Below are 72,089 nucleotides of genomic sequence, written 5' to 3'. Positions count from 1 at the left end.
TGCGAGCTCTGCAGTAGGACGTGAAGTTCCAGTAGGCACAGCATCAAGGGAATCTCTCTCACATGGTCCAGGTCTCGGAGGGAACTGCAAAAGATCTGCAGTGGTCTTTAATGAACCTCGATTGGTTCTGCAGCAGACCCCTGTCCCTTCCTCAACCAGACTGGCAGTAGTGACAGATGTGTCACTCCTGGGAGCGGCAGCTAGATAGGAGATGTGTGGATTAGAAGCTTCTGGTCTCTACGGAATCCGGACTCCACATAATTCTACTGGAGCACCAGGACGTTCACCTGGCATTGATAGCCCATTGATAGCCTTTCTATCCTCCATCAAGGGAAAGCTAGTGTAGGTGTTCCTGGACAAAACCACTGCCATGTGGGTATTGCAAGACACAGGGCAGGGGGGGTCATGGACCCTTTGGCAAGAGTCCTTGCGCCTCTGGAGATGGCTGGAATGTCAGGGCATATCCCTGGTGGTTCAAGACCTGGCAGGCTCACTGAGAGCCAGTGCGGACACACCTAGCCGAAGATACCTAGTGGATCACGATTAACTTCTCCATCCAGAGGTGGTGCAAGGTCTCTTTCAGCAATGGGTAGAGCGTTGGTTAGATCTGTTCGCTACCACCTAGAACACGCAATGTCTGCAGTTTTGCATTCCAGGCCAGCATGGGGTGGGGGAGGGATTCACACGTTTGCTACAATTCAACCCTGCCTCGCTTGTCTCTGGTGCTGTGTGCCCCGCCCAGGCTAAAAGACTTAACGGACCTTAGGCAAAAAATACACATTGTAAAAAGCTGCCGTGTGCCTCCGGGTGCACACATGGGCAGCTGCATTATGAATTCACTTTCACAGTGCTTAAACACAAGTTTCAGGTTACGTACTGCCTGAAACAGCTCGTGGGTTTTTCTATTATTTACTGTGCTCTCCTAACAGCAATCACCCCATGTAGACCCGGCCCTGAGAAATAAGTGCCGGTGCTTAGCACTGGAAAGCACAGGCACAAATTAAGCACTGCTTGCGCCTCTGGAGATAGCTGGAATGTCAGGGCATATCCCTGGTGGTTCAAGACCTGGCAGGCTCACTGAACGCCAGTGCGGACACACCTAGGCGAAGATGCCTAGTGGATCACGATTGACTTCTCCATCCAGAGATGGTGCAAGATCTCTTTCAGCAATGGGTAGAGCGTTAGTTAGATCTGTTCGCCACCACCTAGAACACGCAATGTCTGCAGTTTTGCGTGCTGTAGATTCCAATGTGACTCTCGCTCAGAGACGCTTTTCATCTTGCATGGAGCTCAGGCCTTGTGTACGCCTTTCCGCCCATACCACTCATGCCCAGAGTTCTCAAGAAGATCAGGAACGACTGCCGGGGGACTGGGCTCGGAGAGTGTGGCATCCCCAACTGTTGAGCATGACCATCGGTCCGCCAATCAGGCTACCCTTTGGGAGGATCTCTGTCACAGCAGCAGGGAAGGGTTCTCCACCCCAACTTGTCAAGGCGCCCCCTTCATGTATGGAGATGGAGTGCCGACAGTTGACAGCTTTTGACCTTCCTTCCAAAGTCTGAAATTTTATCTAGGCAGCCAGGCGTCTCTCCACCATGACACTGTGGCAAGTTTGTTGCATAGTGTACAGAAAAGCAAGTTGACACACTTTCTGCTCCCCTTTATCAGTTTTTTCGATTTATTCTTTCTTTTGCCCATAAGGGCTCTGCTTTGGACACCTTAAAGGGCAATTTTTCTGCCTTCTCAGCCTTTCTGCTGTTGCCATATCTGCCATCCCTGTTCAAATCCCCTGTTGTAATACAGTTTTGAAAGGTCTTCAACATGTTTCCACCCTCTCCTTTTACCAGGCTCTAATGGGGCCTCAATCTCGAACTCACTTTTCTGATGTGCGCTCACTTTGAGCAATACATAATTGTCTTCTCAGGCTCCTTACCATCAAGATGGCCTTCCTTGTGATGGTAATGTCTGCCCGGAGGGTCAGTGAGCTCCAGGCTGTGTAATCGAAACCTCCATACCTAACCATCTTTCCTGATAAGATAGTTCTTCACACTATAGCTTATATTTTGGCAAACATTGTCACTCCATCTTATGTAAGCCAGTCCATCACCCTACCTTCCTTTTATGCTCTGCCACATCCCTCTAAAGAAAATAAGCAACTCTATCGACTGGTCCCAAAAAGAGCGTTGTTGTTCCACCTTGGCCTCACAAAAGAGTTCTGTGTGAACTGAACAACTTTTCATGGGGTATGTTGGAGCCAAAGGGGGGAAGGCTGTGCAGAAACGGACCACCTCCCGGTGGACCGTGCTGTGCATTAAAATTTGCTACGCGCTGGCCTAGAAGCAACCCCCTGGGGGTTTGCGTGCTCATTCCACCAAAGCTAAGACTGCGACAAATGCATTAGCACGTGGAGTCCCGGTCTTAGTTATCTGCCAGACAGCAATGTGGGCTTCTCTGCACATGTTCGCAAGCACTACTGCCTGACCCAGTCGGGTCCATCGGGTGGGCATTTTTCCTCTTAGGTCTTGCTGGACTTTTTAGTGGGAAACGGTTTTGCAAACCCACCTCCAGGAAGGTATTGCTCTGGTGTCTATTCCTAAGTAATGAGTCTGTGGCTAGAAGTCTCTATCAGATGAACAAATTACTTACCTTCAGTAACTCCTTTTCTAGAAGAGACTATCTAGCTGCAGATTCCTTACCAACCCACTCATTCTCCATGCTTTGCAAACAGATTTCTAGGGGAAAGGGTTTTCCCCTTTCAGGGCCCTAGTTTTCTAAGCCAGTGTTCTTTGTGGCTCTGCGGTTCTGACTTAGAAAGACGTGCAAAGAAACATGTTAGTGCCCTGCTGGGGCACCTATATAGCCACCAAACACTTCTCTTCTAGTGCAGACAAAAAGAACAATGCCACCTACCAGCTTGTAAGCGTAATCCTCACGACAAATTTCCAGATCCAGTCTAATACCTGAGGATAATTTTAAGGTAAGGAATCTGCGGCTAGATAGTCTCTACCAGATAAGGCATTACCAAAGGTAAGTAACTTGTTCTTCTAGAAGAAAGCCCTGTCAAACTACTGGCAATGGCCACTCCATTCCAGAAAGTGCAAACTTCACGTCACAATGGGCAAATAAGTCCTCAATCTAATAAAGACTGGTCATACTTTAAACCTTGGGGAAAAACCTCTAACCAGACTGCAGCACCTACATCTTCACAAATTACAAGAGGAAGTCCTCTCTGTGATAAACAAGGGTGCAATAGAAAATGTTCCCAAACACCAACAAAATTTAGGATTCTGTTCTTGTTTCTTTTTAATAAGGCAACGTCAGGAGAATGAAGACAAGTTTTAGATAGATGGTCGGGGATAGTAAACAACGTTTTCCACAAAACGTTTTCCCCGCAGGGAATTATAACTCGGTCGTTACAACGACTGCGTTATAATTCCGCATACCATCACTCCGCAAGTCGGAACAATGCCTTGTGGAGGGGGGAGAAGGTGTTGGATTTAAAATCCAATACCTTCCCTAGTGTCCGCAAAAACTGTAGTTCGAAAAGTAAATTAGACTATTCCAACATCCAGCGCCCCCCCCTCCGCAAGTCGTTGTTACGACTTGCGGGGTAATGGTATGCAGAATTATAACGCGGTCGTTGTAACAACCGCGTTGTAATTCCCTGTGGGGAAAAAGACTGCGGGATAACAAGGCATATTCGTGGGTATTGCAAGAAACAGGGCAGGAGGGTCATGGACCCTTTGTCAAGAGTCCTTGCGCCCAGTGCTTAATTTGTAAAATATTAAGTGCAGGTGCTCAAGTTGTGTAAGAGGCCACACCCACTTTCCCCCAGCTCCACCCACTTACTCTATTGGCTCCACCCACATCCTCAACTGACACTGCTGAAAGCCAGATGTAATACCTGGTCTGAATTCCTACCTTGGTAATATAATGGTTGACTTGAAACACGTGTGGGTTTTCCAAGCTCCTTGTGAAGGACATCTTTAATAAATTCAATGCAAAACCGCAAAAGAGACTGGATGTTATGACTTTTGGAACTGAAGATAATACACTTTTTCTGACTGTGAAAGGCCTGACTCTAAAGTAATGCTGAAATTACTTCTTCTACTTCTGTTCAAATAACATGCTAAACTATTTGTAAAAGACAGTGCCACACCTTACACACTTCTCAATTATTTTGCTCTAAAAACTTGGGGAATTCAACCACTGATATATGTACATTTTGTTGCCAAAGAATATATGACACGGTAGAGCTCAGTGGTACAACCCCACTATAAAGGCATCTATCACATTAAGAATATATATTGGATTCTGCTAGATGCTCAATATGCACCTCTCTGGCATATGCACGACCTGTAACTGATTTATGCACATCATTCAGACATGTAATATGCCCAATATGGACACCTGAAACTTCTTAATATATGCATATATAAGGTCTCCAAAATGTTCATATATCATAGGCTTGTGTAAAATGTAGTGTCACAGGTATGCCTATAGTATACAATGCAGACCCTTTGTATATGCACGGTATGTAATACTGTGGTATCTGAAAATTACACTGTTCAAATGTGCAGATGGCTTGAGCTTAACAGGTAATATAATGTAGGTCTACAAACTTCACAGACCCCAGTCATAAATGTCCACCTGAGCAGTTTTCTGTTTGGACCACTCAACCTGCACTCATACAGGCACACATCTCTCCCTGCACTTATACAGGCACGCTGCTCACCCTGCACTCATACAGGCACACCACTCACCCTGCACTCATACAGGAACACCACTCACCCTGCACTCATACAGGAACACCACTCACCATGCACTCATACAGGCACAGTGCTCACCCTTCACTCATACAGGAACACCACTCACCCTTCACTCATACAGGAACACCACTCACCCTGCACTCATGCAGGCACACATCTCTCCCTGCACTTATACAGGCACGCTGCTCACCCTGCACTCATACAGGCACACCTCTCACCCTGCACTCATACAGGAACACCACTCACCCTGCACTCATACAGGAACACCACTCACCATGCACTCATACAGGCACAGTGCTCACCCTTCACTCATACAGGAACACCACTCACCCTGCACTCATACAGGCACAGTGCTCAACCAGCAGTCATATAGGCACACCAGTCACCCCGCACTCATACAGGCACACTGCTCTCACACAGGCACTTGCTCACCCTGCACTCATACAGGAACATCGCTCAACCTGCACTCATACAGGCACGCTGCTCAACCTGCACTCATACAGGCACGCTGCTCACCCTGCACTCATACAGGCACACTGCTCACCCTACAGTCATACAGGCACACTGCTCACCCTACAGTCATACAGGCACACTGCTCACCCAACACTCATACAGGCACACTGCTCACCCAACACTCATACAGGCACACTGCTCACCCAGCACTCATAAAGGCACACTGCTCACCCAGCACTCATACAGGCACACTGCTCACCCAGTACTCATACAGGCACACTGCTCACCTTGCAGTCATACAGGAACACCACTCACCCTGCACTCATACAGGAACACCGCTCACCCTGCACTCATACAGGTACACCACTCACCCTGCACTCATACAGGAACACCACTCACCCTGCACTCATACAGGAACACCGCTCACCCTGCACGCATACAGGCACACCGCTCACCCTGCACTCATACATGCACAGTGCTCACCCTGCACTCATACATGCACAGTGCTCACCCTTCAGTCATACAGGCACACTGCTCACCCTGCACTCATACAGGTACACCGCTCACCCTGCACCCATACAGGCACACCGCTCACCCTGCACTCGTACAGGCACACCACTCACCCTGCACTCATACAGGAACACTGCTCACCCTGCACTCATACAGGTACACCACTCACCCTGCACTCATACAGGAACACCACTCATACAGGAACACTGCTCACCCTGCACTCATACAGGTACACCACTCACCCTGCACTCATACAGGAACACCACTCTCCCTGCACTCATACAGGAACACCACTCACCCTGCACGCATACAGGAACACCGCTCACCCTGCACTCATACAGGAACACTGCTCACCCTGCACTCATACAGGCACACTGCTCACCCTGCACGCATACAGGCACACTGCTCACCCTGCACTCATACATGCACAGTGCTCACCCTTCAGTCATACATGCACAGTGCTCACCCTTCAGTCATACAGGCACACTGCTCACCCAGCACTCATACAGGCACACTGCTCACCCAGCACTCATACAGGCACACTGCTCACCCAGCACTCATACAGGCACACTGCTCACCTTGCAGTCATACAGGAACACCACTCACCCTGCACTCATACAGGAACACCGCTCACCCAGCACTCATACAGGAACACCACTCACCCTGCACTCATACAGGAACACCGCTCACCCTGCACTCATACAGGTACACCACCCACCCTGCACTCATACAGGAACACCACTCACCCTGCACTCATACAGGAACACCGCTCACCCTGCACTCATACAGGAACATTGCTCACCCTGCACTCATATAGGTCCAGTGCTCACCCTTCAGTCATACAGGCACACCGTTCACCCTGCACTCATAAAGTCACACCGCTCACCCTGCACGCATACAGGCACACCGCTCACCCTGCACTCATACATGCACAGTGCTCACCCTTCAGTCATACAGGCACACTGCTCACCCTGCACTCATACAGGTACACCGCTCACCCTGCACCCATACAGGTACACCGCTCACCCTGCACCCATACAGGCACACTGCTCACCCTGCACTCGTACAGGCACACCAGTCACCCCGCACTCATACAGGCACACTGCTCACCCTGCACTCATACAGGCACACCAGTCACCCCGCACTCATACAGGCACACTGCTCTCATACAGGCACACTGTTCACCCTGCACTCATACAGGCACACTGCTCACCCAGCACTCATACAGGCACACTGCTCACCCTACACTCATACAGGCACACCGCTCACCCTGCACTCACAGGCACACCCTTCAACTTGCACTCATACAGGCACAGTGCTCACCCTACAGGCTCACTGCTCACCCTGCACTCATACAGGCACACCAGTCACCCCGCACTCATACAGGCACACTGCTCTCATACAGGCACACTGTTCACCCTGCACTCATACAGGCACACTGCTCACCCAGCACCCATACAGACACACTGCTCGCCCTGCACTCATACAGGAACACCGCTCACCCTGCACTCACAGGCGCACCCTTCAACTTGCACTCATACAGGCACAGTGCTCACCCTACAGACACACTGCTCACCCTGCACTCATACAGGCACACCACTAACCCTTTACTCATACATGCACACAGGTCACCCTGCGCAACACTTACCATGCACTCATACAGGCACAGTGCTCACGGGCATTCAAACAGGCACACCAGTCACCCTGCACTCATAAATAAAGAAAATGGAAAGACTTAAAGCACACACAGCAATCCGTAGAATCATAGATATGCATGACCACACATTAAACCCCTTTAGCAACTTAAGAGAAACACTGTCTTTCTGAAAACAGAACTTTTAAGGTTTAATACTGTTAATGCGCTGAGAGTCTAACAATGAACCCTCCATGTTCCTCTTTCCAGCAGCTGTGATTAATCTGCCCGCCCGGCCTCTCTTCATTGCAGTGGGCAATAAAGGCGGGAAGCAGGTCTGGACAGACACTTCTAGGGGCCGTTGTGCCTTTAAAGCGTCTGTAGTCTATACAGAGTAATAATGCAGTTAAAAAAATATATACACTCGACATGGGAGACTGGGCATCTTTGTTAACTGTAAAATTGTAACATTCCTTATTGAAACGTATGTAAAATGCCCAAGACGAAATTGCATATCTCCTAATGTAATGCAAACTTCTCTTTAAATGTGCAGGGAGGCCAGGAGCATTGTTAGACTATCTTCGGATGGCATCTCCATAACTCCCGCACAGGACCATTCCCGGACAGCCTGACAATTTCCTTACCTACATATCACAAAAAAACACAGCCAACACGAGTTGTAGTTTTGTTGTGGTCGTTGTTGGCCGCAGTTTTATTACCATTACATACCAACTCATTTTTGTCCCTCTGGCATAATTTTTTATGGCCAGGGGCATAAATCATTATCATAAATCATGTGCCATACCTTATCCGTATGTCATAAATCCATTGTGTCATGATAACCGGACGTCATACCTGATTTGCGTCGCTGGTCATAAATCATTTGTCATAAATCACTTTGTCAGTCATAAATCATTTGTCTGTCATCACTCATTTGCATATCAGAGGATCATACATGATGTGTCATAAATCATTTGTGTCATGGACCGCCATAACTTGGATATCATAAATCATTTGCGTTACATTGTCGTAAATCATTTGACATCCATCATTCCTGGTCATAAATCATTTGTCATATCATAGAATCGCGAATCACCATGACAGTTCATTATTCCGCTCTCTCATAGGCGTATCTCCTTTCTTGGCACTTTTGGGATCCAACTTGTTCTGTTGGTTTCCTCGCCCCTTTGCATGTGGGGGGGTAGCCTCTCCCCAGAATTAGGCCCCAACTCGCTACCTTGCTAGTCTCTTTTTGCACCCTGCCGTCCGACTGGGTCTGGGCTGCGAGCGCCTTCTCCGTTTGCTACCCCCTTCTGTCAGGCCTACTCACCCTGCCATTCGGCATCCCATAGTGAGTGGCCCTCCTTCTACACACCGCCCCATCGGTGTGCCTCCATAACCATCCGCTGTACCTCTCTTACCACCAGCACTGCGACACTGCTGGTACGTAGGTGTGGGTGGGTGGGACTCGAAAATCTTTTTGCGCTGCTCCCCAGCTCCACGATGTAGGGAGGAGCTGCAGTGTGGGGAACGGCGTCTTTTCTTCCCCCACAATTTTCCCGCCATGAAAAGGGGCAGTTGCTCCATTTGGTGGAGGGTCAAACCTTACCTGTACCCCCCATTGGCCAGGCGACTCAGCGCCATCCTGGCGAGAATTCTGCCACAATGAAAGTGCCCCTTCTGCTTCGTGGCGCTTTCCGGCGGCTGGAACTGGATCCTTTCTGGGCTCTGGCGTCCGTTATGGCGCTGGCCCTCGAGGCCCCCTTTAGGGGCGGCCTCTGCAAATCCAAACTCAAAAAAATGGCAACACGCTGTGTACACTGTACAACATTACTGCTGCTACTATCACATACCTAATACAGATGTCCTGCTCTCCCATGAGACAGTCAATCCTGAATCCTCCTGTCAATGGCGACCTGCGGGCTGGGGCTGCAGCCTGGCTCCAATCTACAAAGACACTGCAGCTCCAAAGGAGTAAGAAATTTGGCAGCACTGATGGGTCTGCAATCCTGCTGCTCAAGGCAACATTGGTGGTAAAAGCGAGTTTCTAACAAAATGATCTGTAGCCGTTTCGTCTCTCACATGGCATATCTGCCATTACCCTGTGGGCCCCTCCTCCAGCCCCTGCTCTTTGAAGCAAAAGCGTTCCAGGCCAGCATGGGGTGGGGAAGGGATTCACACGTTTGCTACAATTCAACCCTGCCTCGCTTGTCTCTGGTGCTGTGTGCCCCGCCCAGGCTAAAAGACTTAACGGACCTTAGGCAAAAAATACACATTGTAAAAAGCTGCCTTGTGCCTCCGGGTGCACACATGGGCAGCTGCATTGTGAATTCACTTTCACAGTGCTTAAACACAAGTTTCAGGTTATGTACTGCCTGAAACAGCTTGTGGGATTTTCTTTTGTTTACTGTGCTCTCCTAACAGCAATCACCCCATGTAGACCCGGCCCTGAGAAATAAGTGCCGGTGCTTAGCACTGGAAAGCACCGGCACAAATTAAGCACTGCTTGCGCCTCTGGAGATGACTGGAATGTCAGGGCATATCCCTGGTGGTTCAAGACCTGGCAGGCTTACTGAACGCCAGTGCGGACACACCTAGCCGAATATGCCTAGTGGATCACGATTGACTTCTCCATCCAGAGGTGGTGCAAGGTCTCTTTCAGCAATGGGTAGAGCGTTGGTTAGATCTGTTCGCCACCACCTAGAACACGCAATGTCTGCAGTTTTGCATTCCAGGCCAGCATGGGGTGGGGGAGGGATTCACACGTTTGCTACAAATCAACCCTGCCTCGCTTGTCTCTGGTGCTGTGTGCCCCGCCCAGGCTAAAAGACTGAACGGACCTTAGGCAAAAATACACATTGTAAAAAGCTGCCTTGTGCCTCCGGGTGCACACATGGGCAGCTGCATTGTGAATTCACTTTCACAGTGCTTAAACACAAGTTTCAGGTTACGTACTGCCAGAAACAGCTTGTGGGTTTTTTCTTTTGTTTACTGTGCTCTCGTAACAGCAATCACCCCATGTAGACCCGGCCCCGAGAAATAAGTGCCGGTGCTTAACACTGGATAGCACTGGCACAAATTAAGCACTGCTTGCCTCTGGAGATGGCTGGAATGTCAGGGCATATCCCTGGTGGGCTCGGAGAGTGTGGTATCCCCAACTGTTGAGCATGACCATCAGTCCGCCAATCAGGCTACCCTTTGGGAGGATCTCTGTCACAGCAGCAGGGAAGGGTTCTCCACCCCAACTTGTCAAGGCGCCCCCTTCATGTATCGAGATTGAGTGATTTGATTTGATTTGATTTATCCATTTCTAAAGCGCACGAATGCCCGGAGTGCCGACAGTTGACAGCTTTTGACCTTCCTTCCAAAGTCTGAAATTGTATCTAGGCAGCCAGGCGTCTCTCCACCATGACACTGTGGCAAGTTTGTTGCATAGTGTACAGAAAAGCAAGTTGACACACTTTCTGCTCCCCTTTATCAGTTCCTTCTATTTATTCTTTCTTTTGCCCATCAGGGCTCTGCTTTGGACACCTTAAAGGGCTGTTTTACTGCCTTCTCAGCCTTTCTGCGGTTGCCATATCTGCCATCCCTGTTCAAATCCCCTGTTGTAATACATTTTTGAAAGGTCTTCAACATGTTTCCACCCTCTCCTTTTACCAGGCTCTAATGGGGCCTCAATCTCGAACTCACTTTTCTGATGTGCGCTCACTTTAAGCAATACATAATTGTCTTCTCAGGCTCCTTACCATCAAGATGGCCTTCCTTGTGATGGTAATGTCTGCCCGGAGGGTCAGTGAGCTCCAGGCTGTGTAATCGAAACCTCCATACCTAACCATCTTTCCTGATAAGCTAGTTCTTAACACTATAGCTTATTTTTTGGCAAACATTGTCACTCCATTTTATGTAAGCCAGTCCATCACCCTGCCTTCCTTTTATGCTCTGCCACATCCCTCTAAAGAAAAGAAGCAACTCCATCGACCGGTCCCCAAAAGAGCGTTGTTGTTCCACCTTGGCCGCACAAAAGAGTTCTGTGTGAACTGAACAACTTTTCATGGGGTATGTTGGAGCCAAAAGGGGAAGGCTGTGCAGAAACGGACCATCTCCTGGTGGACCGTGCTGTGCATTAAAATTTGCTACGCGCTGGCCTAGAAGCAACCCCCTGGGGTTTGCGTGCACATTCCACCAAAGCTAAGACTGCAACAACTGCATTAGTACGTGGAGTCCCGGTCTTAGTTATCTGCCAGACAGCAACATGGGCTTCTCTGCACATGTTCGCAAGCACTACTGCCTGACCCAGTCGGGTCCATCGGGCGGGCATTTTTCCTCTTTGGTCTTGCTGGACTTTTTAGTGGGAAACGGTTTTGCAAACCCACCTCCAGGAAGGTATTGCTCTGGTGTCTATTCCTAAGTAATGAGTCTGTGGCTAGAAGTCTCTATCAGATGAACAAGTTACTTACCTTCAGTAAATCCTTTTTTAGCAGAGACTATCTAGCTGCAGATTCCTTACCAACCCACTCATTCTCCATGCTTTGTAAACAGATTTCATGGGGAAAGGGGTTTCCCCTTTCAGGGCCCTAGTTTTCTAAGCCAGTGTTATTTGTGGCTCAGCGGTTCTGACGTGGAAAGGTGTGCAAAGAAACATGTTAGTGCCCTGCTGGGGGGCCTATATAGCCACCAAACACTTCTCTTCTGGTGCAGACAAAAAGAACAACGCCACCTACCAGCTTGTAAGCGTAATGCTCGCAACAAATTTCCAGATCCAGTCTAATACCTGAGGATAATTTTAAGGTAAGGAATCTGCGGCTAGATAGTCTCTACCAGTTAAGGCATTGCCAAAGGTAAGTAACGTTCTTTAAGAAGAAAGCCCCGTCAAACTACTGGCAATGGCCACTCCATTCCAGAAAGTGCAAACTTCACGTCACAATGGGCAAATAAGTCCTCAATCTAATAAAGACTGGTCATACTTTAAACCTTGGGGAAAAACCTCCAACCAGAATGCAGCACCTACATCTTCACAAATTACAAGAGGAAGTCCTCTCTGTGATAAACAAGGGTGCAATAGAAAACGTTCCCAAACACCAACAAAATTTAGGATTCTGTTCTGGTTTCTTTTTAATAAGGCAACGTCAGGAGAATGAAGACAAGTTTTAGATAGATGGTCGGGGATAGTAAACAACGTTTACCACAAAACGTTTTCCCCGCAGGGAATTATAACTCGGGTCGTTAAAACGACTGCGTTATAATTCCGCATACCATCACTCCGCAAGTCGGAACAACGACTTGCGGAGGGGGGAGAAGGTGTTGGATTTAAAATCCAACACCTTCCCTGGTGTCCGCAAAGACTGGAATTGGAAAAGTAAATTAGACTATTCCAACATCCAGCGCCCCCCTTCGCAAGTCGTTGTTACGACTTGCAGGGTAATGGTATGCAGAATTATTACGACCGCGTTGTAATTCCCTGCGGGGGGAAAAATACTGCGGGATAACGAGGCATATTCGTGGGTATTGCAAGAAACAGGGCAAGGGGATCATGGTCCCTTTGTCAAGAGTCCTTGCGCCCAGTGCTTAATTTGTAAAATATTAAGTGCAGGTGCTCAAATTGTGTAGGAGGCCACACCCACTTCCCCAGCTCCACCCACTTCTTCACTGGCTCCACCCACTTACTCTATTGGTTCCACCCACATCCTCAACTGGCACTGCTGAAAGCCAGATGTAATACCTGGTCTGAATTCCTACCTTGGTAATATTATGGTTGGCTTGAAACACGTGTGGGTTTTCCAAGCTCCTTGTGAAAGACATCTTTAAGAAATTCAATGCAAAACCGCAAAAGAGACTGGATGTTATGACTTTTGGAACTGAAGATAATACACTTTTTCTGACTGTGAAAGGCCTGACTCTAAAGTAATGCTGAAATTACTACTTCTACTTCTGTAACATTACTTGCGGGGTAATGGTATGCAGAATTATAAAGCGGACGTTGTAACGACCGCGTTGTAATTCCCTGCAGGGAAAAAGACTGCAGGATAACGAGGCATATTCGTCTGGGATTCATCCCTGAGTAATTACCAGTGGCTGTGATTAATTGAAGCATCCCGTCTATCACTTTTTTGCTTACTTCAGTTTGACTCCCTAAGTGTGACGGGTATGCCCAAACGTGTGTCCCGTACTTTGTCACTGGATTCAAACAACTGAAGTGTCCCCACCAGGGCAAAACCAGTTTTGGGTTGCTTGTGTTCGTTTCAGAGAGGACCTGGCTTGGAGGTTTATGCTGGGTTGGTTCTATTTGAGCAGGATCAAGACTTATTGGCATACGGCTGGGTCTCATCTGAGGTGGCATTGAAGACAAAAAAACGATTTGGGGATGCAGCCCAAATGATTACCTGTGGCTGTGATTATTTCAAGCATCGCACCTATCACTTTTTTGTCAATTTCAATCTTACATCTGCAACAGCTCAATGTTTTCCTCAAAAAACAAAAGTTCAGGATTGTCTCTTTAAAAGATATTCTCCATGTGCTAAGATAATAAAAATGTATGACCACTCTATACTTAAAGGATGCATACTTCTTTTATCAATTCAAACTACTGCCTTTGAACTGACATAAGCCCCAAGAATATTTACAAAACGCATGTCCCCAGTAGCAGCACATTTAATGAAAGGAAAGAGGATATCATGAATTTCCTTACTAAGACGACTGGCTGATGAAAGGCTAATTGCACAATTCAGTCAGAAAGTGAATTCGGGCATGTCTCAACCTCTTCAAAAGAGTGGGTCTCATTTTAAATGTTCTACCACTCCCCAAAGCAGGATCCAGTTTCTAGGAGCAATACTGGACACAAGAAAAGGAGAAGCGCTGCCTTCCCTAAAGAGATTGTGCACATTACAAGGTTCTAATGGAAACTTCTAACCCCAGATTCTTCACCTTGTAAATACCCCAGGCCTCAAGGCTGGATACGGAATATTTTCATAGGAACTGCCTTAGCATTGGTAGGTGGTATAGTGCGACTCCGTGTCGGGTCCGACCTAACCTGGAAGTGAAGCCTGGGCCCAAAAGTAGCTGCCACAATGTGTGCCGACCTCAGTTCCTTTCTTTCTGCACCTTCAAACACAAATCTGCAGTTTGTGCCCTCAAATTATGTCCAGTTGACAGATATTTTTTCTACAACTTTTGTCAGTGTGCTAGGGACGTATCCTCTCCATAAACGTCAATGTTCAAATCATGTAAGGACTGCCACAAGCAGATGTTGATTATGGATCCCACAAGGTCTGTCTCTGGGCTACTAACAGAACTGGACATCGTATGACAAATGCACAAAGATGACCCAAAGGCCATCCGTGACCATAAGTCTAAACTTTACATTGTGGAAGATCTTCAGAAGTCCAAGAAGACAGTCTGAGTTGAAGTCGAGAAGCTCCTAAGGCCGCTCTTGAGAACGGTCCTCTTCAAGGTCTTTAGGTAAGTTGAAGAAGCATAAGAGGTCAAAGCATGGTTCCACTTTGTCCCACCACAAAGACCTGCACAATGCCCTCTAAATCACTAGACCTCAAACTCTGTCACTGTTCTCTAAACCAATGCCATCTCTCTTGCCATTAAGCGCGATTGCCTGGGTCCAACAACCATGCCGCAGCAACTCCTCGAATTCAAGCATGCCATGGGGAAATGTTTGGGTATCTGTCTAGATCTTTCAGGAGAGCCTTCGGCCCTAAGAACTGGAGGTGGTCTCTATTCAGTCTACTGGCTGCTGACTCATCCCAGACTTGGACTGTCCACTCATCCTTGCACCAATGTCTGCCCTGTCACGATGCAAAATCCTTCAACCATTATGGTGCCACAACCCATACCATAACCCTCTACATTGAAGCTGGCACTGATGCCAAAAGGGGGGCCAATAGTTATCTCGTAATCCGTGCCCACCCAAAGCAACCTCTATCAACTTTGCATCGAGGCTATTCGGGGGTGTCTGGACGCCGGGGGGAAGGCAGTATTGATTTTGCTCCACCTCTCGGCGGCGTTTGACACAGTCCCGCATTCTCTTCTTCTCTCACGACTTTCCGGGATCGGTGTATCAGGTACGGCCTGGAACTGGCTTAGATCTTTCTTGGAAGGGCGGGCTTAGCAGATCTGGATCCCTCCTTCGTCCTCCTCTTTACATCCTGTGACAACGGGAGTTCCCCAGGGTTCCTCACTTAGCTCCCAAACTCTCGGCCAAATAGACTAAAGGAGTCATATAAATGTTGAAGAGAAGGGGACTAAGGTGATGGCTTTTGCTGACGACACCCAGCTGCTTTTTACATGGGAATATAGTGATGAGTCAGTTGCTTCGGTTCACCACTGTCTTAACTCCATTTTTAAATGGTTGGCGGCTACGCAATTAAAATGTAATTAGGAGAAGTCAGAGATTCTCCTTTACGGGAAATTCAAGCCGAACTTTCGAGAATCTCTTTGGCCTCCAGAGTTTCCCCTGCCCACTTCTGCTGGGAAGCTGGACAAGAATTTAGGGGTGTGGTTCGACGAGAGCCTCTCCTTTTCATGTCATATTTAGAAGTTGGCTGGGAACTGTTTTGGCCTTCTCAAGACCCTGAGGAAGTTTTTTCCTCTTCTTCCCCAAGCAGCGAGAGAAACAGTCACATGTTCACTTATCTTATCCTGGCTTGATTATGCCAATTCTCTTTACATAGGCATCCCGGGATATCTGCTAAAAAAAAAGCTCCAGGTGGTCCAGAATGCGCCAGCCAGACTTCTGGGTGTGTCCACCAGGAGCAGCGTGCAACATCATCCGCGTTCTTTGCATTGGCTGCCTATGGTGGCTCGGATGAAGTTTAAAGCACTGGTTTTGGCCCATCGAGCTCTGCATGGCCTTGGTCCACCCTACCTACAAAAACGGTTCTCTTTCTATGTTCCATCGAGACAGCTACGCTCTTCATCCCATCGCCTTGTTCAGGTCCCCCAATTCAAATACGAGAGGCGTGGTGGAGGCTCGCTGGCAAAATTGGCTGCTGTTGCCTGGACAGCGCTTCCTCTTGCCCTGCGTAGCTTGCAAGACCTAGCTGCATTCAAGAAAAACTTAAAAACACATCTTTTTGCTTAAATAGACTTTCTCACCCTTCCCGCAGGCTTCGCGCCGGGACACTTGTGAGTATTCATGCGCGCTTCACTCGCATGGCAATTAAGAAAACGACTTAAAACATAAAAACGTGATACAGGCTTCTCCGCGCCGGCTGGCGTCAGGAGGCAGCTGCTGCCCACACCGGTGGATAGTGGTTCCATTAAAGAAAGAAAGCAGCAAGAGAAGGACACTGTGGGACACATATAGAGGTGTTTCAGAGTTTTTGGAAAAAGATTTTGAAAAGAAAAAATTCCTGTTTCTGTGTACTGATTGTTGTGGGTCCTGAGAAGAATCCAAAGAATTAAAGGGATTCGAAACGCGTAGACCATCGGTTCTGCCAAGTTGTCCTTGTGTTAATTTACTGTGGCAGTGTTACACCTAATCGTCTTGATTTATTTTGAATAATTGTACAGTTGAACGGAGTTGTATAGGGTGTGTATTCAATAAAAACCAATGGTGTAAATAGTACGTGTTGGCAGTCCTGGTGCTATTCAAGTGGTGTATTGAATCTCAGTTTGTTTTACCACCTAGTAGGTTGAATGTGTCAGGTGTGTTGTGAAATGAGTGAGTTTGTGAAAATGAATGTATATGTGTGAATTTCCTTCACTATCCCTTGTGTCTATCCCCATTGTTTGTACGGAATTTGATATAAAAAGGATTAAATTACTGCATAGCGCACAGCAGCCCATTGTGCACTGACGCAGGGAAAAAGGACAGGAATGCACCGCATCTAATAGATAGGAATCCGTAACACAGGAGTAAACCTGTTAACCCAGTTGAGACTGGTATCTAATAGATCTGGCGCATTCCTGCTCTTTTCTTTTGCCATTGGGCAGCGCAGCAGCAAGGCCTGCTGCTATGCCCTACGGCAAAGCAACCCACTAATGAGGCCCTATATTTTTATGATGTAACCAGGGCCGGACTGACCATAGTGGGCACCGGGCAATTCCCCGGTGCACCGCACTGGTGGGGGCCGGTTTTGGGCCCCTGGGGGCCGTTTTTAGTACAGGGCCGTTTTTGCAGCATAGCAGCAAAATCGGCCCTGTACCAAATCGGCCAAAAAACGGCCCCAGCAAAGAGCTCGGCGGCACCTCAATCGGCAAGGACTAGGGTGGGTCGGTTGTCCGGGAAACTCCCAAAGTCTATGCTGAGTTGGGTCCATGGCGTCTGTGGAGCATCTTCGGTGATCACCGGTGCTGGGGCCGGGCCGGTGATGGTGCAAGCATGGCAGGAGCGTACCATCTCGTTGACTAACCTGTCCATGGCCGGGAACCATACTTTGCTTCTCAGGCAGGCTTTCGTCTTCGCCGTTCCCTGATGACCTATGTGCGCCAGCGCTAGTACCCTTTGCTGAAGGCTCTCAGGTATTACAATCAAGTGTCCTCTGAGGATGACTCCTTCGTCTCCCACACTCAGCTCGTTTCGGATTTGCCACAGTTGTTGTCGCGAGTGACTTGCTTCCAATCGAAGGCCTTGCGCTCCATCTAGGAAATGGGCCCAGCCGTTTCCTTCGAGAGCCTGACGAACTCTCGCTAGTGTCTCGTCTGTTGTAGTCGCTTCCCCTATCTCTTTCAGCTTCATGGTTTCTGGGCATGCCGTCTGTGAGATCATGTGGACGAATTCTTCTGCCTCCGTTCCTTCCTGTGGCGGATGATTGCCGGTGACATCGGGATGTCGGGATAGGTAATCAGCTGGGTTGTGCGCGCCAGGTCGGAAGATGATTCTGAAGCGATATCCTTGTAGCTGGACGGCCCAGCGCTCGATCCGTGGGGGCGTTAGCCTGGATGACCCCGCGAACAGCGGCAGCAGCGGCTTGTGGTCCGTCACTACAGTGAACTCTTGGCCACACAGGTATAAATGGAAGTGCTTACACGCCCATTTTATGGCCAGGGCATCCCTTTCAATCTGGGCGTACCGGGTCTCTGTGTCAGACAACGCTTTGCTGGCATATGCTACTGGCTTCCATGCTCCCGGTCCGTGTTCTTGCATGAGTACAGCACCCAGGCCCACGGGGCTGGCATCCACGATTAGCTCAGTTTTGCGACGGGGTTGGAAGTAGGCCATCACGGTCGTGTCCAGGAGGCTTGCCTTGATGTCCTGAAAGGCTTTGTTTGCTGCTACCATCCATTCCCACTTGTGATCTAGACGCGTGAGGGCTCTTAGAGGCTCTGCAAGAGCTGCCAGGTTAGGTATAAACCGGCCACAGTAGGTGGCCATGCCCAGGAAACTGCACACTTCAGTGGGGTTCCGTGGAGTGCTGGTTGCCTTGGTCCCTTCTGCCTTTTTGGGGTCAACTTTCAGTCCTTCCCTCGTGAAGGTGTACCCAAAGAAATCTATCGATTCCTGATAAAAGGAGCATTTCGACCAGTGTAGGGTCAGTCCACTGTCTGCGAGCCTTTGGAGGGTTGCCCTCAAGTGCGCATGATGTTCTTCGAGGGTTGCTGAGTACACCAGGATGTCGTCACTGAGGTTGATTACTCCGCTCAGCCCAGACAACACCTCACGTATGGCGTTTTGAAACACCTCTGCGGCGGAGGAGACACCGAAGCTCAGTCGTCTGTAGTGCCGAAGTCCGACGTGGGTCGAGAAGGTAGTGATGTACCTACTTGCTGGCTCCAGTTCAAGTTGATGGTATCCCGAGTTGAGGTCCAATTTCGAGAACCATTTTGCCCCATGCAGGTCGGCCACTATGTCATCCATGGTGGGAGTGATGTGTCTCTCCCGCTTGACAGCCACATTGGGTAACCTCATGTCCACGCACAGTCTGATCGCCCCAGGTTGTTTTGGTTTGGGCGCTACTACCAACGGAGATACCCAGGGTGTTGGGCCCGACACCTTTTCTATCACTCCGAGCTCTTCCAGTTTCTGGAGCTCTTCCTCCACCTGTGGCCTCAGGTTGAATGGCACCCGTCTGTGTCGGAGGGCTACTGGTCGTACAGATGTGTCAATATGCAGCTTGAATGTTCTCCCTTTGAGTTTTCCAAGGCCTTGGAATAACGTGGGGAAGTCCTTCAACAGAATATCTGCATGCGCCTGATGCACCTGATTCGCAAAGAACACGAGCCCAAGGTCCTCGGCCGTGTGGCAGGTCAGGAGGGTGCCCTTCTTCCCTTCCGTGATGTGGAAGCGAGTTTCCGTGGAATAGTCGCCATTTGTGACGGTCGTCTGGATTACTCCCCTCAGTGGTAGTGGCTCGGTGCCACCGTAGGTATAGATCCTGGCATTGGACGGCGCAAGAGGGGGCTTGGGAGACAACTTGTCGTACTGGTCTGAATCCATGACGTTTACTGAGGCCCCGGTGTCTATGAGGGCCTTCACCTCTGTGCCTTCTAAGGATACTGAGCACATGGGCGGCGGCCTCCTCTTGGTGGACGCTCTGCTGACGTAGGAGATGACATAGACCTCATCGTCTTCGTACCGAGGTCGCCTATCCTGGGCTTGACTATCTGGGGGAGGTAGTTCTTGATCGAGCGACATCTGTCGAATGCGTTGCGTTGCGTCACAGTCCTGGGCCTCGGACCTGCTGGTCTGTACTTTCCTCCTCGGCATACCACGGCGAAATGGTTTAGCCGCCCGCATTTCAAACACGTCTTTCCTTTTGCTCCACACGTTGCTGTTGCTGGGTGATCCTCACCACAGTATCCGCATTGGTTTCCTCGGGAGGTGGCGGCTCGTGGGCGGAATGTTGGGGGTCTCCTCTGGATAGCGTCGACCTTTTCCTCCTTGATCGGTGTTGTTCTAGCCATGGCTGGTGCCATGGCTGGTGCAATCACCGGTGTGCGTAGCGCGACCTCCATCTCTTCTGCCCTCGCGTCTGACAACTCGTGTGACCTGGCTAAAACAAGTATCTCATCTAGCGATATCCCGGTTGGCGGAGAATAAGCTTTCTCAACAGTTTTGACCGGCAGCCCACTATGATGTGGTCTCGGATTTCTTCCCTCTGGTTGGTGAACGGGCAGGGGCTGGCCAACCGGCGCAGCCTGGTGTAGTACATGTCCACGGATTCAGACTCGGTCTGCCACGCTCAGCTCGTTTGAACTTGAACTTCTCAAAGTCGTTGTTTAATTGGGGATCAAAATGAGTGTTAAGTGCAGCGACCGCGTCGTAGTCGTGCTCGGGTCCGGTATTGGGGAGCGCTCCAAACAGGTCGTAGATCTCTGGACCTCCATACAGGATGAGAAGCGACCTCTTGACTGTCCCATCTGTCTCCCCGGTGCCTTTAAAGTAAAGGTTCAGTCTTCCGACCCACGCCTTCCAACGCGGCGCCGCCGTCGTAGGGTCTGCCGCTTCGCTGAAAGGGGGACTGGCGCCGCGCCCGAGTGCATGTGGCCATGTGGTATGGGTGCGACGGCTCCGGCCTGGCGGCGGTGGCGCGACTACCACGGCTGGCGGGGCGACCGCTGGGGGTTGATTCTGTCCTGACCCAGCCTGGCTTGCACCCGGCGCTGTGTTGGACATGATGTCGCTGCTTTCCGGGGTTTCTGGCGCTTATCTAAGCGGTCCCTGCGCTGTGACTTCACACCCCAGCGATTGGATTGACCAATGCTTGATGCCCTGGTGACAGAGGTTTTGTGTGTGGGTGGGCCGTAACTGCTGGAGGGCTCCCTTGCCTTTGCTTGTGCTTGATGCCTATGCAACTGGTCTCAGGAGAGGCAGCGTGGGCTTGTGCTTTATTGTACTTGTCTTTTTTTTTCTTCAGTTTGTATTTGCTAGTGTTTGTTGGAGCTGTGGGAGCGGCGTCCTGTCTCTGTTCGTGCATGCCGCGGCCTTCGCGTTGAAAAGGAGTTATTCCTAGGCCCTCCGGGGTAGCGCCGGGTTATGCCGTCTTCTGTAGCGCGTTGCTCCTCCCCTTTTTGCTTTAATGAGGTGCGGCCGGCGTTCGCGGGCTTCCTCGCACCCAGCCACTGCTCGTGGCACAGCTCGGGGGAAACAGGGGAGGTGTGGGGAGGTGTGCAGTGGCGCGCGGGCAGGGTCCAGGGGTTGACTCACCCGCATCTTCAAGTGACCGGATGGCCACGTGTAAGTCTTCCACCTTGTTTATTTATACCCCGGTGCGTGCCTGCCCCGGGGTACGCGTGAATGCGTGTGTGTGTGTAAGTTGCAACATTGTATGGGAGAGCCAGTGTGGCTCTCTACAGTTAGTAGGGAAGTCAATTAGGTAATGTAGTGAGCCACCCGTCCAAGACTGGCCTCACCTGGTCCCGGAAGCAATGCACAGCACCCTCTGGCCAGGCAGGGGCAGAGAATATAAAACTGCATGGGGTCTTCTGCCCGTACCACTACTGAGAGGGGGGGGGGTGCGCTTCTCTTGTAAGTACTGGGCCCTGGCCTAAACCACGTGGCTACCTATATTGGCCTGGCAACATTTGGAGAGCTGCTGTGGTGTTGGCTGCTGTGCTCAGCTGCTCCGCCCTAAATCTCCGCTCCTGTGCAGGGGAAAGCTAGCACCCGTGACAACATAAAGGAGTGCTCATCGTGGCCGAGCCGCACCTCGACCCAGTGCGTTGTGCCTGCTGAGACACGCAGACTATGACCCACCCCCCAAGGCCTGGACAGCAGTGAGAGATGCACACATCGCAGCCCCCGCGGCACCCCCTGGGCCACGCCCAGATTGCTGTCCGCTGTGTCTGAAGTGGGGTAAGGCTGCTGCTGCTCCCGGCCTGTCCCCGAGACTGTTTCCACATGCCTGGGCGGGTGTGCATGCTGATTTGCCCGGTTGAAGGGGCATGCTCTGCTCAGGCCTGCTGGTGTCCTGGAATAGTGGCGGAATTGGACAGTGAGGGGTTTTGCATACCGCATCGGCGATCGCTCTGACATGGGGCAGTGCCTTTGATGTACTAAATCCATGCTTCCAGTGTCAAGGCTGATGATGCCAACGAGGCTCATGCCTAGGGGCCGCCTCTGTGGCCTTCTCCACAGCAGCACACCTTTCTGGGAGCTCTCCAAATATTCAGTGAACTGATTTATCCTGCCAAAACTGCACCCAGGTGGAAGACGTGCGTTGGAGGGCTGAACAATTACATTATAGCCACCCATGAAAAAGAAGGTGTAGTAAGCACTTCCTACTTCTTCACTATGTGGGGGAGATCTACAAACTGTATGAACATCTCCCTAACACTGGAGTGAAGCAGTGGATGACTACGACATGCCAGTGCAGGCCATCAATGCTAATGCAATTTTGAATGTTAAGCTACGCCAGGCCTGCCAGCATGAAGGAGAGTCAATTGACACTTTCTATGCCCGCCTGAGCGAGCTGGTCAGCACAGGTACACTGGATGATCAGCCCAAGGAAATCTGGGTGCAGATTATCCAAGGTGCCAGACAAGACCCTCCTGTGCCTTATATTGCGACATCCCAACATTAGTTTGGACGAAATCCTCATCTTGGCTAGGTCGCATGACTTACTAGCCGCAAGAGCCACGGAGATGGACATGGCTATGAGTGGGACTGGTATACCCAGACGTGGGTCCTGTGCTATCAAGGCCACTTGAGTGAAGCTAGCCTGGCTGATGCTTGTTTCCGGTCCAGGGAGAACCTGGCCTGGCAGTTCACGCTGGACTATTCCCATGAGGAACAGGGTCAAGGCTGATTTGCATATAGCTGGGTTTAAACTGGAATAGCCTGGGGAGGAAAAAGATGATGGATTTAGGCCAGATCTTTGTACAGGGGTGAATGTTTGACATTGAGCAGCATTCTGTCCATCAATTACTCTTTTTAGGTCGAGCTTGGGCATCACACGTGATGCTGTGCGAGCCATGCTGTATTGGAGTATGTACTTGAAGCCCCACCTACTCTCCATCCATATTTGTCATTGTCCTTCATAAATGCTGGCTTCTGATTTGTTTTTAGACTTGTTAGTCCCGCCTAACTACCACCTAGTCTTCATAAGTAGCCTCCCATGAGGACTGGCCCTTCTACTTCGATTATTACACAATACGTCTTCTTTAGTCTGTAAGCACTATTTTCTTTAATTAGTTTCTTTAGCTGCAGGTGGGTCTCTCCTGCGCAGTTGTGACCACCGGCTTGTTTATTTAACTCGTAGCAAACGGGGAGCTCTTCAGGGGCCATTGAGAAGGGGGCAACTCAGCGATGCCTTTGGAATGCAATAGGTCTCGCATTTGCAAGAGTTTAAGCCATTGGCATTGTAAATGACAATGCCTTCTATTTAGGTTTTAAAAACCAAAACATAAATAAAAGGCATTGTCATTAACAATGCCAATAGCTCACACTCATGTAAATGCGAGAACTATTGCATTGCAGATGCTTGTTGCATTTGTCACCCCGCGTGGGACGGGTATGCCCAGACGTGCATCCTGTGCTTTCCATGCCACTGGCTGATGAGGGGTGAAACCGGTCCTAGGATGCTTGTTTCCGGTCCAGAGAGAACCTGGCTTGGCAGTTCAGGCTGGACTGTTCCCATGGGGAACAAGGTCAGGCCGGATTTGAATATGGCTGGGTTTAAACTGGAATGGCATGGGGAGCAAAAAAACGATTGATTTAGGCCTATATTTCTGTACTGAGGTGAATGCTGTCCATCAATTGTTCTTTTTGCAAGCACCCAGTAAGCCGCACAGTGTGAAGATGGAACATGCTGACGATGTATTCACAAGGGTGAAGACTGCACGGTCCAGGATTAACACATTGGCAGAGTCGGGTGTGCAATGCAGGAACTGTGGCCGTGATAAACAACCCTTGGAAAATTGAACAGATCAAGGGCAAGCATGCTCTAGCTCTTACTGGATTACCAACAACTCCAGAGAGCTGCCAAGTGTCATACGCTGGTGGGCGACAAGCAGGATGAGTCACCCTCAAAGGAAGAGGAGGACGTTTTCCTCATCTCTTTCACAGGGTCCCTCAAACGGCACAGGAGGCCGCAATCCACCTGTGTGGTAGAAGTACTGAGGTCATCCATCAACACAGGAGCCTCTGGTAATGTAATGGGCATCCAACAGTATTAATGCCGGCATCCGAGACCAGTCCTTTCCTAGTCAAATAAAAGATCTACAAGTACGGTGGTAAAGCACCACTGCCGCTCCAAGGACTCCTGAAGGTGTGTGCTCAGTCGAATGACCAGGAGATTCACGCAGCGCTCCACGTAATTGATAAGGAAGCAGATACACTTCTGGGGTGCCACACAGCGTAGTACTTGGGCATTGTATTATTCACAAGGAATGTGCAGGCATTCAAGATGAGGTTCTCAGCTCTGAAAGGTGCTGTTGGACTTGGGAGTCTGGCTGACTGACGTTTCAGAGCTGTGCGGGGCCAAAGATTGCAGCCAACAGACCAGCAGCCTCAATCAGCGTTAATGGCACCTGGGTCCGCTTGGCTCAGCTGCCATTTCATCCTCCCCTTGCCGACGCTTAAGGCCCAAAGCATGATGCTCACTGAGAGGCTGCAGGAAGAAGACGCAGTAGGAGTGTCTTCCCCACAAGACACCGGGTAGGCAGACCTGTTGCATGGCACCCCCTCCATTTTCACCTATTTGGCTCAGAAGACAGCAGGGTGACCGGTGTGCCGGACTGGGGCATCCCTGGTTTGCGCGGTGGCCTGCAGTGGGACGACGAATCAAGGTGGCAGCACCGGAGAGCTAGCGGTGTCGCACCTCACCAACTTAGCGACAGCTGCTACAGCTGCGTGGATGTAAGGCCAGCCCCTCACTGCATTTGCTGATCCGATAGTGTCTGTGCAAGCCTGCTGGCATCAGGTGGCCTTTTGATCCTGGCGGGCAGGTGAACCTCGAGGAGATCTATACAGCTGCTGATTCTGCATCAATAAGACAGTGGGCCGGGTTGGGAGAGTAACTTTCACACCTGCCCCCCTTTTTCCCCCACCTCTCCCATCATCTCTGGTTGTGTGCTCTTCTAATCCAGTGATCCTTGGCCTCCACCGTGACGTTGTGGACAGACCAGAGCTAGTTCGGACCACAGGGGGGAATATCGAATGGATTTGGATGAGGAGGCCCTGGGGTCCATTTCCTTTGCTCTTTGAATATCAGACTGCCCTGGGACAGAGTCTGGTGGGCCCACATTACAGCGATTGGCCAGCCCACTGCACCGGAGCGGACATTGCATCTTCACTAGCCACAGGTCAGTGAATTGAGTTGTATGGCTCGGGGACATGGTCAGGGGTCGTGGGCTAAAACTACACAACTTAAACTTGACAGACATGCTTTAAAAATGTCGACGAGAGGTGTGCCATCGCCAGAAGTGGAGGGAAAAATTCTGAATGCAGGTAGCGCCCAACGGGAGACACTTTGCTGAGTGAGATATGGCCACAATCCAGGAGCTCAAAACAACTATTGAGCCCAAACTAATTACCGTCATGGTAGATGTCAACCTACTACGGGCTGATTTCCAGAAAATCTCTGAGTAGGTCTCAGTGGCAGAGACACAAATCAATGGACTGCATTCCACAACTAAGCGCCTGGAGGAACAAGTGCAAACCTTAACGAAAAACCGTAGACATCACTGCACTACTCGAGGACCAGGAAGAACAATATCCGAGTGATGAGTGTCCCAGAAGGGGTCATGGTCCCCAGTCTTGACCTCTTCCTAGAAAATCTTATCCTAAACACACTACGCCCTAGGAGACGGTCAAACTTCTTCTCAATCGAAAGGGCCCAGAGGGCGTTGCCCCCCCCCCTTGTGACTGGGCAACCCCCCCACAGACTAAAATGGCCAGGATATTTAATTATACTGTAAGGGGCCCTTATCTTGGGAGGAGACATGAATGCAGTGACGGAGGCATACATAGACCGGGCATCTATTGCTATCACACAGGTAGAAGTTGGGCCCCCAGCACTTCATGACTGCGATGGGCTTAGCTAACCTTTGGAGGGTATATAATGCACAGCACAGGCACTACACACTTTTCTCCGACACAGATTCTCCCTCTTGGAATAAATATTTATGCAGCACTTCCATAATGACCATCCCTGTGTAGAACGCTGCCTCAACCCATGTTGACTGTTTAAGGGCCGTGACCCATCATCCACTGGGCATCTCTGATTCTTCCTCAGTGGATGCCTTACTAAATGGACCAACCCGAACCTTCCTGCTGACCCCACCCATAGACCGTAGGTTTCTCAGAGACATTAAAGGGAAGCTTTGGAAGGTGGATGACCTCTACTTCAAGGAAAATCCAGGGGAAGGTGTCCTCAGAAGTGGTACTTTGGGAAGTAATTAAAACTGTTTAGAGGGGGGCAAGCCTAGGTCCTGATTGTGGGTGGAAAAAGAAGGAAACCAAATTTGAACGTGAGACTATAGAAAGGGATATTGCAACCCTAGAAACAAGTGCACGGACCAAAAACACAGCAGAACTCCACCACAGACTACACTTCCAACAACAAGATCTGTATGCTTTGGCTTAGAACAAGGTGCAGACCCATGCAGTGTTGACCCAGCGTAGATTGTCTGACTGATGCTAAAGCCACTGAACCGCTGGCTTGGTTGGACAGGAGACAAAGAATGGTCCTGGGTTCTTGAGTTCGCAGACGAGACGGGGGTTATCGAAACTACCAATGCAGAACTAGGGAACACCTTTGCATCTTACTAGGAGGACCTGTATACTCCCACGACAACCATGACTTATGCAGACTTCCGAAAAGATATTTCCTTACCATAGACAATTTTAACATGTACTTACAAATTTTATGTAGAAACTCTGGAATCTAGAGCGATCATTCAGCTCATTTACCACTTGTTTTCACTTGTGCAGTTTTTTCAAAACTCGGTTGATGTGTTAAAAATTTCACAGCGCCTTTATTAAATAAAAGTCACTTGCACATTTCACTAATCCAGTGCAACGTTGTGCCTGATTAAACGCCGTTCCACATGCTCGGTTTGTCTACAGATGTCCCTGCATTTGAGAGAGTTTTGAAGATTGAGTACAGTAACAAGAGGCTGGTAGGTTTCTACATATAATTTGTGAGTACATGTTAAAATTACCAGTTAGCAATTAAAGGTTAGAGATTAGAATAGGTTTGGCGCGTCATTTAAAAAAACCTTTCTTGTTCCTTTAGAAATCCCATGGAGCTAGGTGCTGCAGAGACTTTGTTGTGGTTTGTGTCTTCAACAAACAGGCAATCCTAGGACCACTAACAAGACTCTTTGCCTTGAAAAAGCCCTTGGCCTGCCGGCTGTATGGGCGAAATACGTGTCGGCTGTTCTTTAGTCACCTGTTATTTTTGGCACAAAATAAATACAGCATAGTATGGTTTAAAAAGCACTTTGGGATTTCTTACCCCAGCTAATACTATATGGATATCAGGCACAAACCTTTGTCAAACCCAAAACAATTTCTCTCAACTTGGTGGCTCTTGGGTGTAGCCACTTGAAAGGTACGTGGCAACCACAGGATTGGGTCCTGTCCCATTGAGCCTGAACCCCGGCATCATCCACCCACCACCCCGATAACAAGTCATATCAAGGACGAACCTGCAGGACTGAACAGGACAATCTACATGTGAAGAGTTGTAATGATTACGATAAATGTAAATTTTCCTACACAATCATCTTACATAGCATGCAAAGAGAATATTGGAAAAAGCAATAAAGTAATACAAAAAGGAAAGGATTAGGAGCAGCCATAGAACACAATGGCACAAAAGACGGCAGTGAATGTGTTCTAACCACCTGTGCATCCCTGTCTACGCACCCAATAAATAGCGTCGGAACAAGGTTGAAAAATAACTTTCAGGGGCAGGAGGAGCCAAATATGTTCCCAAACGGACACTGACCTTTGACAAAGTAAGTGGGATGGAAAGGAACAACATTTACCAATGGAAACCAGGAGACTTGAACTTTTACATGCTATTCTCAATTGCTCCACCCTTCAGTGGGTAACAATAAGGTCTGCCCGCCTCCTTACACCCATGAAGCATGAGAAAATGCTGATCGAAGTAAGAATACCAGAACAGTCTGAGGATAAACAATGCATACTGTGTGAAAGCACTTTTTACTGGTTAATGAATTCACTGTTTATTTTAAGGTTCGATCAAATGAAGGTACACAACATTTAAACACGGAATAGTCCTGTTTGGTGAGTAGTGATCATGGTATGACTGACCATAGTAAATTCCAGCTGCTCGTTCTGCTAATCAGGTCTCTCGTACCAACAGATATCCTATTAGGAATGAAAACAGCAGGTCAGTGTGTAGGACATGTTTGAAGGATTGTGTGGCAGTTACTAGAAGTATACCCACAAATAGTGGAAGAGTTTATATAAACAAAGAAATTGTTGTGGTATCGTTAAGAGGCCCCGATGAAAGCCAACTGAGGTTACATCTAATACAAAACTAGTTTCATAGTTTGACTTAACAAGCTTAAAACATTTTAGAACACATTAGAAGTTGTCCAACACCGAGAGCCTTGAATGGCACCTCCATTGTGCTGGTGTATCAAAGGGATACAAATTTGTAATATCACTAGAAACATCACCATACACCAAAAAAAAAAACAAAAAAAAAAAAAAAACATCACCATAGACTGTCATAGTGTCTCCACCATCTTCCACGTTTTACTCTCCACCCTCAATCACGGTTGTATACACTCCCAGGTCCTCTACCTTCCCTCATACCTGTATCTCATCTTCCTTTCCACCTACCCAACATCTATTTCCAGTTCTACTCTAGCTTCTACATTTGGTCCCGATCTCTCCTTCTGCGTTCAGTTCCAATGTCGCCCAAAATGTTCCATAATCCCAGGGTCCCTAATGTGGCTTTCCATTTAGTGGGTCAGATAGCCTCTAGATCACAGGTGTACAATCAGACTTATCTTAATAGTTTATTTTCTCCTTTCGCCACAACTGCTCATTCCAACATGTCCCTTGTCCAGCTATGTAGTTGTGGCATTCTTGGTCAAACTCCGGCATTGCTGCACGGTTTCACCAGTACTGTCCCCCGCATAGTAAATCTACACCTCATTTTCCCACTTGAAGCTTTTGAGACTATGGCTAGGAGCATTGCATTTAACTGTGCCCCGCTGCTAGTGTTTCCCCCCTGTGAAATCACCTAAAGCTGCTATCTACAATTAATGTATTAGGCACCATGGCCACGTCATGAGTAAGAATGCAGCATTACTGGCCCGCTCTTAGGACAGCTTATGGGAGGCGATGGTCAGGGGAGATCTTAGTTTCACCAGTGTAGGCATGTTCTGTGGAGGTAACTGAACTGAGTTTGATTAAACCTAGCATTGCTAGAGATTCTATTGGTTGACAGGCCTTATCCCATTACGGACCTGAGATAGAGTGGAGCATGCGCAGTAACAAGTCAATGGGAAGGGGGAATGCCTTGAACCTATTACCTTACCTCAAAGCTGCATATAGATAGGCACCCGTTCATCTTTCTGCTAGTAGTTAGTAAAACGGTCTGTTTTTCCAACTTCTTAGATGCATCTGGGAATCCCAACCTTCTATGTGAAGGTTTGGGCAGATTATCGTTCTGTACACATTAACTCCGCCTAAAACCAAAGACTGACTGAGTCTTCTCAAATACTTAAAATTTCCTTTTTTTTATACAAATCATTTTAGAATAAGCCTGACAAACATATACAACACTCCTCTCCACCCTGGTGTTGGAGTACAGAATACCAGTCTTAAGTATGAAGTGTCAGGTTACATAGATCAGAGAAATCGTGTCCCTTACATCGGTGCACTGAGGCTGGTTCCCTTTCACATCCTGCATCTAGAGTCTCGATCATTCAACTAGGAGTTTCAGTCTGAAAAGTGAAGTCATACAGTTGCGTCTCAAACATCCCACTTCACTCTTTCATATTGGAGTTCCATTACTGTACTATCAGATGTTCTTCCCTTCCACAGGGTTGCACAATGTCTTGCTTCGCTACCACTAGGGCTGTGTTGCAGAAGGCTGGTATATATCCTGTTGAGGGTCAGCTCGGCCCAGGGATATCAATTGTGGAGTTAGGGTGTCGCCCACTACTGGGGGGGGGGGGGGGGTCATCGTCTCTGTATGCGTTACCAGAATCTGTGCAGTCTCGGGCATTTCCAGATTGTGCGCAAGAGGGTGCCCCTTAATCTACACTCCATTTGGAAATTATCTGTGTCAGTTGCACTCATTGCATACAATAGTGTGTGCATGTATTGGCCCTGCATAACAGCTTTAGCTGGAACAGTCAGAAGCCAGCCCAAACAGCTACTTTCCTGAGGTATTGACATGAAGCTCCCCATTAATCGTCTTCTATTCTGCCCAGGTCCATTTCTCTTTTCTCTCTCAACGTCTGCAGGGAGGGTTGACATTGTACCAGGAGTGTAGCGGGGCACCCAGTACCCTGTATTTCAATGGGGTTGCCTCCTCCAATTCCTGGGCACTGTCGATTCGGCAAAGCAGGATCGCCCTTACCTGCATATTGCATAGGAACTGGCCCCTAGATAGGTCATATTGTCTCGAATTTCTCAAAAGTCAGCCATCCCCGCTCCTCTTTAGGCTAACCAGAGCGTTGAAATGCCCAGTATTCTGCCACCCCATGTAATGCCTCAAGGGCTTCAAACTCCCACAATGGTGTCTCCAGGGTCAACTTGTCTGCCCAACCCATCCTACGTAGCACCCGTTTCCAGGTCCGGATCACCACATCGTTGGGCTCTGGGACGTGCATCACCCTATTGGCCCTCATAGCCTTGTGGGTCCATTGCCTATCGGTCTGCCAAATGGGAGGGCTTTACTGGTCCGCAAAGTACCAGTCATTAACCTCTAGCAGCTGCCCCACATAGTAGTAGAGGCGCAGGTTGGGAAGTGCAATTCCCCTGTCCATCAGCCGCAGGTCAAGGTAGAGTGTGCTATACGTGGGATGCCCTCACTCTAGAGCTGGTTTCTCATCTTGGCGGCCATCAACCAGAAGAAGTGGTTAGGGACCTCAAATGGCTCATTTTGTAAGACAGAGGAACTTGGGGAGGTAGATCATTTTAAATGGTGCAGCTCTGCCAAATAGTGAGAGGGGAAGGCAATGCCAATGTTTCACGTCCCTGTGGAAACCAGTCAGGATTCGGCCCAGGTTTCTCTCGGGGAATGAATTCTGGTCAGTGGTCACGTAGATACCCAGGTAAATAAACCTTGTCTTATCAGTGGACCACACCACTCAATCCATGCCTGCCAGGGTGTGAGAAAGTATAATGCCAGGCAGGAGGGTCGAAACTCCACCTTCTCCAGGAGGTTCATGATATATGGCCATTCTAATCGAATCAAAGCTTTCTTGGAGTTGAGCACTGTGATCACTGTCGGTTCCTTCCCTATGTCTGCGGGTCAGGCAGCCAAATTGGCGTCAGAGATAGTGTTTTGTGGACCTACAGGAATAAAGCTGGACTGGTCAGGGGCCACTGTATGGCTGATTATCTGCGTTGGGTGGTTTGCAAGAACTTTAGCCAGTATTTTGGTTTCCAGGTTTAAAAGGGATATTGGCTAATAGGAACCCAAATTCTCCAGCGCCTTGCCCGGTTTATGAATGAGGACCATGTACTCCTGTCAGAGCTCTGTTACTTTTAACAGATTTAAAAAAATTCAGGAGGGAAAAATAATTTGGTCCCAGTGATTTCCTACTTTTTAGTTGAGACGAGCCACTACCTGCCATTCTATAATATTCTCTAGGGAGCAGACCTCCTTAGATGTGGGACCGGTATGTCAGTCACAAATATATGCATGTACTCCTTGGCCTTCGGGGAGAGGAGCAGAGTGTATAGGTCCAGGAAAATTGTGCAAAGGTATGTGCTATACCCTCATCTGGTCCGCCAATGTGCCGTACGGTGTATGGATCTTAGAGCTCCATCTGCGGACCTCCTCCTTTTTGGCTAACCGCTAGTAGTTTTCCTACCTTTTACCCCTGCTCGTGAATCAAAATCTGTTGTACCATTCATAAGTGCCTTTTTGGAGATGGACCCAAATACCTAGCCCAAAAATTCCAACTCTATAAACCAGAGCGCTCTCTTCGATCAAGTAACCAACTGTTACTAAAACCCCCACTCATTAAGAAGACCAGACAAGGTGGTCGTGCCCTCTCCCTTGTGGGGCTGACCTTGTGGAATAATTTGCCTTTCGGTCTCAGACAGAACACCAACCACTTATCCTTCAGGAAGATGCTCAAAACAAACTTATTTCTGGAGGAATAACGGTCTTAGCTCATCTATTGGAGACCCTAGCCCATCCACATTGCTACATTCCTTACCAACCTGGCGTGCAAAGCGCGGAGATACCCCGACAGGGTCGATTCTGGCGCGATATAAGAAATTAAATAAATCCTACTCTGTTTTAGCCTGTAGAGCATTCTGGCTTCCATGGGCAGCATCTGTCTGCAGTTCTAAGTTGGGACAGACAATCTGCCAGGACTGGATAAGGTGTCCTCACATATGTTGCAGCTCTCCTATTTCCTCTTCTAATTCTAGTACTTTCGCCAGCCTACAGTCTTTCTTCCCCGTAACATGGGAAATCATGAGAGTTCCTTAGCACAGTATTCTAGGTTTCCCAGTTTACCATCTATGTGGCACCTGATCCCATTTATCTAAAAGTTACCAGCCGTTGCGTCTTGTACATATCTCCGGGTGACCCAGTCAGTCAGCTCTCGGGGGTCCAGGCGCCAGTCAGCATGCCTGGGTGCAAAATTCGGTATACAACGGGAAGTGGCCCGAAATACACCCCTCCCCAAGGATATTAGTGGGGGTTCAAAATCTGCACTGATGCGGTACTGGTACTAAGAGGTAGTCTAGTCTTGTCAAAGATTGGGCATCGATAGATTAGTGGGAGCACTGCTTAATGCCCGGGTGGGCTGTCCGCCATTGCCAGGGCTATTATGAACCTAGGCAGTTGTGCGACGTCTCTGGGAGCCCTTCCTGAGTGAAGTATCCTGTCCAGAACCCCCTGGAGGGTGGGGTTGAGATTCCCTCCCACCACCACGACATCTAGAACCTGCCAGTCACCCATCTTCCTCAGGCCCCTCCGCCTGGAGGGCCGGAGTCAGGTACCAAGATGCTGTGATCAATTGTTCCCAGTTCTATGTACCCTCCACTACCGCCCACCTCAGTGGTGAGTGGGGCTGGGGTCCACCTATGTTTTTATCACTTGGAACAGCAAGGACCTGCTAACTAGGATCCCCATCCCTCTAGACAATGTTGAATAGCCTTCATGGACCAGGGTCTTCTTAAGACTTCTGCCCTGGAACTCACAATTATTATTAGCTAGGTGAGCTAGGTGAGCCTCTTACAGTACAAGGTCCGGGCAGTATTGCGTATCTGTCCCATTTCAGCTCATTACCTAGACTGCTAACATTTCCATAGAGAATTCCACAGGAGGCATCACAGTGTGGCTCAATGGTTAGAGCCAGTGAATGTGCGTGGGTACTGCACACTAATTGTCAAGCTAGTGCGTTTTATAAGGTATAAAACGCACTAGCTTGACAATTAGTGTGCAGTACCCACGCACATTCACTGACTCACACATACTGCAGACGGTGGGCACTAGCACCAAGAAAAATGTCGTTTGATTCGATAGCAGGAATCACGGACAATAGAGCAAACATTAAAATTTATACTAATGAAGAGGCAGACCAAATATACAACCTTATAAAGGAAACCAAAATTTTTGATGCAAAAGGCGGATCGGTTGCCCAGCAACTCAAACAGCTCGAATATCTCACCAGGAGGGAATTAAATCAACGTTTACACGCTTCAACCCTTATACTTGAAATTAACCTCATGAAAAAGACTAGCCTTTCCTCAAAGATTGAGGTAAGACTCATAAATAGTGATAAACTCACAAGATGGCAACTGTGAACGCCATGAGCACCAATAGTAATAAGTTTCCCCTTTCTATTTTTCAACAGACCCCCGACGAAGGGGCTTTTCGGCCTCGAAATGCATTGTTTTTTTTGTATTTTTTAGTATTATTTGCATTTAATTATCATGTAATCACTTTTTGATTGTATATATGATTGTTTAACGCATCACAAATTATATTGTGGAAATGCAATGTCCAATTTCAACTGTATAATGAATTGAATATCAATGGTTAAAATATATTGAAAATACCAGAAAGGAGTAATTGTTCTTTGTAAGTAGTGCGCTCTCGAGTCTTGGCAGCCATCAGGGGCCAGGCCACATTCACATCAATGGTTAGAGCGGCAGACCCTGATGCAGAGGTCTGGCCCGGAACCAGGGTTCAATTCCCGCCTCGGCAGGTCTTGGGCTCAATTTCCCCGGACCTGATAATTCTCGCCTCGGTGCCTATTCTAATCATGGGTCCCACTCTGCAACTCTGGGCAATAGCTTGCTTAATCTCCACAACGGCCCCCAACAGCACTGGGATGCCTGGCTTCACTTTGGGGGTGCCCAGGAGTGGACATTTCACAGGGAAAAGCCAGGAAGGGTTCCACAGCGGTATGAGTACAGCGCCAGGACGCCTCGTTGCTGGGGCAGCAGTGCGCTTTACAAGTACAAAAATACATTTCAGAGCTGGAAGCTCAGTCTGCGACTTCTCTGGAATGGATCAAAATGCCCTCTAGCAAACAGCCCGCGTCTCGTCAACCAGTCATAAATATTATACATTTCTAATTCAGATACAGGTGTCTGGCAGTTTCCGTCCACTGTAAAGACATATCATAAGCAACGGTAGCTTTCTTTATGATCTTTGCCATATCTTGCCTACCCGTTTCAGCACTTCGGGATATTGCCTGGGTATAAAACTGCCCATCGTAATCAATTCTCCGAAGTCAAGTACCCATGTGCCCCTGGAGCAGTCGCTTGTCCCAATTTAGGGTAATTTGCCACCCACCAAGTCAAGAGACCAAGTAATGTAACTTGAGATCTAGCAGGCCCTTATAAAGGCAGCATCAATGTTTCCAACTTAACTCTGTCCCATTTTGAAGATGGATGTTCAATCGATCTTTCTTCTTTAACCTAATTGTTCTTAAGTGCTCCGGTAGTGCAGAGGCTAGGGCTGCACTATACAAGTCTTAAAAATAAATAAAATACAGTACTGTCAATTACTACCCATCCAAGGGGTTAGGGACACACTCAACACATGCCAAAGGGGAGGATCGGGCTCAAACCCACAGCCTTTTTAAAAACAGTTGATCACCAACCAAATTAAGTTCCAAAACACTGGTTAACTGATGCACCAAGGCAAGAAGTCGTTTTCATTCGAACTTGAGCTCAATATTGCCTATAACTCGAAAACTATAATTTCAATAAAAGACAACACGTATCTTGAATTAAGAATTTATTTAACTTGACATACATTATGGTTAGCACAGAAATAGTTTACAATTCAGTTTCCAGTCGTCTTCAGACAAGCAACCTAAAAAATAAAAAGCAAGCGTTGAGAAATATTCTCCAACATTTTACATGCAGTCATTTAAAGCATGCAACATGTTCATATATCACTATACGAAACGAAAATGAATTTGCCTCTTCACCTGTATCATATTTCAAATGTAGTTTGAGAACAATAACTTCTGTGCTGCAACAAATACAATGGTACTTTTAGCAAAGTGTCTATTTGCCTCAGAGAGCAAATGCATACCAATGCAGATCAAAATGTCACCATTTACTACAATCTAAATATTCCGATTGTTAAACATTACATGTTGCAAAACGTGCCTTATTGAGGAGTAAATCTGGATAAACATCTCATTTAAGGTAAGTGACTCTTCCTGTATAGTCCAGTATTCTGTGAGTGCTTCGTAATCCCCTATTTTGGTAGGCCACTAGTAAGCGTAATGAGACTAGGCCATGCATGAGGCAGATGACATGTCTTGAACCTGCACTTGCAATTCTATTTTTGAACCAGAAAACCTATTCCTGGTGGTAGAAATACTCCCAATATCGCCCTCTCTACAGGAAACCAGTATTAACAGAAGCCTTTCTCCAGCTAGTTTTTAAATTGTAAAAGCTAGCTGCTGAGAAACAATTCCTACCCTTAGAAACTGAACGCTATGACAGCAAAGTCATTTCTCGTGTTACATTTCCATCCCTTACAAAGGTTGTACAGCGGCAGGTGCTACTAGGACATAAGGTCAGGTTTAAAAAAAATGCCAAGGGGACAACTAAAGGCTTTTGTGAAGCCAGTAAGTATATTTATGCTTCTAATCACCACAAAGAGCAGTGCAGCTGCAATTGTTAAGGGCATGCAGTGGCCCCCAAACTCCTCTGGACTTACTTGGGTTTGGGGAGCCAAAGAGGCAGACGGGTGCACTTGATGGCCCTCATCGCACAATTTGGTACATTAGATGTTCCTACTGCCATTATTATTTGACCAGACTGAGTTAAGCATTGGTTTGAGCAACCCGTCTTTCAGGTATGTTGTCAAAGAAAATGCACAGGTTAACACCCAATGATCTGGTTGCACTTGGGGCCAACGTAATGACCTCGTTGGTTTTGAATCTGTATAAATAATCAATCATACAGACAGCATCAAACTGGAAGCCACAATGTCACTAGGCTGGGAACAGAAAATGGCAAGAGTAAATCCAGAAGCCAAACCTGCTCCACCTTTGTAAATTTCCATCAGTCCCAACTAATTCAAAACGGATGACCATCCCTGTGGAGAACACTGCATCTCACCAGGTTAGCACTCAACACCCACTAAAACACGGTTTCATAGTAAAAGATTCTGAACAGGATCTCTTGGCTCCTGCCCCACTGCTCGCCAAGTTGGTTCACTCACATGGATCCAGCTCGTTCAACCCTCGGAGGATCACTTAGTTATGGATAACACCTAAAGATTGGAGGTCTCCAAGTATAATCACCCCCACCCCCCGTCTACTACAGTCAGTATATACGATTGCTTCCTTCAGAAGGTTATCCCGACAGAGCTGTGGAGGGTACAGGTTGCAAACTTTTACACTGTTTTGCTATTACTTGAGTTAGTGATTGGCCGTTCATCACGATCTGTATTATCTCACCTCTGAAGCTTTGTGCAAGAAGAAATGCTACTCACCCTGTCGTAGTCACTTCAGAAGCATAGAACTGTCTCTGGAACCACTTAGATACAAGCCAAATCCAATATTTTTAAAGATTTATTTCCCGTGTCAGGCATATGTCTATGCAAGTCTCCTTAGGCATATTTAGCACTTACAACCATTTGACAAGTACTTACACCTTTATCGTTAAAACTAATGATCTTCAACATCATTCAGTACCAAATCAGTAGCTATTAAGTGCAGGGGGCAAAGCAAGAATTTGTTCTAGAACCATTTGCACAGCTAATAATTGTCAAGGACAGTAGCGTCCTCCCTGGCCACTGTATATATATGCTACCCTCTTAACTGACAAAAGTAACATACAATATATACAACAAAAAACCCTAGGGACGAAGTGCCCACTGGGAAAAATCCAAAAGGGATGTTCTAACCACTCGAAATAGCAAAATCCCAGGTGTTGCCACCATCAGCCTGATGCAAAAACCAATTTTACCCCCTGTACAGAGATCTAGGCCTAAATCCATAGCTTTTTTGCTCACCACGCCATTCAAGTTTGTACCCAGACCTATTGAAATCAGGCTTGACCCTGCTCCCCATGGGAACTGCCAGGCCCTCTGCAAACCAGAAATAAGCATCCTTGAATCTGTTTTTTCGGACACCACCCCTCATCAGCCACGACAGCTTGACTCCAGTGGCATAGCATGCAAGGGACCGGTGTCTGGCATATCCGTCCGACTTAGGGCTTTGTTCAGCGTTCCATCCATCATCGGTTCTTTTTGCTTTTGACGCCGTAAGTGGTAAAGGTATACCCAGATGTGGATTACTAGGCATATGAGGGGCCAGCCCTCTGATCCTTCCTTTCCAAAGCTCAAGAGCACCCCTAAGTGTATCAACAGCTGAATTACTTTGTTCTGTCATTAATAGTCCCTGAAGGTTTATCAACCTTTTTCCAGGCATATATGGCCTCACAATCTTTAGAGCTCCCACCGATGGCCCTGGTGATCCCCAGATTCGCTTTTTGGGACAAGTCACTGTGCTCCATGTGTTGAAATCACTTCCAAGGCCTTCAGAGCAGCTTGTTTTTTTCGTTCAGTCCCATACTAGATTCTAATACACTCTCAACGCCTCTAATGCGTACTCAGAACTACCTGGGTGAGAGGGGTTTAAATAGCCTACTTCTCAAAGGTCCTCTGCTCAATTGTCTTCCGGGCAATTTTACTCTTTTATACACCTTGTGTTCCTAGGTATAAGGAGTGAAGAACACGCAACTGGCAATTAGAGGGTTACATTCACGCCTTTTATCTTCTGCTGTCTTACTAGTCATGTTTGGTCCATCCGGGCACAGTACCAGATCAACATTAGGGCCTATTGGCTAACAAAATGTTACTGTGCCACCTGTTAACAGTTAACTATACTGTCAGGCTTGAAATAGTCTTGCCATTTTTACCTTAGTTTTATAGCAGCATTTGTTTTCATGGCAGCCTCATTTCACATTGTGATTACTGGAGCACTGAGCACCACTACTGTAAAACAGTTTGTTGATTTATTCTCCTTCAATCATACATAAACTTGTATTTATTTGAATTCATGGCAGGTAATGTTTTTGAGTCACTTTTTTAGTTTGATTTTCACATTTTAAACTAATTTGTTTCTTAATATGCTACCACTCTTGGCTTTGTTTTATGTATATCATCAGTCAGCCTCACAATTCTGAAATGCTCTTCTAATTTCGATATAGTTAACATCTTCCCTGATGCTCTTGTAAATAGCTGAAAACGGTTCTTGTAGTGATTTTCTTAATTAGCCTGGCCTTGTTTTGTTTATATTTTCTTCTTTGTAAGCCCTTAGATTCACGGATTATCGGGTGTTGCTGAATTAGGCATTTGCTAGGATGATCTTTTACTTATTTTCCCCATGTGATGTGTGTACCAGTTAGGAAATAGGATTTAAAACATTTAATTAATGAAAATTGTATGTTTCTGCATTTAATATTGTGTAACACTAAGATAGCCATTTATTGGATAGGTGTATGCAACATTAAATACATTGCACTTTTGCTTCCTCTACCCCAACACAAGTAGAACTTTCAATTGATTTACTCCAGGTATTAGGAAGTAGGAAAACAGGGGGTATGGGCTTCCCATAGAAAGTATGCTGAACTAACCAAGTTAGCAAACATATACCCTCATCTCTATTTTACAAAATACTTCGTCAACATCACTAAACTGCAGGCTACAATACTAAACTTTGTAATGTGTTGATGGTATGGAACTTCTTTTTATTTCCGTAACCCGTTTCCTCATGGATCATATCAACCAGCTATACCTGAATCTTTGTCGTATATTGCTCATTTAGACACATTCAATGTTACTCTACTAATTTTAGTGACTTAGGAACGTTTTCTATTTTTCCAGATTTAGTGGGGTTTGTATTTCATAGACATATGCAGAAAATCTTTAACATCTGAACAAATGCAGAGAGTAACAAGCGTACCCAAGATAAGGATATTGAGAGAGTTACTTGCCAAACATTGAAATTACTAGCGCCACTTTATGTAACTTTGTCTAAAGTCTACCCAAATATTTTGCCTTACTAAGTGCAATCAAATATGTGGCATTTTATGTCTGCAACCACATGGGACATTCTCTCTAGTCAGACCTCAAATTTTGGCTTGTTGTACATTTTGGTTTTTTTACATTTAAATCCATGTAATGTGTCCCTTGTTGACAGCAGTTTGAACTTCTACGCAAGTCTCTCAAAAATGCAGCTCAGCAGCTCCAGAAATATCATTTCAATTCTTTCCAGTGGAAGGAAACTTTCGAATGTGGGGTTCCTGGGTACTTTCCTTGTGTCCCCAGCACTTCTGAGTCTCCTAGTCCAAGTCCCAACTTCGGTCGTAGTTCGCACTCCACTTTTAGTATATGGTTTTGTCTACCCCGCAGACCACTGTATTGTGCTTTCTTACCTCTTACAATTGGAGTATTATTGCGCATTTGTGTTGATATCGCCTAGTAGATTATACCAATGTGTTAGTGAGTGTTGTGTAAAAATCAACATTTTTATAACCATGCAGAGTGGTTCTTTTTAATTTAATCTACATTTCATTATTAAATCTGGTAAAACAAGCTGCTTAGCACTCCTTGACTCAGCCTGAATGCTGTACTCCACAGCTACCACTTAAGAGAGCTTTCTAGGGTTGTTTAAGACCACTAAAATCACCATAAAGGTTTGTCTTGATTAGTGCAAGCAGGGGAGGACTGGCTACCGGGCACTTTGGTGTGAGGCTGATTTCGTAGATGGGGACCTGCGAGTGCTGGAAAAAAATTGTTTTGCTTTATTTCGAAACACACACGCAGGTCCCCTTCAATGAAATCAGCCTCCAAAGAAGTCAAATTAGTCCCCAGCTCGGAAGCACACCAAAACGCCCAATAGCCAGTCCAGCCCAGCCCAGAGTGCAAGGTGCTTCACTTAAATATTGTAAATTCTAAAAATGTGTAAACAGACAAGCACTTCCTGCCATTACAGGATGAGATCAAACTGGTCTGCTGCGGGCCTTTATGGCCTTCATACCCAGTTCTAGCCAGAAGGACAGCCTGTCATAAAACTGCAGTCAGCCTTCATCTCTGGAGATGGGGTGAAGGGAGTGTAAAGCTATCAGCTGACCCATCTGACTGTAACCAGAAACAAGGGCAGACGTGAACAATGTCATTTATGGCAAGGGTGCAGCCTGTCCCAAACTAAAAAAGAAACCACAGAAATATTTCAGAGCAGTTGAACAGTATTTCCATGCAACAACTTCAAGTCGCACAAACCAAAACATGCCTGGGGTTAGTACCATAAAAATGAGAAAAATGCTGTCTTCTCAAAACCAGTGGCTAGTAATATTTCTTGGTTAGTGGATCTGGCACTTAATTGAAGTAAAAAAAAAAATATGTAAAAAGTAAAGTAGCGATTCTGAGCAAAAGCAATAGAAGAATGAGCGCAAAGGTAAAATTGCTTGTCCGAAAAAAAAAAAAAAATGTAATTCCTCAAACCCCTGTGTTTAAGCTTTTTCTGTTCAGCAAAAAGAAAAGGCGACTCCGAACCCGCAGCATTGTCACATTGAGCGATTGGCTCCTGTGCTTCAGGGACTAAGCTCTGAGCAAGATGCGTTACTATTTGTACAATCAAGTTAACTCCGTGGAGAAACGACAATTCACAGAAAACACTGGCGGTTTGGTGTTTTTGAACTGCTGTTGTGCTCGGAAGCTGTCTACTTGGATTATAGTGGAGTCTTTCTGAGCCCCGGGCCGTTTTAGTCATCTACCCTCATGCAGTAAAGACACTTAGATACCCATTTTTTGGCTGATTTGTACAAAGTGTAATCAAATCACAACTGAATGCAGGTACCCCGAGAAGCATGTGCCTTTGAGAATAGTTGCACTCGCTCACCCAAAGGTGAAATGCTTCATCATTGGAGTGTGCTCCTTGCCGGGCCAGCAATGCCTGGCGGGCCCCACAAGAAGGTACTTTACTGGAGATCTTTTAATAAATTCACCGGATGAGCACAGTAGGACAGGGAGTGTTGTGTCCAACAACTTGAGAAGATTGGTGAAAGCGTGGAAATAAAAATCAGCTGTCAACCCGATGTTGCAAAAAATTTTAATGTGATCTTTCTGGTTGGTGTTGAACTTAAAAAGGTGGCAGAGAGGCCGAGAAAGCAGCCTTTATTAATCGAGGCTGTCCTCAGAAGTGGAGCAGGGTATGGAGAGCTTGGAACAAATTCAGGGGGTACATTTGTGAGCCACCAAGGACACAGGAGGAAAGGGAGTTTGAAGATGACAATGATGGGGGGAGGGGGAGGTGAAGTTCTTGAAGGGAATACTGTACTCTGCTATACTGTGTGTACCATTATTACGACCACTGCCATAATGCCGATGTTGTCAGAATCGATGGTCTGTATGTACTATTTGACCAACATGTGCCTTGCTTATAATTACAATAAAAAGGTTTATATAAAACAAAATTGTAAAAAGTGGCCAAGAAACTGGGGAAATAATGGTCCCCGTCTGTAACAGAGTGTGTCGGTGACCTGTAGGGCTTGCCTTATGTCAGAGCTGTCCAAACTATGTGTCGCGACACTCCACTGAGTCGCTTGCCATGTGTCGGTGTGTCGCGCTTGTGTCCATTCTTTTGTATTATTTCAAATTACGACGACAAGACTAATCATGCAGGACGGTACTGCGCCACATGGTGTAAGGAGGTCAGAAGCGCAATCAGAGTCAAGTTTCAAACAAAAGGTAGAGTGGAGCTGCAGGGGCTCTAAGCAGGGGGGGCTTGAGGGGGGCGACATCAAAGCCTCATTAACTAGCAAAAGGTCTTTTAAAGACATGTGAAGTGCTCGGGTGCGGTTGTGTGTGTGCACGGGAAGGTGTCTCATCCCGGGCTGCCACACACGAGGGGGGAGGGTGAGGGAGAGGGGGGCTGAAGCCTTTTGAGTCCAAGTGGCGTTGCGCGCCTGATGGAGGTGTGGGCATGATAAGCCGTCGCCTGCCATACTACAGGGCACGTCGCTGTGATCGAAGAGGGAAGAGCACTGCTGCTGTAGAGATCCGTGGCCTGGGCTGCAGGAGTGAGCCACAGAGCGGGAGCTATGGAGGAGAACCCCCAAAGAGAGCCCTGTAAACTGCGGTACCCAATGTCTGCACTACTGTGGGTCACCTGTCACTTTTTCCTCCTGTAATGCACCGTTTTCCACTTCATGTATTTTGTTTGCTCACAATTGTCATTCTTGCCTCATGTAACTTAACGTTTGCTCTTGTAATTTGTTCACTGGTAATGTTTCTCAGCATATATCAGTTCTGTTCGTACTGTGAAGCGCTCTGACGCTTTCGGTAAAGTCTGCGTTATATAAAAACGCATACAAAATAAATAAAAAAACAAACTGTCGGCCTGACTTTTATAAAATTGCAGCTTGTTCAGTGCTGCGCATGGGGCGGCCCTGAACAGTGGAGATACAAATATAAAAACTCTCTGGCCGGACCAAAACATTAAAAAGAAACATTAAAAAAAACACACAAAAAACCAGCAATAGTTGGAAATCTTACACATACTTTCAATGAAGACACTCATTGCATCCCTATCTGTATCTACCCCTTTGCTTGCCAAATTTCTGCAGACCCAATGTATGTGTTTTCTAACAAAACATTTAAAAAAATACCAATGAAAGGTTTTCGTGAGATGTTGCTTCCCCATACATTTAGTTATTTGCTAGTGAAACTGAATTACTGTGTCGCAAACAGATGCGTGTCTAAAAAGTGTGTCACCAACATTAAAAGTTTGGAAAGCTGTGCCTTAGGTAGTGTCAGAACGATCTTGTGGCATTTTGTAAGGACCAAAATAAATTGAGAAAACCGGTATATGCAACAAAATCATCCCAGCAAATTTTTTAAAAGATCTCCTGTAAAGTACACTCTCGTGGGGCCAGCCAGGCTTTGTGTTGCCGGCCTGATAAGGAGCAGTCTAATGACGAAGGATTTCACCTTCAGGTGAGTGAGGGCAACTATTTTCTAAGGCAAATGCTTCTCAGGGCACCTGCATTCAGTTAGGGATAATATCGCTGGAGCTGAATCTTTTTGGAATAGTATTCTGGGATCGGATTTTGGTTGATTAGGGGAGAGTCTATACTGGACCGTCAATCTCCTCGTCCTCCATTGTGATATATATTTTGTACAAAGTGCAATCAGAAAACCTGGACACATTGTGGCTTCCTCGCTCAAATTGTGATATCAAGCAAAATATTTCACTAAAACTTTTTTCATCACTATTGCGTATGAAAGCACTTTCTAGATTTAGGAGCTCAGACTACAGTTGTACATAAATAACACTGGAAATAAGTACTAATCAATGCAGTGCAATAATGTACTTATTAGTGCCAAAGCTTGCACGTTAAAGAACAGAAGATGTAGCACCCAGGATAATGTGCTGTATGGGTAAATACTAATAAGGCCCTAAAGGCGAGAGCTATTTGGCTATGACAATGTTTGTTCCACTTAGTGGAGCAAGAATCCTCCATCGTAGCTGTGCAGTTTAAAGGTTGTTTTTCATTCTGGACCTCACTTGCAAAGACAAACTCTTCCCATGTGGGCCGCTCTATACACCTACATTCTAACAACCAACCACAACTAAAAAGTAGCATTTTACTTGGCCACCTAGTAACGATTAAGAGTTTCGCCAAGGGTAACACATGCTATATAAATACTACAATTCACTATAGACCAAAATGTGAAATAGTTCTCAAATAGGGCTGTGCTAACTCATACACTATGCAAATTGTTGCTCTAATCTGGACATCAGTTTTGAGTTTGCTATAAAAACAAATTTTATTATTGAAGTCAGGCAAAACATGCGGCCCTAAAGGACATACAATCATCACTTATAAAGTGCAGATACAGTGTGTGTTACCTGTTAATCTATTCTCCCTTTGGTCGCGCACTTTGAAACACGCCAGCTTCCCTCATGAGCTCGAATTCTTTCATTGCATCAAAATTCTTGTAGTAGTCCGCATACGCTTTTTTCCTGGGCTCTGCAACCCCAAACTAAAAACGAAAATATAACACTTCACAAACCAATTCACTCAATGTTGGTGAACTTTATTTTGCCATACAAATGTTTCTAAAGAAATAGAAGAACTTCTATACATGTAGGCGTGTTACGGTAAATACAAAAAAGTCAATATACAACAAGACAGTTTAAAGTTTCTCATTTTCAACCGAATATTGTTTCTTTGCCCTGTGGAAGGTATACCCTGAAAGCAACTTCTCAGGACCTGGTCAATGAACCGCACCCATTACTAGCTCTAATCTGCAAGCACCCAAATACAAATCAACGGACACTGGGTGTCATTAATTTCAGAGCTCAAAAAGATCGAAAACCTGGGAAGAAGGGTAAGCACTCTGTTTAACTCAGAGGCTATTAATTCACGTCTTGTTAAAGCTTATTTCCATAGTAAATGAGGACGCCAATGCCCGGAGTTATTTCTGTTAGAAAGTAACGATTAAATAAACTCACATTGTTTGCCTTCTGCATGCAGATAATCAAATATATCCAGGGGGCATTAACCCTCCTCATATTTGGTCGAATGGCCAGCATATGAAGTGTTCTGCTATCCACAGTATTTGTCTAGTAAAAAGCGGAGTGCCTTGCAGGGTCTTTTCGTGGATGTCTTTATTTAGCTTACTGGTTAACGGTTGGAATTCCATCAGTTTTGTATAAGCACTTCATCCGTTTAAAGTCTAGAAACTGAATACTATGTATATATGCAAACTAAACTGTTTACAGTGCTACTCCACAGCAAAACAGATTCAGGACACTAGATGTGGGATAGCTTTGCTGCTTGTTAAATTTTCAGCTAAAGATTAACTAACCCCTGTTCAAGTGAGGCCGTTAACTGCAGGGTTGCCAAAAAAACAGGACAAAAAGAACCAAATTGGTCAGAAAGCTCGATAATCTTTATTCGGCCCAAGCCATAAAAGTCAGAGATAAGTTATACAGTACAAGTGCTTTTCATACGAATTAAAACAGTTATTAAAATCAACATAGTTTATAAAAGCTATAGATACAAAAATGCATTTCCGCAGTCTCGGAAAGTAGTATTACACGGAGGGCCATGTTATGTTACACTCTTTTATATAGCGCTCAAATCACCGGGGGGCATCTCGGCGCTTTACTCAGAGTAACCCGACGGGTGGACAGCACAGGGGTGGAGAGACTTAGAACAAGAATGCCTTTAACTGTTTTCTAAAGACCAGGTATGAGGGTATTACTCCCAAATATGCTGGTAGACTATTCCAATATTTGGGGGCAAGATAGGAAAAAGCCATTTCTCCAGACCTATGACGTCTAATGCAGGGCACCTGGAGCAGCTGCAGCGTGCTGGATGTCAAAAGGCGGTTTGGGGTGTATATTTTTAGATTCTTCTTTTTAGTTTCATGCTTCAATCTCTATGGCACTTTGTAAATTAAAAAGCTAAAAAGGCGTTAGAAGTAGTATAGGAACAGCAGGAGCAAAACAGAATCCAATTCCTTTATCAAAGAGGGATCATCTCATTCCTTTCTGAAATTCAGTACAGCAGAACAGGTATCTACAATGGAAAGATTTTGTGTAAAAAAATTTTTTTTTTTTAAAGTCAAACCTTTTTGTAAGTTCTCAGGTTGGTATACTGTAATACAGCCTTCGGATGTCATGTCTGGGATAAGCATATAATGAGTAGAACAAAATTAAGTGACTAGTGCTTTGTTTCGTGGTTTGGTCACACCGGCAAGATGGCGAATCCTGAGAATTGACACACTGAACGGGGAAGGCTACCTTAAAATGAATCATTAAAATGTATCTAAAAATCAATTAAAAAAAAAAAAAGGGAGAGATAGCAGTAAAAGACAGGGTTTGTGATCCAAACAAGGTATGGTGCTACATTATCTGTCATAGAAATCATTACATATCTTGTAATTGCTAACATAAGACTGTGCTTTCTGGCGCTTTAAATTTGAACCAAGGGGTTCGTGCCACCACATTAAAGTCAAGACAGTCCAAGATACAGGATCATACTAGCACTGCTGCTGGGTTTATTCAGGACTTGCGCTACAATAATAGTGGTTCAAGACCCAGGGTGTCTTCCAAACAGGTATGGCCTAGTTCTTCTTGGCAAATCAAAGTAGCATTTCCCTTGGGTGGGGGAGGTCTATTAATATTATTTGTCAACATTATCTTTTTTCTAAATCGGTTTTCAGCCCACTGGAGGATTTCCCAATGTGCAGACTCGGAAAAACCCACTCCATATGATCCTGCAGTAATACATTTGGTTTTGTATAAATGGATCATCTCTTTGATTGGTTTATGGCCTAACCCGAGAGAGAATATAAAAACTGGCTCAACATTTCTCTGAAAAATAATGTACTCCAGTGATTAGAAGTGACTTCCAGTTCATAGAAGAGCTGAACACAATCCCGAATTAGTTCAAAATCATTTTCGTTCTCCAAAGAGAGTTCCCCATAGTAAAAGTTTTTGATTTAATGCTACGTGGCCCGCTTGTCATAATGAAGGATTTGGTGCGGTTGATCCAAATATCCAAGTTTCCCATCTAAGAGGAAAATGCATCCAATAGGGTTTGGTGCCCATTTGCCATGCGGACAATTAGCACATCATCATCCACATAAAGCAATATGGAAATTAATTGACCACCCGTTCGAAGAATGTCCTTCCCTAACTCAGACAGACGTTTGGAAATTCCATCAATGTTTAGCATGAATATAAAAAGGGAGCAAGAATGCAATCCTGTCTCACCCACTGTGTAGATTTTATTTGGGGGCGAATTTCTCTCTGCATGACCATAGCAAACCTTCCCCATCAAATCATGGTATAGACGTTTGCTAAGTAATAGGAGTTCACCTTCTACCCACATGGGTTCACCTTCCACACACATGGGTTCCCATCAGTGTCCAGAGTTTAACAAGGTTTACTAAATCGAAGGTGCTAGATAGCTCTGTAACCGTTAAGTGAAGGTAAGCCTTTTATGCCCGTACATACTGCTCTTTTATTAGATAAATGTTTAGGCACTGGTCTGTGCACACCCCGGGTCTAAAACCAAACTGGACATTTGACAGGATTGTGTTCAGTGGCCCAAAATTCCAGGTGTGCCAGAAGTACCTTCCAAGAATCTTCTTGCTGGAATCAATCAATGATATGGGTCTATAACAAGATAGTGATTGCTGGTCCCCACTTTTGAATAAGTATAATTATAGCAGTATTCCAGGAATCAGGAACTGTGCTCCTAAATACATTTGTTTAAAGAGGTCCCCATAGTTTTGAATTGGATTTAAAAATGTCTGCTGGTACCACATAAGGGTCCAGCGCATCCCTAAAGGGCTTTTAATTGCATTCACGACGTCACATACTTCTATATTTACTGAAGAATCCTGTATACTTGGGCCAGACGGATTTGGATCTGAAGGGAAGGGGTAGTAAAAGAAGTGTGAAGTGGTCAACCCATAAATCTACAGGTATCACAACTTCAGGTTTTAACATCATTATCTGTGAAAAAGCGGGCGATTAATTATATCCCAGAAAAGCTCATCTCCTAATGTGGCTGCTTTTGAAGCTCTTCCCATGCTAGAGCCTGGGTTTCTCTTTTCCTCTACTCTACTCTTATACCAGTTTGTTACAGTTTTGACCTCTGATACAGAACGAGGAGAATATATATATATATATATATATATATATATATATATATATATATATATATATATATTTCACCAAAGAGCCCTCGCGCTCTGAGAAGGCACACAGCGTTCTCCCCACCTCCTGGACTGTTCTCATGGGGAGCAGGGTTAAGACTGATTTGTATATGGCTGGGTCCAAAGTGGTGTGGCATTGCGAGCAAAAAACGATTAATTAAACCCAGATCTGTGACTGGGCATGAATGTTTGAATTCCATCCATCATTTGTTCTTTTTGCTTTCGGTTCCTGTGAGCTTAGGAGTTTTCAGAGTTGAACCATCTATGGAGGGGCTTTTCACTCCAGGATATATTGGAGGTTAGATTATCTGAAAGTACTTTACATAAATTCTCATAATCTTCTAGTATGTACCGAGCATATGTATTGACAGAAAGACAGATAGCCAACTAAGGCTGAATGCTGTGAGATAATCTGTTTGATAAAATGTTCTGGGTTTACCTTTTCCCCATTTGATTTGATGTTCTTTGTTTGTGTGAACACATTTGCTGTACTCCTGTATTGGGATTCATTAGATGGTGGTTATGATCCTTCATACATTTAGTAACAACCTAATAATCAAGAATGAAGAGTGCAAGTTCGGCGGTCATAAAAAATACAATTAACTGAGCTCCCCCTAGTACTGCTTGTAAAAGTCAGGAGTTTGCTTTTCTCCCCATCAACCATATCATTAGCTAGGACTGGGGCATGTTTTAAGATAAGGCTATTCAGAGCTTCCCAATATGTTGACTGTATAAAATGGGTATGATTTTTGTGTTTGGATCCATGAAACCACACACCCGTTCTCGCTGTACCCATAAAGAGTAATATTGAAATCGCTTGCCCAGAGGAACGCATTCTTACATTTAACTTTCTAGGGGAACGAAACCACAAAATCGCTATAAGGGTCAAGGACCTCTGCTGCCATGTGCAGAGAATAATTATAATAAATGTTAACCAGCATAATGTCATACTCCTTCACACAGGTTAGTAAGATAACCAGGAAGAAAGCCAAAGACAAAATCTTAGACATTTTGGTTTAGGAGATTTGAAAAGTTATGAAAGTGGCCAAGACACCTGTAGCCCTTCCTGCAGGGTAGGCACAGGCTGGCTCCAAAAAGGTACGATATCCATTAGGTTGAAGTACTCCGTCATCCATGTTTCCAGGAAACAGACAACATCTGTATGGTATACAAAGTCAATCCAGTGCAGGTTGTTGATCTTTGGAAGTACCCTAGCCGTGTTCCAGGATATAAAGTTCTAACCCGCTTTAATTGGTGCAGCACTAGGCCCATCGTCCTTTTGTTCTACATGTGAAAACAGGGTAAGATTGGAGGATAATGCTTCAGTAGGGAGTGAATCCATTTGATCCCGTTCTGAGATAGGATCAAATCGGTTTGCTATGTGCACTGTACAAGGAGGACAAAGAGGGGGTTGGAAAGTTGGTGGCAGACTTCCGGGCCCATAGGAAGGGCTTCTATTTCTCTTTTGAGTGTGGCCTGGTTGATTTAGCCCCATTAGGGTGTGTTTTGCCACCAGCTTGCATATGAAGCGGACAACGAGTCATTATCCTTTTTTGGGGTGGTGCCTACCCAGGCGACTCTCCAGACATGATTTATTTGCTGAAGCAAGAGCCTTGGGCCACCTAAAAACTTGTTTACCCAGTCCACTACTTTGTTCCTGAGTTATTATGGTCCTCTTTCAAATCTTTCCTTAGTGGTGGGACAACTTTCAGAAACTTTACAAGAGGGGTAGCTTGAGGGGGTAAATGTAATGCTGTATGGTTTGTGTTTCCCTGCGAGTGCTCCAGGATATTTCTTGCATTGGTCAAAAGCTTTGTGCTGTCCAATTCTAATGCCTTTTATCACCACTTCACCAAACGACTACCCAACCACAGTCAAACTCTGTAGGAAATCTTGATGGGTTGAAAGATTTAAACCAGCCACCGGGGTCTTCTTCTATTTCCCGATAAACCACCTACCTTTTATGCAGCAAACACAAAGAAAGGGAGCTTTTCCTCACGTCAATAACTGAGCAGCTTTCATTGGTCAGCCAAAAGTGTTTTCAGGACGTGCTTTGTGCACTTACTGTGGCAGCATACCAAACATGACATGGGAGGCATTTAATGAATGGCTAAGTAGAAGATTAAAATAAACACACTACTTTCAGAATTCACGACTGTCAGCATCGGAACTGGACGGCTTGGTCTTCAGCATGAAAGTAAGTACATAGTCTTCTGAAACCTTTCAGTGAAGCGGTTTATTTCTTTACAGCTAGATTTTAAACAGGCAACTGGTCATTTATTGGCCTTAAATAGCATGAATTTTATAAATTTTATCAATATAACAGTCATGGAGTTTAACACCGACACATTGATGCAAGCGCTGTATTATACGTAGTGCAGGGGAATGTTGGACTTGTGTGGGCCCCATCAAAGATAAAATAAATTGTTGCATAGCTTGTTTACTAGTCACAAAGTATAAATTCTCAATTTCATTAAATGCCATTAATCTAATGTGCCTTGTTTCTCATCCTCGATCTTTTTCTTCAGACTTCCTTTTATGGAGAGTTCAATTTTCTGAAAACCAAATCCAGTTGTTTTGCTGTCAAATTGCACTGCAGTTCCAAAATGACAGTTTATCAAGTTGTAAGTTTTGAAAATATATAAGTAACTGCGGAATTAAAAATTCTGGAAAATCTCAGGACCACAACAAGAGTGATAAACTACATAAAATTAACAAGAAGACTATTTTTTTTAAAAAGGAAAAAAAATAATAAGTAGTACCTTGTACATGGCAACTACACCAAGAGAAACAGCAAATGCGCCAATGATGTGGATTCGGAGACGTTTGGCCAGAAGGCCCCTCATCTGAGGTTTGGCTAGAAGGCCTGCAGACATGGTGAGGTATTTTAGATCTAAGAAAAACACAAACACATTAAAAGATGAAAAACATGCCCAGCTGTCCATGAAAACCAAAAAAAATGTTTAAATTAATGTTGACAAAACAAGGAGCATATGAAATCATACCACGGTACATTTTAAACAATAAAAGACTCCCCGAGTTCCAATGATGAATGCTACATTACTTGGGATACATTAGTTTAAGTGATTAGAACCATTCCTGAAATATTTAACAGAAACTGTCATCTGTTCAGCTCTCAGAAGACTAGTTAGATGGCTTTACTGTGAACAGTCTAGGACGAAATTAGTTATGTAAAGTGAAGGCTAGAGTCAAACAAATGTATCCCTAAAATGGACAGGGGTCATCAATGGAAGTAACAGTTTTGAAAATCTAACTTCACGAAGGAGGGACAAGTGTGGTAGAAAATTCAATTTCCACAGGAGGTGCAAGTATGGTTTGCTATTTCAACACAGGTGGAAAGAAATCAAATCATGGTTTTGAATGCACTCTGGGTGATAGTTCTTAATAATCAAGTGCTACTAAGTACTAAGTGCTACTAAGTTACAAACTTTCCTATTTCCTAACACTACATGTGATAGCAAAAAGACAACTTTATCATTTCTGTGTTGCACCTATTTTCATCTGATGAAGATACTAGTGTTCTTGAAAATTTGTGCAACAGTAGTGCTAAAAGCATTGGATTCACTTGACTAAAAGATGTGATATTAACACGTTCAATCATAAGATATGCAACAGGTATAGTACAAGTGTGGATTGACTCCATCATGAGCATTTCATAGTCCTTATAAAAACAATCTATTTTTGTAAACAGATTACTTCACATCTAAGTGTCTATGTGGCATCCTGATGCCACTTATGCTGCCACAACAGTTGCTTTTTTAGAGGGTACACTATAGAACAGTTCACAGACCTTTCAGGGTAAGTCACCACACCCTATAGCATTGAAAGAATGGTGCTAGTGGAGTGGGGATAATACCATGGTATGGCTTGGACATGCAGGTGATAAAGCAAATTAACATGAAAATAAACTAATTTATGAGTTTAACGTACAATGATAAAGGTAAACATTTGCTAAAGTGATACACATTTGAAATGTGCTGATTTGCAACAGGTAATAGTTATCCGCATAGGCCATACAAAAGCTATCTTTTCTTTAACTAGAACCAAACCAAACCTAATATTACTGAAATTCCACAAAGTGAATTAGAAGCTCGATCTTAAATGGAGATGCTTAGAAATTGTTTGTAATAACTGCAGGATCTTCCAGTTTAACAAATGGCATTACTTTATAAGCAACATTTTTATTCTTGAAGGTCATGAAATTCCAATTTTCTTAGGTTTCATATAATGTTTGAATAGAATAACTTGTGCATTATGAAATAATTCTTGTTCGTATTAAATGGAATGCATTACCTAATGGTGATCCTTTTGGTGAGTAATTCATTGTTCTCGCAGTGAAACAAATGGAGATTTAAAAGTGCGAAGAATACGCTAATGGTAACCAAGTGTAATGTTTCCAGTATTTAACTACGCAAGACTGATTGTAGCTAACCTTGTGATAAATTGTACAAGCTGCATGTATTTTTCTGGGAACAGAGGAGCTGAGCCTGCTTACTTAAGAATAAAGCTGTCCTATTGGTCAATGGCTGAAGAAGCCTGATAAAATGTTTTCAATATGTTTTTCTGACTTTTATATTAGTACCTAGGTAGAGGGCATGTTTTTGGGACATAGGCTTTTCCATTTCACTTGCTAGACTCTTAACAGTTGTGGCTGCTACGGTTATATCTTTATTTTACTTTGCCATTTGACAGATTTTTAGAATAGGGAATCATTTCCTTACTGGAACACGCTTAAGGCAATATATTTGATGCTTTATTCTAACCATTCTTTTTGATAAGATTTCTGTAAACTTATTTGATTTATGGACTAATCAAAATAAAAACAAAAAAAGAAAATAAATTACTAATCTCTTATTGGGAAAAAAGATTTTGAAAACGTATCCCAAATGTCATCACCGACTGAACTTACAAGTGATGCTATTTAAATGTGAAATATCGACTGTTCCTTGAATCCCATTACATGATTCAAATAACCATCACAGTGAGAAAGAAGAATTCAGAGCGGAAACGGATTTAACCCAGTATATGATCGTAAACTTGTGATTAGCTACAAATCACTAACTAACGCCCAGTCCATGCTATCACAGGGATTATAATTAGTGAACCCAGATCGTGTGCGCTCAAGTCCAGGAAGATGATGATCTAGGTCTACCCTTTCAGGTAGGATCAGAAAATGACTAGTCCATTACTCGGAGTAGCAGAAGTAATAAGGTTTCAGAAAGTAAAATGGCGGGGTAGAGCCCACTTTGTTCCCAATCCACTCTGTGGAGACAGGGCAGACAGTGTTCATTAGTGAAAGGGTTAGCGCAGTTGCCGCTTTTTCCTGAAATATGGGTCTCCTCTCATTCACAGATTAAATTTTGAGCTGGTTCATAGGTTAAAGTGCGAGGTAAATTTCCATTGTTATAAAGACAGCTGGCAGCAATCTCAAGATAAGAGGTTCCTGTACTAATAGTTTATGGCTTCACTAGGAATTTTCTAACTTTGAAAGTAGCTTTTTGAAGTGCTATATTCATTACTGTCAGAGTTTTAAGTGGGCCAGGTCACACCTATGCCGAGGACCGGCTGTTTTTTAAAGGGGGCTTAGAAACGGGTCTCTATCGAGCTCTGTTTTGTGCGCTGGTACAGGCGGTCCGCTTTTTTCCCGGACTGCAGTGACAGCAGGCACATCGATGTGCGTGTGTTTACACTGCTCACTTCTCTCTGGTGGAGAATTTACACCATGATGTCATGCAAGGTGAGCGTTGCAGGGGGAGGGAAATCCTTTAAAGCAGAGGTCTTCAAACTGGGGGGCGGGCCCCCCTAGGGGGGCCTCAAGTAATCCCAGGGGGGGCGCCAGGCTCTGGCCAGAAGAAACATTATGCTTTGTTTTCAGCCTAAAATACCAGCAGTAAGCACATCTGTAATGGGCCATCATTAACACCCTTTGTCATTTAAATCCTGGCTGGGAGAAGGTGTCAAAAGGGAAGGGACTTCACATTTTCTCCAAGACCAACACTACCATTTCAAATAACCACACTGTGGATCCTTTGCACATTAGCAAGGCCTGCCTCGCCGGAATAGTATGTTTGAGGATCATGTATTTTTATGCATTTTTAAAACAGTGACAGAACTTAGCGGCAATGTTTAAATACGTCTAGACAGATTTAAAAGTTGCCAGTTAAATAGAATAATTGTGAAATATTTTTAGGGGGGCCCGGCGAATTGTTTTTCTACACTGGGGGGGCGCGAAATCAAAAAGTTTGAAGACCACTGCTTTAAAGAGTCATTTGGTCTCTGGATTTCCCTTGTCTTTCTGAAACTCAGGAGGAGCAAAATTGTCGTGGTGTCACCAGGGATTTAAGTGTTCGCTTTTTCAGTATTATATACAAGCCATAGTTGCTGCTTATTTATCTTATGCAACAAACAACTATTGAAAAAGCCAATAGTCCTGACTTGTTGTCGAGATGATGTTACTTGTTGTATCTGGATGCAATGACAGAACAGCAAAATACTGTTCTAAGCACAGATTTTTAGCTTGCGTGTTTTTTTTTTAAATCACGCCCCTTTGAGAGACCCACCTAGTTTTTACATCCCACTTGAAGCCCCGATTACTGTAGTGCTGAAAAACGGAAGCCTCGGGATCTCTTCACTTTACGATTCCCTTATTACTGAAGCACAGAGCTAAGGTGCCACTAACTGAAACTGGTTTAGTTGGAAACATTGAAGAAAAAAAATACACATCTATCCCTATTACGCGAGTGTCGTGGTACACTTGATGAGCTGGAAAATTGACTATCACTCTCATACAGCACACATCAGCTGAAATTTCAGCATAAGAAATATCTCTCACCAAGAAGCAACCTGGCATCAGGTTATCCGTTATACCGTAGAAATGTGCTTGGACTATTTTAGCACGGGACACTACGCATTTAAAAGGACCACTGATTGATATTTCCAATTCTAAATACCGAAATGCGGAAAGAGAGAGCAGAATTGCACCGGCGTCCTCTCCAGCACACACTAATTCGAGGTCCGAAATAACGCTGGTTTGTGGAATCGGGCCGCTTAACAGAATGCCGACACAACACTAAGGTCATTATGCGTCTGAAACACTCAAGCACCACAGCGGCCCCGCAGCACACGTTCTCTCGCCTACCCAATCACACAAATCTCACTGTGCAGGTGGAGCCCCTCAACCTGCCTCGGATCTCCGCCGGTGGAATACTCACTCACTTCAAGGATCCGTGCCCTTCCTCAATGAGACCAAAAAGGAAGTTCGCTCAGCAAAAGACCTAAAGGACGAGTGCCACTGAGGGACAAAATACCTCCCGCTCCATAAGGGCACGCAAGAAAAAATATCGTCATGGAAATGAAAAGAAAGTCTAGTCTGACTACAGCCGCCATATTGAAATGGAAAGGAGCCCTTCGATAAGTACAAGAAACATACGTAACCTACAGTTTTTTTTAAACAAGTCCTCAACATATTATGAACAACTCGTAAATTGTTAATAGGGAATTTTGAACTAAATAACATTCAAGTAATTTAATATGCACTTTTAGTTCTAACAGAAAAACCACGGAATTGTCCCTCAGCGCCTTTTCTTCAATACCTTCCAATTGTGAGAGAGAATTAGTGGGATTTCACACTCAAGATCTGCTTCCACCTTTATGGGCAGAATAATGCTCTGCAGAAGGTGTGACTCTAATACCTCTTTCTTGCCTTGCGTCACATCAGGACACGAGGCGAAGTGGCTTGACAAACAGAAAACACAGAACTAAGTCATGGAAATAGAAGAAGGCTACGATAACTACCTCTCAGTACAAATAGAGGTCCATGTCAGAAGGGTTAACGAGAAGTACATGCTCATAGAAGTTTGTTTTGCTGTTTATCATAGTTTGTCTTCTTGAACAAATTTTACAGCTTCCTATATAAGCACATTACATTATTGCTGTAACGTATTTTGGATGCTGCAAGCTATTATTAACTTCCAAATGTTTTTTGATGGTGCAGTATCACAGGTATATGGTTACATTAGTTAAGCTTATTTTATTAGAATATATGTATATCTCAATTTATATATATATATATATATATCTCCTCCACGTTGGTTCACCACTCGGGATTTCTGCAGCGCTCGTGCATGTGCGTTATCCTGCGGCTGAACCCACGCCGCTCAAATATACCAAAAACTTTTCCCCACCAAGGGAAAAACGGGTCGCACAGCCAGATTTGATTTAAACAGCAATCTCCTTTTATTACTCAAAGTATCACAGGGCAATAGCGCAACTGATCTACGCGTTTCGGTGTCTCTCCACCTTGCTCACGATCAACAGGGTTGCCCCACCCCTTTGCTTTTTAAAGATTACATTTTTTCATTACTCTCATTTCCTGTCACATGTTGTCCCAAGGATTCTGGTCCTTGTAGTTTACATCTTGTTTATAACAACAATCAAAAAAGTCAACCCTAATAGTGCTCTAAATGATATTTTTAACCAAACATGTTTTCTTTATTGTTTTTTGTCCTGTGCATATTGCCTTCCAATAGGCTTATCCATATTTATTTTAATGCCTTCCAATAGGCTGATTTATTTTTGTATGTTATAGCCACTGCTGGACAGATTATCATATTGAAGTTCTTTTGCACGGTTATCTGCTTCATAGGTGCACATATAGTTCCTCCGATTGATTTAATCCATTTTGATGCAGGCTCCTCAGGTTAATGATAAATCTCGATTCTGCTTGCCTCAGTTTTCTCTCCCGATCACCTCCACGTTCTCCTTTAGGAATTGTTTGTATGCCATAAAATCTTAGTTTTTGCCAATCAGCCTGATGGTATTGTTCCATGTGTTTTGCTATGGCATTCGAACGGTCCTTGTGGATTGTTGCCCGCATGTGTTGCAAAATTCTGTTTTTCAATTCTACTGTTGTACTGCCCACATATTTCATTGGACATGGACATTCAACTACATACACCGTAAATGGAGTTTTACAAGTGATGCACTGTCTGATTTGCCACTTCTTCTTGTTTGCTAAGATTAGCTCTTTTGTAGGTTTGGCTATTTGACACACCTTACATCCGTAGCATTTCACAAACCCTTTGGTTCACAATTATTTAATCATAGCATTTAATAGGTGTAGTACCTATATATTTCTAGCCTATGTATGAATGCTTTATCAATTTCAAAAAGATTTGCCAACAGTACTTTCTATTTATGTCCAATCATTATTTTCTTTTAAGACACATAGAAAATATCAAATGCTATGATTAAATAATTGTGATGATTATTGAAAGATCAAGTGTAAATGACCAAGGCTAAATGCGTGCAAATCTCTGCTTTACTATTACAAGTCAGAAAATGTAAAAGGTACTATACCTAGAAATACTGAATTAATTTTCAGGAAATTATTTTTGAAATGCAACTGAATTGAAATAGCAGTGCATTTGCAACCCTATGTCTGAATCATACATTACAAATAATGTGTCTCTGTCACATAAGGTGTCACTGTAAAGTATTGTTTTTAAAAACTACGTATCCCAGAATTCCATGGGACAACGTTGTAATGCATAGCCCTTTAAAAATAGAGGCAAAAGTAGTGCCACCCACCGTGAGAAAGGGCGCATGCCCGAAACGCGTCGGTGTGACAGACTGATTGTGGGAGTTTGCTAAATAAATCAGTCATTTTGTTGATTCCTGAGTGCTGCGAATTTTTTGAGCTAAAAAAGAATTTGGATCTGCGGTTGATCCCTCGCATGCACCCGCTGTGGAGCGCTCCAGGTGTTACCGTCATTGTATACATATATATATATATATATATGCACTCCATCCAGCCCCCGCAGAATCATCCACGGAAGAAGACACAGACTTGAGGTAGTCAGGATTCGGCATCTGTTTATTCTCTTGGGTCACCCTCAATCCCAGAGGTATATATATATATTGCTTACTACCCCTAACGAAGCATTAAAGTGATTTGCGCCGAGCAGAGTGCTACTTCAGTGTATGTGTTGTGTATTATAGAACGCAGAACCCCTATGTTGCAGAATGGACTCCGTTGTCTAGTGACATAAGTGATTGGGCGTGGTTAATAAAATTAAGGATGCAGTGCATGTCAGTTAACAATTACACTGTAGAGAATAAAGACGTGTAATACTGAACTCCGTGAGTGGCATAATTCAGTTACATGTTACAGGGCTGGGGAGGACGCTAGAGCTGGCAGTATGATATGAGATATGTAAACCCCCAGCAACCGAAAAGTCAAGAGTGCTCGCCCAAAGAGTTTGCAGAGATCCAGCACACTGCTTGTTCATGCCAGGTGCGCCTTCGTCAAAGTGAAGAATCGATGATTGGCATATGTGGAGTCAAATCCCAACTCCAGCCAGTACAAGACCTTTGAAGAAAGTGAAGGCCTCACGGAAAATTTCATTTATCATTGCTATTTGCTAATATGAAAGAGATCAAAAGTGCAACACCACAACATCATTCATACAGTACGGTAACACTAAAGGCACTGGCCACGAGGTATAGAAAGCGCAACAGCACGAGAAAGCTGTGAGGGGAAGCAGATAAACGCAGACGAAGGCTAGAGGTCGAGAAAAGCAAGTAAAATGCAGAAGGTTGAAAGTGGTGAAGAACAAGAGCAAAAGAAAAAAAAACCTACTCACTGTCAAAGAAGAAGATGGTGCCTCACCAACCCCTTTGGTTGGGCACAACAGTCTTAGCACTAGTAGGAGGGCTGATGCCTGCAGCGGTGACACCAGGCCAGAAAGGCTGTAGGTCAAGTGCTGCCTGAACAGCACATAATCCCATCAGCCACTGCAGAATACAGCACAAAGTATCATGCTGCCAGTTTCTTAGAATCACCATCTTCATTTGATACAGCCAAAAAGCAGAGCCTTGGTGCTTAATGGACTACATGGATCAAAACCTTTGATGATTTCATTAATGTGCTAGAAATAACCAATGACAAAAAAGATCATCAAGTATCTTAAGAACAGAGCACAAGAAGGTGTAAAAGAAGTGATAAAGAAAATACCACAGGTGGACAGAGTATCTTACCAGGATGTCAAGATGGCAGTGAACCTCAAGTGCAAACAGATACTGAAAGTTGACTATGAAAGGTACATCTTCAATCAGGAGAGACAGAGAAATGGTGAAATGATGGATGAATTTGTTGAAAGACTTCAAATGCTCATCAAAATTGTAAATTCAACAAATTAAATGACAACAAAGCCACTCGTCTCAGAGTCATAGATTGTTGCCTGTCCGATTCCTTCAGTCACCGAATGCTGAAAGAAACGCACAGTGTGGAGCGTGTGCTCATGGCTACCAGAGTTGAAGAATGTGCTGGCAAGCCACTGACATGGAGGCCGGAGGAGCCCAGAGTGAATTAGTGTTGACTATGACAAGCAAGAAAAAACACAGGGTCAAAGGCCACAAAGTGATGTCTCTGAAGAAGAAGACGTTGCGTTTTCGATGTGGAATTTAATTTCCTCATGAAGTTAAATGTCCTGCCATTGGGCAAATATGCAAAGGCTGTGTTAAAGAGAACCATTTTGTAACAGTTTGCATAGCAATAGAAAAAGTGAACGTGATCCAGACAAATAGTTCTGCCGTTATGAAGACAAAATAGCTGCCAGTGCATCATGCCATGAAAGCAAAATGGCTGCCAGAAAGTTCCAGAAGCATTCCAGTTACATCCACCGAAGTAAACGGCAACATCAGTTGAGGCAAGTAGAAACTGAAAGAGGCTGAGTGTCATCTAATTCATCGTCAAAAGGTTCTTGGACGTCATTGTCAAGTAAAGAAGATGAGTGTGCAATGTCAATACGGACTATTGAAAGATGTGTGGATGTAGGTCTGATTTCTTGCTACACAGAATACAAGTCGTAAAAGAATTGACGTGAAATCACAACATGCACATGGACATTTTCCCAAAATAAATTGAAGCTTAATGGCTGGTATATACCGTTTATCATAGACAGTGGTGTGTCGATAATTTATCATGCCAGTCAAAAAGTACCTTAAACTGTCTACGGTGTCCTGTCTCACACCATTATAAACCAACGTCTACACATGGGCAGCCTCGACCCCATTTCAAAGTCAAGGTTCATTTATGGCGACTATGAAACATAAAAAGACGGAGGTACAAGCCACAATCCATGTCCTTCAGGGCACTTGTTGAGTGCATGTTTGCTCAGCTTCAGCACTGCTGCTGACATGGGAATAATTTCTGTGAATTACACCAGTGCTCATCACAACATAGTGATTCAGTTTCCCTCAATGTTTCCTGGATTAGGAAAGCTTAAGACAATGAAAGCGCAGCTCCACATTAATGAGGACATTCATCCTGTTGCTCAATGTCATAGTCGAATTTCATTTTATCTACAAGATCTACGTGTCAGTGCCCCTCATAGGGACATGTGTATGAGAAATTCTCCAAGGGGAAAGCCATCTTCTTCCACCAGCAAATCACAAGACTGGAAAGCACCATGTCTGTAGAGATTTCCCACTGATTTAATTCCAGCAGAGATCCAGACAAATAGTTCTGCCATTGTTGTAAAGTGTTGCCAACGCGGCATTCTCAACAGTGCTAGAGCCTGCTCTTAAGGGACGGTCTGTCTTGTGAGATAGAGGCTGTACCTAAAGCAGTGATGTGCAACCAGCAGAAGCGTGGGTTTTGGCAGGAGTGGATGGGCACAAGGGTGGAATAGTTGGCAGATACTGGTTAGACTTGAGACCGGCAGTAGTGTGGCAGTTTCAGTTAAGTGCAAAGTGGCAAGCCAACCCACTGAAGTTGGGACACCAAATAATGTTTCTCCAATTTGGGCACTGCTAGTCCCCCATGGTCCGTTGGTTGATTAATCTTGGTAAGTGCCACCCGGCATCTGGAGGTGTGCCATATGAAGTTCCTGATTACACATTCAAATGAACGGGAAAAAGAGGCATGGATGTATAGGGGCAGATTAACAAAATAGTATAGGAGGCGAGGGAGTACAACCATCTTGAGCAGAGCCACTCTGCCCACCACTGACAGGGGTTATGTCTTCCAGAAGGTCTTCTGAGCACACAGCGAAGTGACGGCACATGTCATGTTTCCATCAACCAAATCTGTAGCTGAATGTTAGATTTGGATTCTCAGGTATCTAAACGTATTTAGCTGCCAGGTAAGAGGGATTGCAAATAGGTTGATGTACGGGTTAGGTGTGGTCGGGGATAATGGGAAGAAGCAGGATTTAGCCCAACTGACTGTCAGGCCAGTGAAATCAGCACATTTTCTGAGTGGGTAGGGAATCCCAACGGGAATAAAAGTAACATCCCTCAGGTAGATAAGTAAGCCTCCTGCATAAAGGGAGACTAAGTGGTCCACAACACCGAGAGGTACGCTTCATTCATTGCCCCACGCTCATAGGTGAGCTGCCAGAGGTTCCACCACCAGAGAAAAAGAGTAATGGGGAGAGTGGGCATCCTTGGTGTGTGCCCCTTCCTATAGTGATGGGATCGGAGATAAGGAGCTTGTTTTGACTCTGGCCGATGGCTGCGTGTACAGTAAGAGGACGAATCTAAGGAATCTGTGTCCGAAGCCACAATCAGGTAGCCATGCAAAAGAGTTAAAGGCCCTTTCCAAATCGACAAACAAGCAGCCTTCTTGAGGACATGTAAGTGGGTTCAGTTCAGAATACAAAAAAATCACTGCAGGTTAAGCAAGGTTGCACAGGCCGAAACAAACAGGTTTTGATCTGGGTGTATTAACCTCTGAACTAACGGTGCTAGGCAATTCTCCAGGATTTTTGACAGTATTTTATAGTCTGTATTCAGCAATGCTAATGACCTGAACGAACCTAGGACCTCGGGGTCTTTGGGAAGGAGACAAGGAGGGCCTCTTGAAGAAAGACTGGAAGGCAGGAGGTTTCTAGAGCCTCCCCGTATAGTGATTGAAAGTAGAGTACCAACTGTGAGGCCTATGCTCGATTTCTTGATAACAACAGTGAATATCAGAAATTCAAGAATGTGCGTGATGAACTGTCCACTACACAAGAAGGCATTATCTTGCGAAGGCCGAGAATTGTCATTACTGAGAGTCTATGCCAAAAATTCATTCAAGTGGCACATGAGGAACATCGTAGAATTGTCGCCAGAAAGCGAGCTCTCTGACATCCTGTTTGGTTCCCTCATCTTGATGAGCGAGTTGAGAGAGAGATCCTGGCTTGTTATTTGAATAACTGTTTATCACCCAAAACAATACAGCATCCTTTGAACATTTTGGATCTCCCAAGACACGTCTGGGAGAAAATTGTAGTTGACTTCTTTGGACCTCTTGAAATGACCATTACCTCGTGGTAATTACAGATGAGTTTCCTCTGGTGGAAGACCTTTCGTCAATCGGTCATGATTGAATATTTGAAAGATTAGAAGGTATATTTGCAACTTGGGTTGTTCCGTCCATTCTAAAATTTGACAATGGCCCACCATTCAATGGTCAGGAATTTAAAGACTTTCTTACTTATTTGATGATCAAGCATCAGAAAGCACACTTGCATGGCCATAAGCTAATGGTGTTGTTTAATGTTTTATGAGCATGCTTAAGAAGGCTGTTCAGCCCGCTGCGCTAGAGGGACTTGAGCTCAAGTCCATTCTTCATTCTACCCATTCTTCATTCTACTAGCTGTTGTCGGTTCCATCTATGTCATCGCTTCAGGTCAAATAAATCCTAATGGGGATTAGGTTCTTCCAATGACCCTTGCCCATTGAAAGTTCTACAGTTGGTTCCTGATCCTTTGGCTGAGTTTTTGGAGAAAAAGTTTGATCATGTTTAGAGACGTGGCTTTTTATCCCAGACGGATGAAAGGAGGCTATTGTTATCCCACTCCTAAAAAGCCAAACGTAGATTCTTATGAATTGAAGAATTGCGCCCAATCTCGCTTCTTCCCACCCCAGTGAAAATACTTGAGAAACACCTGAACAATGTGCTAGTGAAGTTCATTACTGACCATGACCTCCAGGAACCTTCTCAGAAGGGCTTCAGAAGTGGTCATACTATGTAGTCGGCTCTTATCGCCGCCACTGATTTGATGAGAAGGCAGGTGGACCAAAGGAGGAGGGGGGACTGCCATCCTAGTCCTATGGGACTTGTCAGCAGCTTTTGACACTATTTCCCCATCTCGTATGGTCAGGCCGCTACAGCAAGTAGGAGTAGGCAACAAGACGTTGGAATTGCTTTCTGGTGTAGAGATGTCAGATTGTTAGCTACAGTCAGTTTAGGGCGAAGGCCTTCAACTTAACATGTGTAGTATTGCAGTGCTCCATGCCTACACTCACTCTTTTAACTTGTATTTTGCACCATTGGCAGCCCTGGTGAGATGTTTTGGCTTCTAGGTTTTATCATACGCTGCCGATACTCAAATTATTTTGTTTTTTACTGATAATCTTTCAGAAACAGCTGAGGAGTTTTAAATGCTATATTACTGGGGTGAGTGGTGAGTGTCTGGATATAGGAGAATTTCCATAAGCTTAATGCTGACAAGACCGAAGTCTTTAGAGTACAGCATTCTGTCTGGTCAGAATTTTGGTGTCTGGAGTCATATGGGCCCCTCCCTGCCCTATGGATTCTGTTAAAAAACTTGCTGTACTATTTAATACCTTTCTTAATTTCATTCTACAGGTAAATTTCACCACCACCAGCTGCTTTCTTATTATTTGTGTCCTCAAGAAGGTCATTCCCTTTATTAGTGAGGAACTTCGCAAAGCAGTGGCTATTGCGTTGATCACCTCACATCTTGACTATTGTAACATTATTTATCTGAATATCAATAGTTATTCTTACTAACTTCAGACAGTGCAAAATGCGGCTGTGCAGCTCATCCTCAACATCACAAAACATCTGTCAGCGAAAGAAGGTCTTCGGAATCTCCACTGGCTGGCAATTAGGAAGCGCGTGATCTTCAAGGCGTATAGTATAGTGCATTTTATGCGTCACGATAAAGGAGCATTGGCAATCAGGTCCGCATTTTATTGGCACAGGAATTTGAGATCAGCCTCTGGCAGGAAAGTTGTAATTCCTAACTTTTAAAAGGCAAGATGGGGCACTCGTTCTTTCTCTGTGGCAGCTGTTAAATTATGGAATACCTTTCCCAACTACATCGCTGAGACTGATCCCTTCATCTCCTTTCGAAAACATTTTGAAACCTGGCTTTTCACGTTCTAGGATTATACTTTCTGGATTTATTAGATTAGTTTTCCATCCTTTTCACTTTTTTGTAACTATTATTTGTAGTTTAGGGCTGTTTTCTTTTTCGTTCTTCCCTCTCTCTTGGTGGGATCCTGAATAGCGTTTTGGAATTCTTTAGTTACAGCACCTTGATATCTGTGGGATAAGAGTGCTTTACAAATCCCTTTTCATTTAATTTCATTACTGTTTGTGCCTAAAGATCTACCCCCATTTTACAACTGGCAAAAGTCCAGCAACCCTGACTGAGAATGAGAAAGTCTCAGAACAGGCAGGTTTTGAGAAACTTCCGAAACCTTCTGTGGTCTGTCTCAGTTCGAAGATGAAGAGGGAGAGTGTTCCACAATGTTGGGGCAAGGCAGAAGAAGGCTCTTCCACCATTCCTGGTGGTGCGAATTTTGGGAAGGCTGAGAAGATGTTTATTAGTGGATCGGAGAGTTCTGGAGAGGCGATACCTTTTCAGTTTATTAGCAAGGTAGTAAGGACCATGACCATTGAGCATTTTATGAACTAAACAGTTTATTTTGAATATTATACGTTTTCTGACAGGGAGCCAGTGCAGAGCTCTCAAACTGGGAGCCGAGAAAGATCGAGGTGGCAAATGTAATACTAGTCTGGCCGCAGTGTTTTGAAGGACCTGGAGTTTTGTTAGGTACTCTTCGTTAATGGAAGCCAGAAGGGCATTATCATAATCCAACCGGCTTATAATTAGTCCTTGCACCAGTGGCATGCGAGATGACAGTGGGACCCACTTAAAGATTTCACAAAGGCTGCACATTAGTGCATAACAGATGCTGGCTATATGGTTGCCATGGTTAGACATGGAGAGCTGATTATCAATCTGCACTCCTAGGTTACGAACTGCTGACTTGGGAGAGGGACAAATGCCTAGATTGGGAGGCCACCAGTCACTTGACCACAGAGTTTGTGCTTTACCGAAAATAATACTTTTGGTTTTACCGGCATTAAGTTACAAGTGGTTGTTTAGCATCCAGTGGTGTATGTCCAACATTTAGTGTCGGTGGGGTCAGGATCGAGCGTGATTAGTAACTGCGTGTCGTTGGCGTACGATACTGTATCAAAGTCGTGGGTTTTTATCACACTGGCTAACAGAGCCACGTACAGATTGAAGAGTGTGGGCTCAAAATGGAGCCCTGTGGGACACCCTTGTCTAAGAGTTGGGTGCTGGAGACATAATTCTGCCAAAGAAGTAGTAAAATCTTTCCCTTACTTTGGAAGAATTATGGCAGCTAATATATTGCACATATATCAAATAAGGATATTTTGCGCAAGGGACTCGTTCCCTGAGATCAGCTCGCCTCTAACACAAGTCTCTGTAGCTTCCCCTTCCTTACCCCTTTTTTCAGGTATTAAAACCTCCCTCTCTACCAAAGAGCCCCCATTACCGAAGCTTACAGTGAGCTATCTCAACACTCGCTCACTGGTAAGACATCAGTTGGAAATATTTAATTATTTAGATTCTGTGAAACCCGACTTACTGTTGCTGACCGAGACCTGGCTTAACGCTGAGTCTTCAATTTTGGAAAAAAGGGGTGGTGATGGACAGAGTTTCTGAATGATGCAGAATACTATTACCAAGTCAAGAGATCATGGTTTTAATCCATCACCTGTTTTTTAGCTCATTGCACCATCCCAGCTCAGAACCTGGCTATATGCAAATTAGTCTGTTCCTGTCCCAGTGCATGATGGGAACAGGGCAAACCAAACTACCAAGCCAATTCTTATACTGGGAAGGAAACAAGCTCCCGGGGACCGGTTTCTGGCATCACAGCCTTCGTCGGCCCGGTTTGCTTGAATCCTGATGGTGCAATGAGCAAGGGACTCACGTCTGAGTATACCCTCCCACACATAGTGTGGATAAAATCAATTTTGGAAAAAAGGGGTGGTGATGGACAGAGTTTCTGAATGATGCAGAATACTCTTACCAAGTCAAGAGATCATGGTTTTAATCCATCACCTGTTTTTTAGCTCATTGCACCATCCCAGCTCAGAACCTGGCTATATGCAAATTAGTCTGTTCCTGTCCCAGTGCATGATGGGAACAGGGCAAACCAAACTACCAAGCCAATTCTTATACTGGGAAGGAAACAAGCTCCCGGGGACCGGTTTCTGGCATCACAGCCTTCGTCGGCCCGGTTTGCTTGAATCCTGATGGTGCAATGAGCAAGGGACTCACGTCTGAGTATACCCTCCCACACATAGTGTGGATAAAATCAATTTTGGAAAAAAGGGGTGGTGATGAACAGAGTTTCTGAATGATGCAGAATACTCTTACCAAGTCAAGAGATCATGGTTTTAATCCATCACCTGTTTTTTAGCTCATTGCACCATCCCAGCTCAGAACCTGGCTATATGCAAATTAGTCTGTTCCTGTCCCAGTGCATGATGGGAACAGGGCAAACCAAACTACCAAGCCAATTCTTATACTGGGAAGGAAACAAGCTCCCGGGGACCGGTTTCTGGCATCACAGCCTTCGTCGGCCCGGTTTGCTTGAATCCTGATGGTGCAATGAGCAAGGGACTCACGTCTGAGTATACCCTCCCACACATAGTGTGGATAAAATCAATTTTGGAAAAAAGGGGTGGTGATGGACAGAGTTTCTGAATGATGCAGAATACTCTTACCAAGTCAAGAGATCATGGTTTTAATCCATCACCTGTTTTTTAGCTCATTGCACCATCCCAGCTCAGAACCTGGCTATATGCAAATTAGTCTGTTCCTGTCCCAGTGCATGATGGGAACAGGGCAAACCAAACTACCAAGCCAATTCTTATACTGGGAAGGAAACAAGCTCCCGGGGACCGGTTTCTGGCATCACAGCCTTCGTCGGCCCGGTTTGCTTGAATCCTGATGGTGCAATGAGCAAGGGACTCACGTCTGAGTATACCCTCCCACACATAGTGTGGATAAAATCAATTTTGGAAAAAAGGGGTGGTGATGGACAGAGTTTCTGAATGATGCAGAATACTCTTACCAAGTCAAGAGATCATGGTTTTAATCCATCACCTGTTTTTTAGCTCATTGCACCATCCCAGCTCAGAACCTGGCTATATGCAAATTAGTCTGTTCCTGTCCCAGTGCATGATGGGAACAGGGCAAACCAAACTACCAAGCCAATTCTTATACTGGGAAGGAAACAAGCTCCCGGGGACCGGTTTCTGGCACAAGTCTCTGTAGCTTCCCCTTTGTTGCAGGGTTTCTGTACTCACACAGAACTGTGCACAGAGGAGTGGAACCTCGGCAAATTAGGATGTCCCAAAACTTACCTTAGCAACCAACTCACCCCTTACCGAGCTAGCTACAGTGTCTCATTGGACATATCAAACTCCCAATGTTTAGACAAACCAGAACATGAACTTACAGTACCTCAGGGTACGTGGGACTCATGAACACTCTTTTGTTATATTATCATTACAAACCAGAACATGGAGTAAAGAAGACACATGTGCATTTGAAATGTTTATTTACTAATGCCGTCTTCTCAGGCGCAGTATCTTAGATAATACAAGTATACTTATTATCAGTATCAAAATTATCAGCATAGTTACTAAGACATAAAAAGCGAATGGTGACAGCATGTTAACATGCTGTAATGAATAAGAGTTAACAACACTTATATCTCACCCTCCCTAACACATATATTATATTATTAGCTAAGAAGGTCTCTTTGGGTTGTTTTAGGGCGGGCCCATACCTTAGTGTCCTAGCATGAAGGAATCACATCAGCATACACCAGCTCTCTCTGCATGTGCACCGCATCAAGTGTGTTAACAATTCTCGTGCAAAGCAATATCAATCCCGCCTCAAGCCCAAGTTGGCAAAGGCTGCACTTGTGTTATGACTATGAAGGCGTGGAGATCAGACCTCATAACAATTCCATATCGTGTTGCTCCTGAAACTTCAGCACTCTCCGTGCAGACATGGTTTAACAAACAAAACTGATATCAGAGCAATAACATATTATTCTCACATACACCACGGCAAACCACTAGGTTGAAAGCTAAGTCAACAATTAAGGGTCGTGTGCAGAAGTTGCAAGAAAGGAAAAATGGCGTTTAAATCTCAAATGTACCTATGCTAACTTAACACGATATAAGGATATATAGGAGCTATACAACACCCCCCCATGATCCGAGAACGGACTAAATAAGATAACAGAAGTGCCATCACATGAGAGCAGAATCCAATTATAAACGAGCATGAATAAAAATTCAATTATAAAAACTAATGCTAAAAAATAGCCCACAAGTATAATGTGGCTCAAGCAAATAGGCAAGAAAAAAATGTCTTGACTAAAAGTCAATAAAATCAAGGAAATGCTATCAATCAGCATGTCAATTTGAGGCAGTGTCTATGATAAGACTGTATATGAAAAGTAAGCTGCAACAGCCTCCAGGAGGAAGTCACTGTCCTCATCCGAAAACAGTTCAGCCATCCAATTTAAAAGATGAAAGGAACATACGTGATCTTCCAGCACCGGATCCTCTATAACCATCAGAGGACAGCTCGGTGGGTTTTCAAGAAAACTTTGTTCCAAGAAATTTTGCGCTGCCGACAACACATCCCAGGGACCCATTAGTCCATGTGCCACCGCCAAGGCCATAATCCTTTCGTCAGAACAAACCAACTCGTGAGCAATGATAGGACTCATCAGTTGATCAAAATCGACGTCAGAAGATATTGGTCCGCAGAGACACAAATCAATGGCCCAAAGGAAATCACAGGTCAGGCAGCGAAATACAGGCTGGACACAGGTGAAATAGGAGAACCGAAAAGATAATCCAAACGCCGTGCTTAGAGTCGCCAACGGCAGTGTGCCATAATAATCAAGCATGCGGTTGCGAAACCGCGTCAGTAGCAGCTGTGCGTGGTCTTGCACAGGAAGGGCATCCATATTTAAAAAGGCAGAAAACCACCAATGCGCCAGCCGCTAATGCAAGTAAAAACGGGAACCCTCCAAATAAGGACGAAAAAATAGAATGGAAGAAGGCAGGGATGACTCCAAAAATCTTCTCAAAGGAAGTCACGAGACCACCGCTAACAACTTTAAAAAAAATGTGCTAGGCCCGTTGTGGAGGATGCGTTAAAGATAGAACGGATCATGGCTCCGAAATGCAAAGGCAAATCAGTATTTAAAAGAGCCTGAACCTCCGTACGGGTGTTAGCAATGTGAAGCACGAAAGTTTCACGGGCCGAGCTCAAGGCCACCTCTTTCTGGGACAATAGAGCTCTTATTCTAGCCATGCCGCTGAATTCTGCTCCCAAGGTCGGTATCTGTGGCCAAATGGAAGACTCCCTATGTTCACGTGTGGGAGGATAAAGAACATTTCTGCAGTAAATAACTCGCTCACTAACCGTTACTATGAAAGCTATACCTTTAATTAAACCACAACAGTTTTCATTATTGAGCATTAAATAACTACCATTCTCTAACAATGTAAACGTGGGGATGATAGCAGGAACTGGCGTGCCCTGTAAAACGCAAGCCATATTCGGTCGGTCCTTGTTACATGAACCGTGTAACTGTATGTGTCTGCACATTAAAGAATGATCTGGCGTCTCAGTACACTCATCCCCTGTTAGATAAACTTCTTGTTCATCCTTGAAACATCTGTATGTGTATGGGAGTGACCAGACCTCATGAAGAAAACCGCTACCTAAGGGTTCAAAACGACCTATTGGCACATATTTCATACAATTTGAAAACTTATATAAAGCAAAAGGCAGTGTTATTAAACCGTGGATAAGCCACGTAGCAGCAGTGGCTTCTGCCACAGAAAAAGGTAAAGACTCCAATCTTTCAATATGGAGCATAGAAAAGGAAGCATCACGCATTGAAAGCAAGCGTTGTTTGTCTGTCAAATTAAACGGGGAAAATAAAGAGGAAACGTTCATGTATCCCCAGGGAACTTTACCCATTTTCAGAGTCTGAAGTGTCCATGCAAACTGCATGATTGACCGTAATTGATTTTGACCATGGTATAATACTGACACTTCATCATGCACAATATCAACAACAGACGACACAATATTATCTAATGTGTAAATTCTAGAGGAAAGCACGTTAATGCTATTGTCAACAACTGCAAGCACTTTCTCAAGATTCGCCTGATCAATAGCCCTAAGGCGTGAAGCGGCCTCAATCTGTGAGAGTTTCCAAATTTCATTGTAAACCCCATATAACCACCTTTTCGACCTGCCACTAGCTGGGCCTTTAATGAAATCATTCAAATCCACGTCTGCATTCAGTTTGGAAAGGTGATACTTAACCGCAGGTAAAGTTGAATGTTTCAGCCAAGCTTGACACAGCTTGCCCACAGAGTAAGAGGTGACAGTATGACTTAAATCAAACCGGGGATCAGATCTAACAGTCTTAAAACCGTCAGATATATTCAAAAACCTTTTTTGGCAAGAATCAGCACTACGGTGCCAAAGCAGCCAACCCCTGGGATTCATACTGGAAATGTTAAAGGAGGAATTAAGAAGCAGAGCCTGTATATCTTTAATGGACAATTGAGTAAAATTACTCCAATTCTCATATTCCTCCAACTCCGGGAAAGACGGGGTGTTTAACCTTTTAGATGTAGCCAATCCAAAGCATGTGGTCTGGGAAATGGTTTCATTTAAAAACAACATATGATTCGGGATGAGACATGCACGGTGCAAAGCCTCAGTGCCTCGTACCTGCCAGGCCCTTGAACCCCAAACCGATTTAAGGTCTATTGTTTCCTTCCATAACTCATAGCCCCCAGTAACTAATTGATCCAGGAAGGCCTTCGAATACAACAATTTGGTATCGGTAAGTCTAACCTTGGACAGTGGCTGTTTTTTAAATTTAAAATAAAAGGACTCGGGATTGGACTGATTAAAGTCAGTGAAATAAGTATACTTTTTAAGAAACGTTTCTGAACTCCCTTGTGTAGGTGCCGGGCAATGTTCCCACTGAGTAAAATTAACAGCATCCCTTCGGGAAGATGTTTTGTGTAAGAAGTGATTGCCATAATGTTGGTAACAGAACAATTCACCATAATTAGCAGATTCTAAATATAAATCCTCAGCATCAAAAGCAGCATAGTATTTCAAATCAGAAAACAAACTTTCCACAGCATTAACATCCCAATCATCAGAACGAATGTTTTGTTTCACCACATCCCCCATATTCACTCTAAGTACATTAGGAACATTA

General features: G+C 45.0%; 1 protein-coding gene across 3 annotated transcripts; it reads right to left on the bottom strand.

Annotated features, from left to right (window-relative positions):
* Positions 1–28,407: 28,407 nt before the first annotated feature.
* Positions 28,408–56,033, bottom strand: COX6C (cytochrome c oxidase subunit 6C). 3 transcript variants are annotated; one of them, XM_078686957.1, is made up of 4 exons: positions 55,889–56,033; positions 51,419–51,549; positions 44,830–44,963; positions 28,408–28,594 (listed from the first exon to the last, which is right to left on the bottom strand). In XM_078686957.1, the coding sequence occupies exons 2-3, from the start codon at positions 51,530–51,532 to the stop codon at positions 44,838–44,840; spliced, it is 240 nt and encodes a 79-aa protein (XP_078543083.1). In that variant the 5' UTR covers positions 51,533–51,549; positions 55,889–56,033; the 3' UTR covers positions 28,408–28,594; positions 44,830–44,837. The 3 variants fall into 3 exon arrangements, with proteins under 3 accessions (XP_078543083.1, XP_078543080.1, XP_078543082.1); XM_078686954.1 differs by lacking the exon at positions 28,408–28,594 and adding an exon at positions 35,672–35,762; XM_078686956.1 differs by lacking the exon at positions 28,408–28,594 and adding an exon at positions 35,672–35,762 and having other exon boundaries at positions 55,893–56,016.
* Between the last annotated feature and the right edge of the window lie 16,056 nt (positions 56,034–72,089).

This window comes from Lissotriton helveticus, chromosome 4_1, assembly GCF_964261635.1.
Source record: "Lissotriton helveticus chromosome 4_1, aLisHel1.1, whole genome shotgun sequence".
Taxonomy (NCBI): Eukaryota; Metazoa; Chordata; class Amphibia; order Caudata; family Salamandridae; genus Lissotriton; species Lissotriton helveticus.
This window is presented reverse-complemented; position numbering and strand designations above follow the sequence as displayed.

What these genes read in the sequence shown, in the direction of transcription:
- COX6C (XM_078686957.1), bottom strand. Translation starts at nt 51,532, where the DNA reads ATGTCTGCAGGCCTTCTAGCCAAACCTCAGATGAGGGGCCTTCTGGCC. An exon ending in GTGTAGTTGCCATGTACAAG is followed by an intron (nt 44,964 to 51,418) that starts GTACTACTTATT and finishes TTTCGTTTTTAG; the next exon opens with TTTGGGGTTGCAGAGCCCAG.